This window comes from Aulostomus chinensis, chromosome 1, assembly GCF_037954235.1.
Source record: "Aulostomus chinensis isolate RoL2024-O1b breed Wild chromosome 1, RoL_Achi_v1.0, whole genome shotgun sequence".
NCBI classification, from domain to species: domain Eukaryota; kingdom Metazoa; phylum Chordata; class Actinopteri; order Syngnathiformes; family Aulostomidae; genus Aulostomus; species Aulostomus chinensis.
This window is the reverse complement of record NC_141320.1, coordinates 30,083,643-30,155,731: the sequence shown is the minus strand read 5'-3', so window position 1 is coordinate 30,155,731 and position 72,089 is coordinate 30,083,643. Positions and strand designations below refer to the sequence as shown.

The following is a 72,089-nucleotide window of genomic DNA, read 5'->3' as shown; positions in this document are numbered from 1 at the left end:
CTTAAAATAATGCAACAATAATGTAGTAAGAGTTGCGACGAACCTCAAAATAATGTGACAGTGATGTCAGAAGAATTGCTAATGATCTCAAAATGATGCGACAGTGATGTTGTAAGAATTGCAAAAGAACTCAAAATGATGCTAACAGTAATGGAGTGAATCTTTCGAATAACCTCAAAGTGATGCTGACAGTCATGTAGTAAGTGTTGCTACAAACCTCAAAATAATGCGAAAGTAATGTAGTAAAAGTTGCTACGAACCTCAAAATATTGCGACAGTGATGTCAGAAGAATTGCTAATGAACTCAAAATGATGCGAAAGTAATGTAGTGATAGTTTCTAAGAAACTCGGTGATGCTTAAAGTAATGTAGTAAGAGTTTCGAACAACCTCAAAGTGATGCTGACAGTAATTTAGTAAGAGTTGCGAATGATCTAAATTTAATGCTACAGTGATGTCGTGAGAATTGCTCAACAACTCAAAATGATGCTAACAGTAATGTAGTGATAGTTGCTATTAAACTCAAAGTGATGCTGACATTAATGTAGTAAGAGTTGCTACGAACCTTAAAATAATGCAACAATAATGTAGTAAAAGTTGCTACGAACCTCAAAATAATGCGACAGTGATGTCAGAAGAATTGCTAAAGATCTCAAAATGATGCGACAGTGATGTAGTAAGAATTGCTAATGAACTCAAAATGATGCTAACAGTAATGGAGTGAAAGTTTCCAATAACCTCAAAGTGATGCTGACAGTCATGTAGTAAGAGTTGCTACGAACCTCAAAATATTGCGACAGTGATGTCGGAAGAATTGCTAATGAACTCAAAATGATGCTAACAGTAATGTAGTGATAGTTGCTAATCAAGTCAGTGATGCTTACAGTAACGTAGTAAGTGTTTCGAACAACCTCAAAGTGATGCTGACAGTCATGTAGTAAGAGTTGCTACGAACCTCAAAATAATGCGACAGTGATGTCAGAAGAATTGCTAAAGATCTTAAAATGATGCGACAGTGATGTCGGAAGAATTGCTAATGAACTTAAAATGATGCTAACGGTAATGTAGTGATAGTTGCTAATCAACTCAGTGATGCTGACAGTAATGTAGTAAGAGTTGCTACGAACCTTAAAATAATGCAACAATAATGTAGTAAGAGTTGCTACGAACCTCAAAATAATGTGACAGTGATGTCAGAAGAATTGCTAATGATCTCAAAATGATGCGACAGTGATGTAGTAAGATTTGTTAAAGAACTCAAAATGATGCTAACAGTAATGGAGTGAAAGTATCGAATAACCTCAAAGTGATGCTTACAGTCATGTAGTAAGTGTTGCTACGAACCTCAAAATGATGCTAACAGTAATGTAGTGATAGTTGCTAATAAACTAAGTGATGCTTACAGTAATGTAGAAAGAGTTGCTACTAACCTCAATTTAATGCTACAGTGATGTCTATGAATTGCGAAGAAACTCAAAATGACGCTTACAGTAATGTAGTGATAGTTGCTAATACACTCAAAATGATGCTAAAAGTAATGTAGTGATAGTTGCTAATCAACTCAGTGATGCTTACAGTCATGTAGTAAGAGTTGCTTCGAACCTCAAAATAATGTGAAAGTGATGTCAGAAGAATTGCAAATGATCTCAAAATATTGCGACAGTGATGTCGGAAGAATTGCTAATGATCTCAAAATGATGCCACAGTAATGTAGTGATAGTTGCTAATCAAGTCAGTGATGCTTACAGTAATGTAGTAAACGTTTCGAACAACCTCAAATTGATGCTGTCAGTCATGTAGTAAGTGTTGCTACGAACCTCAAAATATTGCGACAGTGATGTCGGAAGCATTGCGAATGAACTCAAAATGATGCTAACAGTAATGTAGTGAAAGTTGCTAATTAACTCAGTGATGCTTACAGTAATGTAGTAAGTGTTTCGAAAAACCTAAAAGTGATGCTGTCAGTCATGTAGTAACAGTTGCTTCTAACCTCAAAATGATGCTAACAGTAATGTAGTAAGAGTTGCTACGAACCTTAAAATAATGCAACAATAATGTAGTAAGAGTTGCTACGAACCTCAAAATAATGTGACAGTGATGTCAGAAGAATTGCTAATGATCTCAAAATGATGCGACAGTGATGTAGTAAGATTTGTTAAAGAACTCAAAATGATGCTAACAGTAATGGAGTGAAAGTATCGAATAACCTCAAAGTGATGCTTACAGTCATGTAGTAAGTGTTGCTACGAACCTCAAAATGATGCTAACAGTAATGTAGTGATAGTTGCTAATAAACTAAGTGATGCTTACAGTAATGTAGAAAGAGTTGCTACTAACCTCAATTTAATGCTACAGTGATGTCTATGAATTGCTAAGAAACTCAAAATGACGCTAACAGTAATGTAGTGATAGTTGCTAATACACTCAAAATGATGCTAAAAGTAATGTAGTGATAGTTGCTAATCAACTCAGTGATGCTTACAGTCATGTAGTAAGAGTTGCTTCGAACCTCAAAATAATGTGAAAGTGATGTCAGAAGAATTGCAAATGATCTCAAAATATTGCGACAGTGATGTCGGAAGAATTGCTAATGATCTCAAAATGATGCCACAGTAATGTAGTGATAGTTGCTAATCAAGTCAGTGATGCTTACAGTAATGTAGTAAACGTTTCGAACAACCTCAAATTGATGCTGTCAGTCATGTAGTAAGTGTTGCTACGAACCTCAAAATATTGCGACAGTGATGTCGGAAGCATTGCGAATGAACTCAAAATGATGCTAACAGTAATGTAGTGAAAGTTGCTAATTAACTCAGTGATGCTTACAGTAATGTAGTAAGTGTTTCGAAAAACCTAAAAGTGATGCTGTCAGTCATGTAGTAACAGTTGCTTCTAACCTCAAAATGATGCTAACAGTAATGTAGTAAGAGTTGCTACGAACCTTAAAATAATGCAACAATAATGTAGTAAGAGTTGCTACGAACCTCAAAATAATGTGACAGTGATGTCAGAAGAATTGCTAATGATCTCAAAATGATGCGACAGTGATGTAGTAAGATTTGTTAAAGAACTCAAAATGATGCTAACAGTAATGGAGTGAAAGTATCGAATAACCTCAAAGTGATGCTTACAGTCATGTAGTAAGTGTTGCTACGAACCTCAAAATGATGCTAACAGTAATGTAGTGATAGTTGCTAATAAACTAAGTGATGCTTACAGTAATGTAGAAAGAGTTGCTACTAACCTCAATTTAATGCTACAGTGATGTCTATGAATTGCGAAGAAACTCAAAATGACGCTAACAGTAATGTAGTGATAGTTGCTAATACACTCAGTGATGCTTACAGTCATGTAGTAAGAGTTGCTTCGAACCTCAAAATAATGTGAAAGTGATGTCAGAAGAATTGCAAATGATCTCAAAATATTGCGACAGTGATGTCGGAAGAATTGCTAATGATCTCAAAATGATGCCACAGTAATGTAGTGATAGTTGCTAATCAAGTCAGTGATGCTTACAGTAATGTAGTAAACGTTTCGAACAACCTCAAATTGATGCTGTCAGTCATGTAGTAAGTGTTGCTACGAACCTCAAAATATTGCGACAGTGATGTCGGAAGCATTGCGAATGAACTCAAAATGATGCTAACAGTAATGTAGTGAAAGTTGCTAATTAACTCAGTGATGCTTACAGTAATGTAGTAAGTGTTTCGAAAAACCTAAAAGTGATGCTGTCAGTCATGTAGTAACAGTTGCTTCTAACCTCAAAATGATGCTAACAGTAATGTAGTAAGAGTTGCTTCGAACCTCAAAATCATGTGAAAGTGATGTCAGAAGAATTGCAAATGATCTCAAAATGATGCGACAGTGATGTAGTAAGAATTGCTAATGAACTCAAAATGATGCTCACAGTAATGGAGTGAAAGTATCGAATAACCTCAAAGTGATGCTGACAGTCATGTAGTAAGAGTTGCTACAAACCTCAAAATAATGTGACAGTAATGTAAAAGTTGCTATGAACCTCAAAATATTGTGACAGTGATTTCGGAGGAATTGCTAATGAACTCAAAATGATGCTAACAGTAATGTAGTGATAGTTGCTAATCAACTCAGTGATGCTTACAGTAATGGAGTAAGTGTTTCGAATAACCTCAAAGTGATGCTGACAGTCATTTAGTCAGAGTTGCTAATGAACTCAATTCAATGCTACAGTGATGTCGTGAGAATTGCTCATGAACTCAAAATGATGCTAACAGTAATGTAGTGATAGTTGCTAATAAACTCACAGTGATGCTGAAAGTAATGTAGTAAGAGTTGCTACGAACCTTAAAATAATGCAACAATAATGTAGTAAGAGTTGCTACGAACCTCAAAATATTGCGACAGTGATGTCGGAGGAATTGCTAATGAACTCAAGATCATGCTAACAGTAATGTAGTGATAGTTGCTAAGAAACTCAGTGATGCTTACAGTAATGTAGAAAGAGTTTCGAACAACCTCAAAGTGATGCTGACAGTCATTTAGTAAGAGTTGCTAATGAACTCAATTTAATGCTACAGTGATGTCAGTAGAATTGCTCAACAACTCAAAATGATGCTAACAGTAATGGAGTGAACGTTTCGAATAGCGTCAAAGTGATGCTGACAGTCATGTAGTAAGTGTTGCTACGAACCTAAAAATAATGCGACAGTAATGTAGTAAAAGTTGCTACGAACCTCAAAATATTGCGACAGTGATGTCGGAAGAATTGCTAATGAACTCAAAATGATGCTAACAGTAATGTAGTGATAGTTGCTAATCAACTCAGTGATGCTTACAGTAATGTAGTAAGTGTTTCGAATAACCTCAAAGTTATGCTTACAGTCATGTAGTAAGAGTTGCTTCGAACCTCAAAATAATGTGAAAGTGATGTCAGAAGAATTGCAAATGATCTCAAAATATTGCGACAGTGATGTCGGAAGAATTGCTAATGAACTCAAAATGATGCTAACAATGTAGTGATAGTTGCTAATTCACTCAGTGATGCTTACAGTAATGTAGTAAGAGTTTCAAACAACCTCAAAGTGATGCTGATAGTCATGTAGTAAAAGTTGCATCTAACCTCAAAATGATGCGACAGTGATGTCGGAAGAATTGCGAATGAACTCAAGATGATGCTAACAGTCATGGAGTGAAACTTTCGAATAACCTCAAAGTGATGCTGACAGTAATGTAGTAAGTGTTGCTACGAACCTCAAAGTGATGGGACAGTAACGTAGTAAAACTTGCTACGAACCTCAAAATATTGCGACAGTGATGTCGGAAGAATTGCGAATGAACTCAAGATGATGCTAACAGTAATGTAGTGATAGTTGCTAAGAAACTCAGTGATGCTTACAGTAATGTAGTAAGAGTTTCGAACAACTTCAAAGTGATGCTTACAGTAATGTAGTAAGAGTTGCAAATGAACTCAATTTAATGCTACAGTGATGTCGTGAGAATTGCTCAACAACTCAAAAAGATGTTAACAGTAATGTAGTGATAGTTGCTCATAAACTCAAAGTGATGCTAACAGTAATGTAGTAAGAGTTGCTACGAACCTTAAAATAATGCAACAATAATGTAGTAAGAGTTGCTACGAACCTCAAAATATTGCGACAGTGATGTCGGAAGAATTGCTAATGAACTCAAAATGATGCTAACAGTAATGTAGTGATAGTTGCTAATCAACTCAGTGATGCTTACAGTAATGTAGTAAGTGTTTCGAACAACCTCAAAGTGATGCTGACAGTCATGTACGAAGAGTTGCTACGAACCTCAAAATAATGCGACAGTAATGTAGTAAGAGTTGCTACGAACCTCAAAAGATTGCGACAGTGATGTCGGAAGTATTGCTAATGAGCTCAAAATGATGCTAACAGTAATGGAGTGATAGTTGCTAATCAACTCAGTGATGCTTACAGTAATGTAGTAAGTGTTTCGAACAACCTCAAAGTGATGCTGACAGTCATGTAGTAAGAGTTGCTACGAATCTTAAAATAATGCAAAAGTAATGTAGTAAGAGTTGCTACGAACATCAAAATAATGCGACAGTGTTGTCAGAAGAATTGCTAATGATCTCAAAATGATGCGACAGTTATGTAGTAAGAATTGCTAATGAACTCAAAATGATGCTAACAGTAATGTACTGATAGTTGCTATTCAACTCAGTGATGCTAACATTAATGGAGTGAACGTTTCGAATAACCTCAAAGTGATGCTGAAAGTCATGTAGTAAGAGTTGCTACGAACCTCAAAATAATGCGACAGTGATGTCGGAAGAATTGCTAATGATCTCAAAATGATGTGACAGTGATGTAATAAGAATTGCTAATGAACTCAAAATGATGCTAACAGTAATGGAGTGAAAGTTTCGAAAAACCTCAAAGTGATGCTGACAGTCATGTGGTTTGAGTTGCGAGTAAATTAAAAATGATCCTGACAGTGATGTCTTAAGAATTGCTATTGACCTCAAAACGATGCTAACAGTAACGTAATGATAGTTACTAATAAACTCAGTGATGCTTACAGTAATGTAGTAAGTGTTTTGAACAACCTCAAAGTGATGCCTACAATCATGTAGTAAGAGTTCCGACTAACCTCAAAACAATGCGCTATCTGACCACTTCATCAGCAACTGTGGCCTCAACAGCTTTCATGTCAAGTCGGTGTCTCTCAGCCTGAGTTGGTCCCTGTTCTGTATCCCTGAATGTTCTAGAGGAACTAAACTGGGCCTGACTGGGACGGTTCTGTCTGCTCAGATTTGGGTTGTGAATGCATTCAGATGTCATTTACAAGCATTGGAACTAAAGACCTGAGCCTCAAGAATATTTAGTTCTTGATTTACTTTCTCTTGCAGGGTTTCATTTTGTGCTAATTTTCTTTTGAAGATCTTTGTTTTTTTGTTGTCCTTCCATTTAGCAAGTTTGGCTAAGAACCGTTTCCCCACTAAACTAATTTTCCTAAAATGTCTCGCTAACGTTTCCTTTTTCTCTGTCGTCCCTCCTGTCCTTGGTCTCCATTCTGTCTCAGCTCAGCTGTGTCTCTTGGGCTCTCTTCAACAACGGCGCCCTGCCTTGTGCCTGCCATGAGGTCGGAGCTGAGAGTGACACCTGCGAGCCATTTGGTGGTCGGTGCCGCTGCAGGCCCCATGAGATTGGCCGAGACTGCTCCATGTGGGCCGCGGGTTGCTGGGGATTCCCGACTGCAGACGTGAGTGTCAGATTGGATGAATGATGAGTAATAAGGGCTTTTAATGATGAGTGAGAGGACGGACCAAAGCAACCTGTCCGACCATGAGAGGACAGTTTGTTGTTCTAGTTTCAGCTCTTTCCACATTACCGCCAGCATCACTTTGAGATTATTAGCAACTATCACTACATTACTATTAGCATCATTTTGGGATCATTAGCAATTCTTACGAAATAACTATCGCATTATTTTTAGGTTCGTAGCAACTCATCCTACATGACTGTCAGCATCACTTTGAGGTTGTTCGAAACACTTACTACATTACTGTCAGCATCACTGAGTTCATTAGCAACTATCACTACATTACTGTTAGCATAATTTTGAGTTTATTCGCAATTCTTCCTACATCACTGTAGCATTATTTTGAGGTTTTTAGTAGCTCTTACTAAATTACTGTCATCATTTTGAGGTTATTAGCAGCTCTTACTAGATTACTGTTAGCATCATTTTGAGGTTATTCGAAAATGTCACTCCGTTACTGTTAGCATCATTTTGAGTTCATTCGCAATTCTTACGCCAGCACTGTCACATCATTTTGAGATCAATAGCAATTCTTCCAACATCACTGTTGCATTATTTTGAGGTTATTAGCAACTCTTACTACATGACTCTCAGCATCATTTTTAGGTTACTCGCAACTTTCACTACATTACTGTTAGCATCATTTTGAGTTCATTAGCAATTATTACTACATCACTGTCATATCATTTTAGATCATAACCAATTCTTCTGACATCACTATAGCATTATTTTGAGGTTCGTAGCAACTCTTACTACATGACTGTCAGCATCACTTTGAGGTTGTTCGAAACACTTACTACATCACTGTCGCATCATTTTGAGATCATTAGCAATTCTTCTGACATCACTGTCAAATTATTTTGAGGTTCGTAGCAACTCTTACTACATCACTGTCGCAATATTTTTAGGTTCGTATTAACTCTTACTACATGTCTGTCAGCATCACTTTTAGGTTATTCGAAACTTTCACTCCATTAATGTTAGCATCATTTTGAGTTCATGAGCAATTCTTACTAAATCACTGTAGCATCATTTTGAGATCATTAGCAATTCTTCTGACATCACTGTCGCATTATTTTGAGGTTCGTAGCAACTCTTGCTACATGACTGTCAGCATCACTGAGGTTGTTCGAAACACTGACTACATTACTGTATGCATCACTGAGTTGATTAGCAACTATCACTCCATTACTGTTCGCATCATTTTGAGTTCAATAGCAATTCTTACTACATCACTGTCGCATCATTTTGAGATCATTAGCAATTCTTCTGACATCACTGTCACATTATTTTGAGGTTCGTAGCAACTTTTACTACATTACTGTCGCATTATTTAAAGGTTCGTAGCAACTCTTGCTACATGACTGTCAGCATCACTGAGGTTGTTCGAAACACTTACTCCATCACTGTCAGCATCACTGAGTTGATTAGTAACTATAACTTCATAACTGTTAGCATCATTTTGAGGTTAGAAGCAACTGTTACTACATGACTGTCAGCATCACTGAGGTTGTTCGAAACACTTACTACATTACTGTAAGCATCACTGAGTTGATTAGCAACTATCACTACATTACTGTTAGCATCATTTTGAGTTCATTAGGAGCTCTTCCGACATCACTGTCGCAATATTTTGAGGTTCGTAATAACTTTTACTACATTACTGTCGCATTATTTTGAGGTTCGTAGCAACACTTACTACATGACTGTCAGCATCACTTTGAGGTTATTCGAAACTTTCACTCCATTACTGTTAGCATCATTTTGAGTTCATTTGCAATTCTGACTACATCACTGTCGCGTCATTTTGAGATCATTAGCAATTCTTCTGACATCACTGTCGCAATATTTTGAGGTTCGTAGCAACTCTTACTACATTATTGTTGCATTATTTTAAGGTTCGTAGCAACTCTTACTACATTACTGTCAGCATCACTTTGAGTTTATTAGCAACTATCACTACATTACTGTTAGCATCATTTTGAGTTGTTGAGCAATTCTCACGACATCACTGTAGCATTAAATTGAGTTCATTAGAAACTCTTACTAAATGACTGTCAGCATCACTTTGAGGTTGTTCGAAACTCTTACTACATTACTGTAAGCATCACTGAGTTGATTAGCAACTATCACTACATTACTGTTAGCATCATTGTGAGTTCATTAGCAATTCTTACTACATCACTGTCGCATCATTGTGAGATCATTAGCAGTTCTTCTGACATCACTGTCACAATATTTTGAGGTTTGTAGCAACTCTTACTACATTATTGTTGCATTATTTTAAGGTTCGTAGCAACTCTTACTACATTACTGTCAGCATCACTTTGTGTTTATTAGCAACTATCACTACATTACTTTTAGCATCATTTTGAGTTGTTGAGCAATTCTCACGACATCACTGTAGCATTAAATTAAGTTCATTAGCAACTCTTACTCCATGACTGTCAGCATCACTATGAGGTTATTCGAAAGTGTCACTCCATTACTGTTAGCATCATTTTGAGTTCATTAGCAATTCTTACTACATCACTGGCGCATTATTTTGAGGTTCGTTGCAACTTTTACTACATGACTGTCGCATTATTTTGAGGTTCGTAGCAACTCTTAGTACGTGACTGTCAGCATCACTTTGAGGTTATTCGAAACACTTACTACATTACTGTAAGAATCACTGAGTTGATTAGCAACTATCACTACATTACTGTTAGCATCATCTTGAGTTCATTAGCAATTCTTCCGACATCACTGTCGCAATATTTTGAGGTTCGTAGCAACTTTTACTACATTACTTTCGCATTATTTTGAGGTTCATAGCAACACTTACTACATGACTGCAAGCTTCACTTTGAGGTTATTCGAAAGTTTCACTCCATGACTGTTAGCATCATCTTGACTTCATTAGCAATTCTTCCGACATCACTATCGCAATATTTTGAGGTTCGTAGCAACTTTTACTACATTACTGTCACATTATTTTGAGGTTCGTAGCAACTCTTACTACATGACTGTCAGCATCACTTTGAGGTTATTCAGACGTTCACTCCATGACTGTTAGCATCATTTTGAGGTTCATAGCAACACTTACTACATGACTGCAAGCTTCACTTTGAGGTTATTCGAAAGTTTCACTCCATGACTGTTAGCATCATCTTGACTTCATTAGCAATTCTTCCGACATCACTATCGCAATATTTTGAGGTTCGTAGCAACTCTTACTACATTATTGTTGCATTATTTTAAAGTTCGTAGCAACACTTACTACATTACTGTCAGCATCACTTTGAGTTTATTAGCAACTATCACTACATTATTTTTGGCATCATTTTGAGTTTTCTAGCAATTCTCACGAAATCACTGTAGCATTAAATTGAGTTCATTAGCAACTCTTACTAAATGACTGTCTGCATCACTTTGAGGTTGTTCGAAACTCTTACTACATTACTTGAAGCATCACTGAGTTTCTTAGCAACTATCACTACATTACTGTTAGCATCATCTTGAGTTAATTAGCAATTCTTCCGACATCACTGTCGCAATATTTTGAGGTTCGTAGCAACTTTTACTACATTACTGTCGCATTATTTTGAGGTTCGTAGCAACACTTACTACATGACTGTCAGCATCACTTTGAGGTTATTCGAAACTTTCACTCCATTACTGTTAGCATCATTTTGAGTTGTTGAGCAATTCTCACGACATCACTGTAGCATTAAATTGAGTTCATTAGCAACTCTTACTAAATGACTGTCAGCATCACTTTGAGGTTGTTCGAAACTCTTACTACATGACTTTAAGCATCACTGAGTTTCTTAGCAACTATCACTCCATTACTGTTAGCATCATCTTGAGTTCATGAGCAATTCTTCCGACATCACTGTCGCAATATTTTGAGGTTCGTAGCAACTTTTACTACATTACTGTCGCATTATTTTGAGGTTCGTAGCAACACTTACTACATGACTGTCAGCATCACTTTGAGGTTATTCGAAACTTTCACTCCATTACTGTTAGAATCATTTTGAGTTGTTGAGCAATTCTCACGACATCACTGTAGCATTAAATTGAGTTCATTAGCAACTCTTACTAAATGACTGTCAGCATCACTTTGAGGTTGTTCGAAACTCTTATTACATTACTGTAAGCATCACTGAGTTTCTTCGCAACTATCACTACATTACTGTTAGCATTATTTTAAGTTCATTAGCAATTCTTTCGACATCACTGTCGCAATATTTTGAGGTTCGTAGCAACTTTTACTACATTACTGTCGCATTATTTTGAGGTTCGTAGCAACTCTTAGTACATGACTGTCAGCATCACTTTGAGGTTATTCGAAACTTTCACTCCATTACTGTTAGCATCATTTTGAGTTCATTAGCAATTCTTACTGCATCACTGTCGCATCATTTTGAGATCATTTGCAATTCTTCTGACATCACTGTCACATTATTTTGAGGTTCGTAGCAACTCTTACTACATTATTGTTGCATTATTTTAAGGTTCGTAGCAACTCTTACTACATGACTGTCAGCATCACTTTGAGTTTATTGGCAACTATCACTACATTACTTTTAGCATCATTTTGAGTTTATTAGAAATGCTTCCGACATCACTGTCGCAATATTTTGAGGTTCGTAGCAACTCTTACTACATTATTGTTGCATTATTTTAAGGTTCGTAGCAACTCTTACTACATTACTGTCACATTATTTTAAGGTTTGTAGCAACTCTTTGTACATGACTGTCAGCATCACTTTGAGGTTATTCGAAACGTTCACTCCATTACTGTGAGCATCATTTTGAGTTCATTAGCAATTCTTCTGACATCACTGTCGCATCATTTTGAGATCTTTAGCAATTCTTCTGACATCACTGTCGCATTATTTTAAAGTTCGTAGCAACTCTTACTACATGACTGTCAGCATCACTTTGAGGTTATTCGAAACAATTACTACATTACTTTTAGCATCACTGAGTTGATTAGCAACTATCACTACATTACTGTGAGCATTATTTTGAGGTTCAAAGCAACTCTTACTAGATGACTGTCAGCATCACTTTGAGGTTTTCGAAAGTTTCACTCCATTACTGTTAGCATCATTTTGAGTTCATTAGCAATTCTTACTACATCACTGTCGCATCATTTTCAGATCATTAGCAATTCTTCCGACATCACTGTCGAATTATTTTGAGGTTCGTCGCAACTCTTAGTACATGACTGTCAGCATCACTTTGAGGTTATTCGAAACGTTCACTCCATTACTGTTAGCATCATTTTGAGTTCATTCGCAATTCTTACTAAATCACTGTCGCATCATTTTGAGATCTTTAGCAATTCTTCTGACATCACTGTCGGATTATTTTGAGGTTCGTAGCAACTCTTACTACATGACTGTCACCATCACTTTGAGGTTATTCGAAACAGTAACTACATTACTGTTAGCATCACTGAGTTTATTAGCATCTATCAATTTATTACTGTTAGCATCATCTTGAGTTCATTCGCGATTCTTCCGACATCACTGTCACAATATTTTGAGGTTCTTAACAACTTTCACTCCATTACTGTCGCATTATTTCGAGGTTCGTAGCAACTTTTACTACATTACTTTCGCATTATTTTGAGGTTTGTAGCAACACTTACTACATGACTGTCAGCATCACTTTGAGGTTATTCGAAAGTTTCACTCCATTACTGTTAGCATCATTTTGAGTTCATTCGCAATTCTAACTAAATCACTGTCACCATCACTTTGAGGTTATTCGAAACACTTACTACATTTCTGTTAGCATCATTTTAAGTTCATTAGCAATTCTTCCGACATCACTGTCGCAATATTTTAAGGTTTGTAGCAACTTTTACTACATTACTGTCGCATTATATCGAGATCATTAGCAATTGTTCTGACATCACGGTCACATTATTTTAAGGTTCGTAGCAACTCTTACTACATTATTGTTGCATTATTTTAAGGTTCGTAGCAACTCTTCCTACATTACTGTCAGCATCACTTTGAGTTTATTAGCAACTATCACTACATTACTGTTAGCATCATTTTGAGTTTATTAGCAATTCTTACGACATCACTGTAGCATTAAATTGAGTTCATTAGCAACTCTTACTAAATGACTGTCAGCATCACTATGAGGTTGTTCGAAACTCTTACTACATTACTGTAAGCATCACTGAGTTTCTTAGCAACTATCACTACATTACTGTTAGCATCATGTTGAGTTCATTAGCAATTCTTCTGACATCACTGTCGCATTATTTTGAGGTTCAAAGCAACTCTTACTACTTTACTGTTTCATTATTTTAAGTTTCGTAGCAACACTTACTACATTACTGTCAGCATCACTTTGAGTTTGTTCGAAACACTTACTACATTACTGTCAGCATCACTTTGAGTTTGTTCGAAACACTTACTACATTACTGTTAACTTATTAGCAACTATCACTACATTACTATTAGCATCATTTTGAGGTTAGTAGCAGCCCTTACTACATGACTGTCAGCATCACTTTGAGTTTGTTCGAAACACTTACTACATTACTGTCAGCATCACTTTAACTTTATTAGCAACTATCACTACATTACTATTAGCATCATTTTGAGGTTAGTAGCAACTCTTACTACATGACTGTCAGCATCACTTTGAGGTTGTTCGAAACACTTACTACATTACTGTAAGCATCACTGAGTTTATTAGCATCTATCACTACGTTCCTGTGAGCATCATTTTGAGACCATTACCAATTCTTCTGACATCACTGTCGCATCATTTTGAGATGTTCAGCAATTCTTCTGACATCACTGTCACATTATTTTGAGGTTCATAGCAACTCTTACTACATGACTGTCAGCATCACTTTGAGGTTGTTCGAAACTTTCACTCCATTACTGTTAGCATCATTTTGAGTTCATTACCAATTCTTACTACATCACTGTCGCATCATTTTCAGATCATTAGCAATTCTTCTGACATCACTGTCACATTATTTTGAGGTTCGTAGCAACTCTTACTACATTATTGTTGCATTATTTTAAGGTTCGTAGCAACTCTTACTACATGACTGTCAGCATCACTTTGAGTTTAATAGCAACTATCACTACATTACTGTTAGCATCATTTTGAGTTTATGAGCAATTCTCATGACATCACTGTAGCATTGAATTGAGTTCATTAGCAACTCTTACTAAATGACTGTCAGCATCACTTTGAGGTTGTTCGAAACTCTTACTACATTACTGTAAGCATCACTGAGTTTCTTAGCAACTATCACTACATTACTGTTAGCATCATCTTGAGTTCATTAGCAATTCTTCCGACATCACTGTCGCAATATTTTGAGGTTCGTAGCAACTTTTACTACATTACTGTCGCATTATATTGAGTTTCGTAGCAACTCTTACTACATTATTGTTGCATTATTTTAAGGTTCGTAGCAACTCTTACTACATCACTGTCAGCATCACTGAGTTTCTTCGCAACTATCACTACATTACTGTTCGCATCATCTTGAGTTCATTAGCAATTCTTCCGACATCACTGTCGCAATATTTTTAGGTTCGTAGCAACTTTTATTACATTACTGTCGCATTATTTTGAGGTTCGTAGCAACTCTTAGTACATGACTTTCAGCATCACTTTGAGGTTATTCGAAACGTTCGCTCCATTACTGTTAGCATCATTTTGAGTTCATTAGCAATTCTTACTAAATCACTGTCGCATCATTTTGAGATCTTTAGCAATTCTTCTGACATCACTGTCGCATTATTTTGAGGTTCGTAGCAACTCTTACTACATGACTGTCAGCATCACTTTGAGGTTATTCGAAACTTTCACTCCATTACTGTTAGCATAATTTTGAGTTCATTAGCAATTCTTACTACGTCACTGTCGCATCATTTTGAGTTCATTAGCAACTCTTACTAAATGACTGTCAGCATCACTTTGAGGTTATTCGAAACACTTACTACATTACTGTTAGCATCATTTTAAGTTCATTAGCAATTCTTCCGACATTACTGTCGCAATATTTTGAGGTTCGTAGCAACTTTTACTGCATTACTGTCGCATTATATTGAGTTTCGTAGCAACTCTTACTACATTATTGTTGCATTATTTTAAGGTTCGTAGCAACTCTTACTACATCACCTTCAGCATCACTGAGTTTCTTCGCAACTATCACTATATTACTGTTCGCATCATCTTGAGTTCATTAGCAATTCTTCCGACATCACTGTCGCAATATTTTTAGGTTCGTAGCAACTTTTATTACATTACTGTCGCATTATTTTGAGGTTCTTAGCAACTCTTAGTACATGACTGTCAGCATCACTTTGAGGTTATTCGAAACGTTCGCTCCATTACTGTTAGCATCATTTTGAGTTCATTAGCAATTCTTACTAAATCACTGTCGCATCATTTTGAGATCTTTAGCAATTCTTCTGACATCACTGTCGCATTATTTTGAGGTTCGTAGCAACTCTTACTACATTATTGTTGCATTATTTTTAGGTTCGTAGCAACTCTTACTACATGACTGTCAGCATCACTTTGAGGTTGTTCGAAACACTTACTACATTACTGTTAGCATCACTGAGTTAATGAGCAACTATCACTACATTACTGTTAGCATCATTTTGAGTTCATTAGCAATTCTTCCGACATCACTGTCGCAATATTTTGAGGTTCGTAGCAACTCTTACTACATGACTGTCAGCATCACTTTGAGGTTATTCGAAACTTTCACTCCATTACTGTTAGCATCATTTTGAGTTTATGAGCAATTCTCACGACATCACTGGAGCATTGAATTGAGTTCATTAGCAACTCTTACTACATGATTGTCAGCATCACTTTGAGGTTGTTCGAAACACTTACTACATTACTGTAAGCATCACTGAGTTAATTAGCAACTATCACTACATTACTGTTAGCATCATTTTGAGTTCATTAGCAATTCTTACGACATCACTGTCCCATCAGTTTGAGATCATTACCAATTCTTCTGACATCACTGTCGCATTATTTTGAGGTTCGAAGCAACTTTTACTACTTTACTGTTGCATTATTTTGAGGTTCATAACAACTCCTACTACATGACTTTCACCATCACTTTAGGTTGTTCGAAACTCTTACTACATTACTGTCAGCATCACTGAGTTTATTAGAAACTATCACTTTATAACTGTTTGCATCATTTTGAGGTTAGAAGCAACTGTCACGACATGAGTGTCAGCATCACTTTAGGTTGTTCGAAACACTTACTACATTACTGTCAGCATCACTGAGTTAATTAGCAACTATCACTACATTACTGTTAGTAGTTAGTTCATTAGCAATTCTTCCGACATCACTTTCGCAATATTTTGAGGTTCGGAGCAACTTTTACTACATTACTGTCGCATTATTTTGAGGTTCGTAGCAACACTTAATACATGACTGTCAGCATCACTTTGAGGTTATTCGAAACTTTCACTCCATTACCGTTAGCATCATTTTGAGTTCATTAGCAATTCTTCCAACATCACTTTCGCAATATTTTGAGGTTCGTAGCAACTCTTACTACATTACTTTTGCATTATTTAAAGGTTCGTAGCAACTCTTACTACATGACTTTCAGCATCACTTTGAGGTTGTTCGAAACTCTTACTACATTACTGTCAGCATCACTGAGTTTATTAGCAACTATCACTACATTACTGTTAGCATCATTTTGTGGTTCGAAGCAACTGTCACTCCATGAGTGTCAGCATCACTTTGAGGTTATTCGAAACTTTCACTCCATTACTGTTAGCATCATTTTGAGTTCATCAGCAATTCTTACTAAATCACTGTCGCATCATTTTGAGATCATTAGCAATTCTTCTGACATCACTGTCACATTATTTTGAGGTTCATAGCAACTCTTACGACATTATTGTTGCATTATTTTAAGGTTCCTAGCAACTCTTACTTCATGACTGTCAGCAGCATTTTGAGTTTATTAGCAACTATCACTACATTACTGTTTGCATCATTTTGAGTGTATGAGCAATTCTCACGACATCACTGTAGCATTGAATTGAGTTCATTAGCAACTCTTACTAAATGACTGTCAGCATCACTTTGAGGTTATTCGAAACATTCACTCCATTACTGTTAACATCATTTTGAGTTCATTAGCAATTCTTACTACATCACTGTCGCATCATTTTGAGTTCATTAGCAATTCTTCTGACATCACTGTCACATTATTTTGAGGTTCGTAGCAACTCTTACTACATTATTGTTTCATTATTTTAAGGTTCGTAGCAACTCTTACTACATTACTGTTGCATTATTTTGTGGTTCGTAGCAACTCTTACTACATGACTGTCAGCATCACTTTGAGTTTATTAGCAACTATCACTACATTACTGTGAGCATCATTTTGAGTTGTGGAGCAATTCTCACGACATCACTGTAGCATTAAATTGAGTTCATTAGCAACTCTTTCTAAATGACTGTCAGCATCACTTTGAGGTTGTTCGAAACACTTACTACATCACTGTCAGCATCACTGAGTTGATTAGCAACTATCACTCCATTACTGTTAGCATCATTTTGAGTTCATTAGCAATTCTTCCGACATCACTGTCGCAATATTTTGAGGTTCGTAGCAACTTTTACTACATTACTGTTGCATTATTTTGTGGTTCGTAGCAACTCTTACTACATGTCTGTCAGCATCTCTTTGAGGTTATTCGAAACTATGACTACATTACTGTTAGCATCATTTTGAGTTGTGGAGCAATTCTCACGACATCACTGTAGCATTAAATTGAGTTCATTAGCAACTCTTTCTAAATGACTGTCAGCATCACTTTGAGGTTGTTCGAAACTCTTACTACATTAATTTAAGCATCACTGAGTTTCTTAGCAACTATCACTACATTACTGTTAGCATCATCTTGAGTTCATTAGCAATTCTTCCGACATCACTGTCGCAATATTTTGAGCTTCGTAGCAACTTTTACGACATTACTGTCGCATTATTTTGAGGTTCTTAGCAACACTTACTACATGACTGTAAGCATCACTTTGAGGTTATTCGAAAGTTTCACTCCATTACTGTTAGCATTTTTTTGAGTTCATTAGTAATTCTTACGACATCACTGTCACATCATTTTGAGATCGTTACCAATTCTTCTGACATCACTGTCGCATCATTTTTACATCTTCAGCAATTCTTCTGACATCACTGTCGCATTATTTTGAGGTTCGTAGCAACTCTTACTACATGACTGTCAGCATCACTTTGAGGTTGTTCGAAACACTTACTACATCACTGTCAGCATCACTGAGTTGATTAGCAACTATCACAACATTACTGTTAGCATCATTTTGAGTTCATTAGCAATTCTTCCGACATCACTGTCGCAATATTTTGAGGTTCGTAGCAACTTTTACTACATTACTGTCGCATTATTTTGAGGTTCGTAGCAACTCTTACTACATGACTATCAGCATCTCTTTGAGTTTATTCGAAACTTTCACTCCATTACTGTTAGCATCATTTTGAGTTCACTAGCAATTCTTACTACTTCACTGTCGCATCATTTTGAGATCATTAGCAATTCTTCTGACATCACTGTCGCATTATTTTGAGGTTCGTAGCAACTCTTCCTACATGACTGTCAGCATCACTTTGAGGTTATTCGAAACACTTACTACATTACTTCAAGCATCACTGAGTTGATTAGCAACTTTCACTACATTACTTTTAGCATCATTTAAGTTCATTAGCAATTCTTCTGACATAACTGTCGCAATATTTTGAGGTTCGTCGCAACTTTTACTACATTGCTGTCGCATTATTTTGAGGTTCGTAGCAACTCTTAGTACATGACTTTCAGCATCACTTTGAGGTTATTCGAAACGTTCACTCCATTACTGTTAGCATCATTTTGAGTTCATTAGCAATCCTTACTAAATCACTGTCGCATCATTTTGAGATCTTTAGCAATTCTTCTGACATCACTGTCGCATTATTTTGAGGTTCGTAGCAACTCTTCCTACATGACTGTCAGCATCACTTTGAGGTTATTCGAAACACTTACTACATTACTTCAAGCATCACTGAGTTGATTAGCAACTTTCACTACATTACTTTTAGCATCATTTAAGTTCATTAGCAATTCTTCTGACATAACTGTCGCAATATTTTGAGGTTCGTCGCAACTTTTACTACATTGCTGTCGCATTATTTTGAGGTTCGTAGCAACTCTTAGTACATGACTTTCAGCATCACTTTGAGGATATTCGAAACGTTCACTCCATTACTGTTAGCATCATTTTGAGTTCATTAGCAATCCTTACTAAATCACTGTCGCATCATTTTGAGATCTTTAGCAATTCTTCTGACATCACTGTCGCATTATTTCAAGGTTCGTAGCAACTCTTACGACATGACTGTCACCATCACTTTGAGGTTATTCGAAACACTTACTACATTACTGTTAGCATCATTTTAAGTTCATTAGCAATTCTTCTGACATCACTGTCGCAATATTTTGAGGTTCGTAGCAACTTTTACTACATTACTGTCGCATTATATTGAGTTTCGTGGCAACTCTTACCACATTATTGTTGCATTATTTTAAGGTTCGTAGCAACTCTTACAACATTACTGTCAGCATCACTGAGTTTCGTCGCAACTATCACTACATTACTGTTAGCATCATCTTGAGTTCATTCGCAATTCTTCCGACATCACTGTCGCAATATTTTGAGGTTCGTAGCAACTTTTATTACATTACTGTCCCATTATTTTGAGGTTCGTAGCAACTTTTAGTACATGACTGTCAGCATCACTTTGAGGTTGTTCGAAACACTTACTACATTACTGTTAGCATCATGTTGAGTTCATTGGCAATTCTTACGACATCACTGTCCCATCAGATTGAGATCATTACCAATTCTTCTGACATCACTGTCGCATTATTTTGAGGTTCAAAGCATCTCTAACTACATTACTGTCAGCATCACTGAGTTTATTAGCATCTATCACTATGTTACTGTTCGCATCATTTTGAGTTGTCGAGCAATTCTCACCATATCACTGTAGCATTAAATTGAGTTCATTAGCAACTCTTACTAAATGACTGTCAGCATCACTTTGAGTTTGTTCGAAACACTTACTACATTACTGTAAGCATCACTTTAACTTTATTAGCAACTATCACTACATTACTATTAGCATCATTTTGAGGTTCGTAGCAACTCTTACTAAATGACTGTCAGCATCACTTTGAGGTTGTTCGAAACTCTTACTACATTACTGTAAGCATCACTGAGTTTCTTAGCAACTATCACTACATTACTGTTAGCATCATCTTGAGTTCATTAGCAATCTTCCGACATCACTGTCGCAATATTTGAGGTTCGTAGCAACTTTTACGACATCACTGTCGCTTTATTTTGAGGTTCGTAGCAACACTTACTACATGACTGTCAGCATCACTTTGAGGTTATTCGAAAGTTTCACTCCATTACTGTTAGCATCATTTTGAGTTCATTAGCAATTCTTACGACTTCACTGTCGCATCATTTTGAGATCATGAGCAATTCTTACGACATCACTGTCGCAATATTTTGAGTTTCGCAGCAACTCTTACTACATGACTGTCAGCATCACTTTGAGGTTATTCGAAAATTTCACTCCATTACTGTTAGCATCATTTTGAATTCATTAGCAATTCTTACTACATCACTGTCGCATCATTTTCAGATCATTAGCAATTCTTCTGAAATCACTGTCACATTATTTTGAGGTTCGTAGCAACTCTTACTACATTATTGTTGCATTATTTTAAGGTTCCTAGCAACTCTTACTACATGACTGTCAGCATCACTTTGAGGTTATTCGAAACACTTACTACATTACTGTTAGCATCATTTTAAGTTCATTAGCAATTTTTCCGACATCACTGTCACAATATTTTGAGGTTCGTAGCAACTCTTACTACATTACTGTTGCATTATTTAAAGGTTCGTAGCAACTCTTACTACATTACTGTCAGCATCACTTTGAGTTTATTAGCAACTATCACTACATTACTGTTAGCATCATTTTGAGTTTATTAGCAATTCTTACGACATCACTGTAGCATTAAATTGAGTTTAGTAGCAACTCTTACTCCTCCTGGAACCGTCACCTTACCGTGGTGGAGGAGTTTGAGTGCCCTAGTGACCCTAGGAGCAATGCTGTCGGGGGCATTTTTCCCCTGGTAGGGTCACCCAAGTCAGACTGGTCCTAGGCGAAGGGCCAGACAAAGAACGGTTCAACAGACCCTTCATGGAAAATCCAGCAAGTGCTACATGTACCCTTCCCGGAGGGGCACTGGGGCCCCGCCCTTGAGCCAGGCCCAGGGTGGCGGCTCGAAGGCGAGCGCCTGGTGTCCGGGCCTTGGTCCGCGGGGCCCGGCAAGGCCCAGCCCGAAGAGGAGACACAGGCACGTCCTCCCTTGGACTCACCACTCATCGGGGGAACCGGAGGGGTCCGGTGCAATGTGGTTTGGGTGGCAGTTTCAGGCGGGTGCCTCGGCTGTCTGAACCACAGACATGGAAGCTGGCTTTTGGGACATGGAACGTTACCTCTCTGGTGGGGAAGGAGCTGGAGCTGGTGGAAGAGGTTGAGTGTTACCGGCTAGATATAGTCGGCCTCACCTCGACACATAGCTCTGGGTCCGGAACCCGAGTCCTTGAGAGGGGTTGGACTTTCTCTTTTGCTGGAGTTGCTCCGGGTGAGAGGCAGAGGGCGGGGGTGGGCTTTTTGGTTGCCCCTCGACTCTCTGCCTGTACGTTGGGGTTTACCCCCGTGGATAAAAGGGTTGCTTCCCTGCGCCTTCGGGTCGGGGATCGGGTCCTGACTGTGGTCTGCGCATATGCGCCGAACACTAGTTCAGAGTACCCACCCTTTTTGGAGTCCTTGGGAAGGGTACTGGATGGTGCCCCGGCTGGGGACTCCATTGTCCTACTGGGAGACTTCAACGCTCACGTGGGCAACGACAGCGTGACCTGGAGAGGTGTGATTGGGAGGAACGGCAGGCTCGACCTGAACCCGAGTGGTGTTCAGTTATTGAACTTCTGTGCAAGTCGCAGTTTGGCCATAACGAACACCATGTTCGGGCATAAGGATGCCCACATTGCACATGGCACCAGGACACCCTAGGTCGCAGGTCTATGATCGATTTTATAGTCGTATCATTTGACCTGCGACCGCATGTTCTGGACACTCGGGTGAAGAGAGGAGCTGAGCTGTCAACTGATCACCACCTGGTGGTGAGTTGGATCAGATGGCAGGGGAAGATGCCGCGCAGACCTGGCAGGCCCAAACGAGTAGTGAGGGTTTGTTGGGAACGCCTGGCAGAAGAACCAGTCAGAACGATCTTTAACTCCCACCTCCGGCAGAGCTTTGATTACATCACGGGGGTAGTGGGGGGCATTGAGTCCGAATGGGCCATGTTCCGCTCTGCCATTGTCGAGGCGGCTGCTGTGAGCTGTGGCCGCAACGCTGCTGGGGCCGGCCGCGGGGGTAATCCTCGAACATGCTGGTGGACACCAGAGGTGAGGGGAGCCGTCAGGCTGAAGAAGGAGGCTTACAGGGCATGGCTGGCCTGTGGGTCTCCAGAGGCAGCTGACCGCTACCGGCAGGCCAAACGGTGTGCAGCTGTGGCGGTCGCCAAAGCAAAAACGCGGGCGTGGGAAGAGTTCGGTGAGGCCATGGAGAACGACTATCGGTCGGCTCCAAAAAGGTTCTGGCAAACCGTCCGTCGCCTCAGGGGGGGAAGGCGGCAACTTGCCCACACTGTTTACAGTGGGGGTGGGAGGCTGCTGACGTCAACTGGGGAGATAATTGGGCGGTGGAAGGAATACTTTGAGGAACTCCTCAATCCCACCAGCACGTACTCCGTGGAGGAGACAGAGTCTGGGGAGTGCTTGGGGGGGGGTCGTCCAATCTCCGGGGCAGAAGTCGCCGAGGCAGTTAAACAACTCCGCGGTGGCAGAGCCCCGGAGGTGGATGAGATTGTTCGAAACTCTTACTACATGACTGTCAGCATCACTTTGAGGTTGTTCGAAACTCTTACTACATGACTGTCAGCATCACTTTGAGGTTGTTCGAAACACTTACTACATTTCTGTAAGCATCACTGAGTTAATTAGCAACTATAACTACATTACTGTTAGCATCATTTTGAGTTCATTAGCAATTCTTCCGACATCACTGTCGCAATATTTTGAGGTTCGTAGCAACTTTTACGACATGACTGTCAGCATCATTTTGAGTTCATTAGCAATTCTTACTACATCACTGTCGCATCATTTTGAGATCATTAGCAATTCTTCTGACATCACTGTCACATTATTTAAAGGTTCGTAGCACCTCTTACTACATTACTGTCAGCATCACTGAGTTTATTACCAACTATCACTACATTATTGTTAACATCATTTTGAGTTCATTTGCAATTCTTCCGACATCACTGTCGCAATACTTTGAGGTTCGTAGCAACTTTTACTTCATTACTGTCGCATTATTTTGAGGTTCGTAGCAACACTTACTACATGACTGTCAGCATCACTTTGAGGTTATTCGAAACTTTCACTCCATTACTGGTAGCATCAGTTTGAGTTCATTAGCAATTCTTACTACATCACTGTCGCAACATTTTGAGATCATTAGCAATTCTTCTGACATCACTGTCGCATTATTTTGAGGTTCGTAGCAACTCTTACTACATTACTGTTGCATTATTTTGAGGTTCGTAGCAACTCTTATTACATTACTGTCAGCATCACTTGGAGTTTATTAGCAACTATCACTACATTACTGTTCGCATCATTTTGAGTTTATTAGCAATTCTTACGACATCACTGTAGCATTAAATTGAGATCATTAGCAATTCTTCTGACATCACTGTCGCACTATTTTGAGGTTCGTAGCAACTCTGACTACATTACTGTTGCATTATTTAAAGGTTCGTAGCAACTCTTACTACATTACTGTAAGCATCACTGAGTTTATTAGCAACTATCACTACGTTACTGTTAGCATTGTTTTGAGTTCATTAGCAATTCTTACGACATCACTGTCAGCATCATTTTTAATTTACTCGCAACTCAAACCACATGACTGTCAGCATCACTTTGAGGTCATTCGAAACTTTCACTCCATTACTGTTAGCGTCATTTTGAGTTCATTAGCAATTCTTACTACATCACTGTCGCATTATTTTGAGGTCCGTAGCAACTCTTACTTCATGACTGTCAGCATCACTTTGAGGTTGTTCGAAACTCTTACTACATTACTGTAAGCATCACTGAGTTTATTAGCAACTATCACTACATTGCTGTTAGCATCATTTTCAGTTCATTAGCAATTCTTCCGACATCACTGTCGCAATATTTTGAGGTTCGTAGAAACACTTACTACATGACTGTCAGCATCACTTTGAGGTTATTTGAAACTTTCACTCCATTACTGTTAGCATAATTTTTGGTTCATTAGCAATTCTTACTACATCACTGTTGCATCATTTTTAGATCATTAGCAATTCTTCCGACAACACTGTCGCATTATTTTGAGGTTCGTAGCAACTCTTACTACATTACTGTTGCATTATTTAAAGGTTCGTAGCAACTCTTACTACATTACTGTCAGCATCACTTTGAGTTTATTTGCAACTATCACTCCATTACTGCTAGCATCATTTTGAGTTCATTAGCAATTCTTACGACATCACTGTAGCATTAAATTGAGGTTCGTACCAACTCTTGCTACATGACTGTCAGCATCACTTTGAGGTTGTTCGAAACTCTTACTACATTACTGTAAGCATCACTGACTTGATTAGCAACTATCACTACATTACTCTTAGCATCATTTTGAGATCATTAGCAATTCTTCCGACATTACTTTAGCATTATTTTGCGTTCATTAGCAATTCCTACGACATCACTGTAGCATTATTTTGAGGGTAGTAGCAACTCTTACTACATGACTTTCAGCATCATTTGAAATTGTTCGAAACACGTACTACATTACTGTAAGCCTCACTGAGTTAATTAGCAACTATCACTACATTACTGTTAGCATCATTTTGTGTTCATTAGTGATTCTTACGACATCACTGTCACATCATTTTGAGATCATTAGCAATTCTTCCGACATCACTGTCGCATTATTTGGAGGTTCGTAGCAACTCTTACTACATTACTGTTGCATTGTTTTGAGGTTAGTAGCAACTCTTAGTACATGACTGTCAGCATCACTTTGAGGTTATTCGAAAATTTCACTACATTACTGTTAGCATCACTGAGTTTATTAGCAACTATCACTACATTACTGTTAGCATCATTTTGAGTTCATTAGCAATTCTTCCGACATCACTGTAGCATTATTTTGTGGTTAGTAGCAACTCTTACTACACGACTGTCAGCATCACTTTGAGTTTATTAGCAACTATCACTACATTACTGTTAGCATAATTTTGAGTTCATTAGCAATTCTTATGACATCACTGTCGCATCATTTTGAGATCATTAGCAATTTTTCCAACATCATTGTAGCATTATTTTGAGGTTATTAGCAACTCTTCCTCCATTACTGTTAGCATCATTTTGAGTTCATTAGCAATTCTTCCGACATCACTATAGCATTATTTTGAGGTTTTGAGGTACCTTTGTTTGTAACCGATCTGCTGAACAGCGAGACGCCACCACGCATGGCTGTCGGCTCCGTAAAGGAGGGAGAGGAAGTGGAAAGGACGGAGAAGGGTCGGACCAGGTCTACTGCTAGGTGACCACTCACTATCGTCTGCCACACTGCCCCTCATGGTGGGGAGTGTAACGCCATCCTGCCACAGTACATTTGTTTCATTCTTTTGCTCTTGCACTTTAATTAAAATGGACTTGACTTTAGAATGTTTTGTTTCAAAATATAGATGAATTCCCAGATTTATAGGTAGCATGAGTATGAAGTTGCACTTGCACCCGTTGGGAAAATGTCCTCTGCATTTGACTCTAACTATGTAGGAGCAGTGTTAGCAGTGTCAGCCTGGGGGCTTGGTCAAGATCAATGACAGGAGTAGCAGACAGGTAATATCCATAGCATGCATGTTGTTTTAGAGGAGTAAGGGTACACTGTTGGTCTCTCACCTGATGCGCTGTCATCAGCACAAATGATCTGTTCCTAAACATCAAAATCTACCATCCCCCCTGATTGTTTTTTACAACTGGAGTACTGGTTAACACTTTAGAAAGCCTTCATTCAGAGCTGTGAAGAACCTTGAACCTGATATCCCAGACATCAAAGTGGGCCACTAACTGGCCAGATGAAGCTATGCTAGGCTGCTGTATTCTGAAGAGCTAAAGTAGCAGCTTCTGAGAGGGATGCTAACCTGGATGTGTTCATCTCCTACTTTAATATCAGCGGCCCAACTTGGAGCTCTGACAGCCTCCAGCTTTTTGTTCCTGTTTCTGCTTCAGTCAACAGGGAACTCCAACCTGCAGTAGAATCTTCAACAACAATGGAATAAAAAAGTGAGGAAGAAAAACTAGAATAAACTTACAAAGCTGAGAAATGTTCATGAAGAAGAAAGGCACACGTTATGATTGAGGCCAGAAACTAAAACTCCACACCAAATGTACTTTGACTTGTAGGATAATGAACTTGAATGTGTTGAAACAGCAGATCAATGAATCCACTACCACACAACAAGATGATGACCCCCTACCACAAGATGGCGTCACAGATCCTGACGGTCTGTGCAGGAAACATCAAGCAAAACATTACAACAAAGCTCCTGTTGTTCCCTCCAGGAAAAACTGTGGCTCTGATGAGAAGAAGGATCCCAGCCTCCTCTGAGGATCCATGGCCGCACCATTGGGTAGAAGGACGATGGGGTCGGCACCAGGAGGAACCCTGGTGTCTCCGATGCAGGGAAGATGGAGCAGTGAAGAGGCCACATTGTGGCGTCCTAAAGAGGACATTTGGTGGAGCCTGAGACAGCAAACATCACGCCCCCTTCATCAGAAGAACCACAGCACCAGAAGAAAGAATCCTGGCAGTGACGACAGGGAGGATCAGGGTGACCTCCTCACCACCACCTTTGAACCTTCAAGTGAACTTTAAAAAGCTTTAGAGTGGAGAAGGATTTTAAAACATTTCATTGTTTTTTCCTTTCATTCTCATTTGTGCGATTGTCTGATTTATTAGAAATAAACACTGTCTGCTGGGTTTCCATCGACTGTGATTCTCTTTTTGCATGCAAGTTGAAAGTTCTGCCAATAAAAACCACAAGTATTTGAAGACCAAAGGAAGAACCCCCAAAGTCAGGACCCTGAGATCAAAGTGAGAGCTCTGATCTCAGAGGTCTGGGATATTTCCCATCCCATGGCCCTTCAAATAAGAGCCCTGTGTCACTGTCTCAAAGTTTTCAACCGTATTTGTTTGTTAAATTAAAACCAGACGACCACTGTGGTCCTTTTTACACGGTAAGTAAAGCACAGATGCCCTGGTGGACCTGTTGGCACCCTGGACTTTGAATCCAGTGACCTGAGTCCAAGTCTCCATTCCAGCAGGTTTCCTGCAGCCTTCAGCAGAGCTGCCATGTTTCTCTGTAGAGAACTAAGTGATGCTCTCAGCAGGTTGAGGGCACCACCAACACGTGAGGGATGAACCTCTGACTTCCTTCTTGTCAAACAGGAAACTCCTAATACCTCATTTGAGTAAAGTACCTCATATTCCTGACATCCAAGTAGTAGTGAAGTGGAGGAAGAAGGGAGGAGATCTCCAACAGGATCCTTCTTCCCTCTGTCCTCCTTGATCTCATGGATCACCACAGTCAAGGGGAGACCCAAGCTCCCGGATGGATCTGGCACTCAGGAACTGCTGAGTTTTCCAGTGGACTTTGTTCCATCCATGGTTCAGGAACAGGACTCCTCCTGGTTAACCTGGTATCTTTCCACCCAACTGTGGGTTCTTGGAGAATTTTTCATGTCATGTCAAGAAATCAGGCTGGTGGGTTTTTCAATGAGAGAAATTCTGGTAACTTAATTAAGTGGCATGTTTGTTGAAGCAGTAATTAACTGATAAATTAAGGAAGGCCTGGCCAGTCTTTGCTCCCAGGTCATACGATGGAGTTAGAAAGTTCTGAATCAATCTGGAGTTCCATGATTTCCTTGTGGTTCATGATCCTTTTGCCAATGTAGTCTGGAACAAGAGCAAGATGAGCCTCCAAATATCAACAGGTTGATTGCAGGCGATGTCAAGTGGTATTTAGAGGAACCTCCTCTTTGTGTTTGGTTCCATGGTGGAATGGTGAGCACTCTGGACTCTGGATCAGTGATCAGAGTTCAAGTCTCAGAAGGACCTTCCTGTCTGGAATGTGTCCCATGTAACAAACTGATCAAAAGATGCAATGTGGTTCTAATGTTCTGGTTCATTTCTTGTCCTTTAGAAAAATGAAAATCATTTCTTCCTGCCATGAACTCAGACTGTGTGTTTAATGTTAACAATAAATGTAACAACTCAGGAGCCAGTAGCTCCTGTGGAAAAAAATTCTACTTTGTCAGTGAATTAATTCAGTCTGCAACTGTCAGTGTCTGTCAGGATGGCCGAGCGGTCTAAGGCGCTGCGTTCAGGTCGCAGTCTCTCCTGGAGGCGTGGGTTCAAATCCCACTTTTGACAAAGGACATTTTCTCCACATTCCTATGCATCCACAATGGTACATTCCAAACCCAGTTGAAGCTGCTCTCCACTGATGGGAGTGAGTGGTTGAACTGGCAGCAGAGGAGGCAAAGGAGCTTCCCTGTGACGTCCCAACATCGCCTGGTTTCCTCCAACATGGAGCAGCCACCAAACTCGAACTTCAATGTTGGATCAAAGTCTACTGAAGGAATGTGTTTTCTTTCAATTCACATTTTGTCCATTAACTTCATAATCAGAGTCTCCATCTCATCACATGACTAAAGTCTGGGTTCTGTGTTGGTGGTAAAATATCCTTCCATGCCCCTCACTAGTTTGCACACAGAAAAGCATATTTTACTGGTTTCAGATCTCTTAGCTTGTCCTCTCTCTTAAACCAGCTGAGGCAGCTTTCATTGTGTGATTCATTTTAAAATATAAAGATGGAACAGAGCCATTGGAATCAGATGTCAGGACATTTGAAGGAATGTCAATCTCCTGTTGAAATGTTGCAGTGTGCAGCTGAGGCTCTCTGGCAGTGGCACCAGGAGCCCCAATGGCAGAACCTGGACCCTCCTGGAGGAGAACCACAGGTGAGGGCCTTCTTGGCTCCAGATTGATGGAAATCAAGTGTCTGAGGCATGTTTCGGCCTGTCAAATCCTGATCGGGGCCAGTTTGGTTGTGTTGTCTGCAGCATTATAAAGGTGGGTCAAACAATTTAGGTTGAGACGAAGGACGGCACAGGCAGAGCAGACGCAGGTCTTCATTCCACCCGCAGAGCTGTCGAGCATGGATCATGTCAAGGACTAAATGAGGGGAAAGAGAGCAAGAGAGCAGGGCAGAGACAAAGACAGAGAATGCTCTCATAAAACAAGGACTGTTCAGTCAATGGTAGAGCAGAGTGGCGCAGAGGAAGCGTGCTGGGCCCATAACCCAGAGGTCGATGGATCGAAACCATCCTCTGCTAGAAGACGAAAAATAAAATGAACCAGTGTCTTTAGAAATGTGTGTCTGTTAAAAAGAGGTTCATAAGGATTTTGTCTTCCTCCACAATCACCAACCATTGTGAGAGTTAACAACAGTCCACTTTCTGACTGAAGCAAAAGTAGACTTCAAAAGGTTCTTCTGATTCAACATAGCAGCTAAATTTCCATTTCCATTTCCTGAACAGGACAGGTTAAAAAAAAGGGAATGTCATGACTTCCTCTGTATATTAGAATATGAACGACTAAAAATGTTCATGCCCAGTTTAAAGTTAGAATTAAACTGAAAATACCAAAATCTCCCCTCTTCAATCCTGTCACTCAGTGTTGTAAACTGTTTCAAACAAATTCTACTGTTCAACAGTTCGAGTGTTTCTAATGAAGCTGAATGTTCTCCTCTACTTTCCTCAGTTGTGTTTTTTTCATGTCCTCCTGAGATCAAAGACAGAATTCCAGGTACAAATAAAGACACTATCAAAGCCCCCCTGATGACATCATCATCAATTCTGTCTTTGATCTGGAGGCTCTTGCTTTAATCTTGGCTTTGATCTGACTAATGTTTCCTGACAGGTTGCTGTTTCCACTCCAGAGCAACCAGTAGTTGATCCTATCAGACCAGTCTGATGAACGTAGCTTTTCACTGTCAGTGGAATCACTGGGAAAAGAAACTCCTCCTGTCAGATGAAGGCTTCACTGTGTTGAGGAGGGTTTGTTCAGATGATTCTGGAAGAATAAATCAAAACCTCATCATTGAACATGAACATTAATCACTGATGACTGTTTTAACTGAACCTACTGGATACTGTGGTGCCTGATGAGGAGACAACTTGGGTACAAAGTTGAAGAAGAGGGTTTTTGGAGAGGAGATTTAGATGAGATGGTTTCCAAATCAAATCGGTTGTCACAAGGGAAAGTCTGCATGGAAACACACACACACACACACACACACACACACACACACACACACACACACACACACACACACACACACAGAGTCCTACTGACTAACCCATGTTTTTCTTCACTTAAACCACCACTGGAGTATTGAAAGAGATTGCATGAGACACCTTCAACTTACATTAAAAACCCCTGACTGCCTTTAATTCCCTCCTGGCTGCAGGAAATTAGACAGACCAGCCCCTAGAGCGGGGCTGCACGGTGGTGCAGTGGTCAGCACTGTGCCCTCACAGCAAGAAGGTTCCGGGTTCAGGTCCTGGCTCGGGCGTGGGATCTTTCTGTGTGGAGTTTGCATGTTCTCCCCGGGCCTGCGTGGGTTCTCTCCAGGTACTCCGGCTTCCTCCCACTGTCCAAAGACATGGACATTAGGGGACGAGGCTGATTGATACTCTAAATTGACCGTCGGCGTGAGCGTGAATGGTTGTTCGTCTGTGTGTTGGACCTGCGATGGACTGGTGACCTGTCCAGGGTGAACCCCGCCTCTCGCCCGTAGATGCTGGGATAGGCTCCAGCCCCCCCCCCCCCCGTGACCCTTACTAGTAAGGAATAAGCAGAAGATGACGATGGATGGCCCATAGAGTGGAGGTGAGACCACAACCATGCTCTACAATCAATATTTACATCAAACCAGCAACAACTTAACCTGACTAAATATATACATGATTCATGTACATGTAATTAATAAAAGATGATCAACTGTTTTTTAATATAACATTAATTGTTTAACATGAAACGACTGACTTTTTTAAGAAGAAAAAAAGAAAGAGAACCTGCATCATCCCAGCCATGAAGACCTCAACACAGTTGAAGAGAAAGTCTTGGGGTGGATTCTTGTGTTTTGCAGCATCCTTGATGAGTCTGCATAGAAACATTGGTGTTGTGGACCCACATCCACCAGGAGTGGAGCTCAACCAAGAAGAGCAAGAGGAGAATGTTTGTGGAGGAGCTGGGAAGTTCCCTGGTCAAGCCACACACTGAGGGAAGGGAACGGACGCCCCGAGACCCAGACGCTGCAGCCTTGCTCAGACACCTGCAGAGCTCAGCAGCACTCCATCCATGCCATCAGCAACACAGAGAGCATCCACACCAGCGTCCTCCTCAGCAGCCCTGCCTCAACACCAACCAGAACAGCCACAGCCACAACCCCCTCAGGACCTGGTTCCAGAAGAAAGAGGGTCAGGACTGCCCAAGCAGTCAGGACAGCAGGACAAACGGATGGTGCTTCAACTGCAGGAACATCTCTGCAGAGAACACACAGAAGTGTCACACATGCATCTGAACACACACACACACACACACACATACACACACACACACACACACACACACACACACATACACACACACACAGGCACATACACACACATACACACACACACACACACATACACACACACACATACACACACACACACACACACACACATGCATGTTCTTACACACAGAGACTTTTCCTCTGTTTTTGTTTTTTCCTGGTTTTGAACCAGTAACTGGTTTCTGATGGTTTGATTTGCTTGACTGGTTGTTGTTTGTTGACCTTCCAAATCCACATTTTGGGTTCTGGCTTGTTCTGCTTTTCATTTTGTGTTTGTATCAAAGTTCTGTTGCTGAAAAAGAGACTTTTTTCTCTTTTTCTTGAAGTAAATTTATGAGGTTCTAAACTGACCATAACACCATGGATGTTCCAATAGTTAATGATATTAAAATGAATACTAAATCAAACCAGTCCATGTCAGAGATGTGTTCTAACACCCTCAGTAACGGTCAGGAAACACAACAACCTTTGGTTCATTTCTAGGATTTTCTTGAGGTTCATTTTACCATTTTTTTAACTGAAATCGAGGGTTTAGTGACTAAAAAAAGGTCCAGAGGCCCACAACTAAATATTCAAGCCAATATTTCCATGGATAAGGAAGCCTAACAAGGAAACAAGAGATGGAAACAACTTGGAGGATAGAAAATTGTTTTAGTTTATTTGACAGCTGATTGAAGACGTGGGTCAAAACTGACCGTTACCATAGAGATGGGAACAGAAAGCTGACACAAGAGGAAGGTTCCAGCTCTGAAAAAGGAGTTTGATCAAAATCTTCAACTGCCAGTAGAAATATCCTTTTGTATGTTGACCTTTGTTGACAGAAGTCACTTTAGCTTGGCAGTGAAAAGAATGGCTGCTAGCTTGACAAAGAACTGCACAAACCAGGTTCAAGCTGGACTTTGGACCCTGGTATCTGCAACGACTCCATCAACTCCTAATCTAGCAGCTCTGCTGGGTCCAACTATTTTGACAGACCTGTGGAGCACTGAGGACACACAAGAGTTGATCACATGATCCACTGAAGCGCCATTTTACCTGCCACTGAGGTCACCAACATGAGCTGGAGTTGGGAATCTTGAACTGAACCTGGTATCACAGCGACACCTACTGCTGCAAAATGGAACAGCAACACTGAACCCAAGTACAGGATTGGAGGGAGACTGATGGTCGCTGTTTGGGTTTTTGAAGAACAAGGAGGGCGTGGCTTCAAGCTGGATTCTCAGAGACTATTTCACCAACCTCCACATTGGAATCTACACTGTCATCCAGTCATGTGACTGAAGTCATCCAGTCACGTGACTGAAGTCATCCAGTCATGTGACTGAAAACTCCCCCCAAAAAATCTATCTCCTCCTAAACCGTAAATGCCAGGGCTTCCAAACTTTCACACATTACTCTCCCAACTGTGCTGATTGAAAGTTGTTCAAGGTTAATATACTACGCGCTCGGTTTGGATTTTATGAGCCGTCAAAGTGGGGGAGACACTTTTCGCCTTACAATGGAAGTCTATGGGGAGAGCGTGTCCTCTCAGGGTACATACTCTCAAACAAATGCTTCTCACATCTACACCATACATTCCACAGCTTTTAAAAACACACCACTGTATTCCTGACAAAAATCCCTACAAAAATATGGTATTTTGTGTGACTTTTGACCAACGTATGCCGACTTATTCAGCTTTTACACACTACATTTCTCTGAATCCTCCACTCTCTCCACTCCAGCACAGATCAGACACAGTGCAGCGGGGGAGGGGTTCTTAAAGGGCCAGCTGGCAGCTCTGCTCTCAGCTCTGCTCTCCACTCTGACAGAGATGGCAGAGAGCGAGCAGAGAAGGGAGGGGCTCTTAAAGGGCCGGCTCTCAGCTCTGCTCTCACACTGTGCAGCGCACTGAGGCTCGTATCTCCTAAACTACAAGGCCTAGGGATTTGCCGATTACACCGTTGGATTCGGGCCGGTGTCAAGGACGCGGCCGTAGGCCGCACGGGGGCTCAGGCCCTAACAACGCTGCTTGCAGCTTTAATATTTAACCCTGTGTTTTCTCCTGTTCGTCCTGGTTCCATTAAGTTTTGTGACGTTTAGTTTATGTCTGATTCGCTTTCTCCCATCGTCAGTCTCCCATCGTCCAGTCTCCCATCGTCCAGTCTCCCCACCATAATCAATAAACCTCTTTTGTGCACTGCCCTACACTGTCTGCAATTGGGTCTCCATCATTCCCTCACCATCCTCAACCCCCAAATCCTGACAACTTCTTGCCCCAACGCCAGGGACGACACATCTGCGAATGCTGACTCCAGGACAGGGAGACGATCTCCAGAGCTCTGGATTCTTTTCTGTTGATCTGAATAAATTCTTTTGAACCAACTAGAAGGTGTCCTCTCCAGATTTTGAACAGCACAGTACAGACTCTGTGGGTCCTGATTGATTAATGATGACTTGGTGAAAAATTCCTGCACGAGCAAAAATAACAGGGTCTTTGCCCCGGAGATACCCCGAGGTAGAAGTGGGACAAAGTGAGAGTGCAGAGGGGAGAGTCGAAGCTTGAAGCGCCCCTCCCCCGCTGACGTAAAGTGAGAGCACAGAGGGGAGAGTTGAGGCTTGAAGCGCCCCTCCCCCGCTGACGTAAAGAGAGAGTGCAGAGGGGAGAGTCGAGGCTTGAAGCGCCCCTCCCCCGCTGACGTAAAGAGAGAGTGCAGAGGGGAGAGTCGAGGCTTGAAGCGCCCCTCCCCCGCTGACGTAAAGTGAGAGCGCAGAGGGGAGAGTCGAGGCTTGAAGCGCCCCTCCCCCGCTGACGTGAAGTGAGAGCGCAGAGGGGAGAGTCGAGGCTCGAAGCGCCCCTCCCCCTCTGACGTAAAGTGAGAGCGCAGAGGGGAGAGTCGAGGCTCGAAGCGCCCCTCCCCCGCTGCTCCCTCCCCCTATGTCAGAGGGGAGAGTTGAGGCTTGAAGCGCCCCTCCCCCGCTGACGTAAAGTGAGAGTGCAGAGGGGAGAGTCGAGGCTTGAAGCGCCCCTCCCCCGCTGCTCCCTCCCCCTATGTCAGAGGGGAGAGTTGAGGCTTGAAGCGCCCCTCCCCCGCTGACGTAAAGTGAGAGTGCAGAGGGGAGAGTCGAGGCTTGAAGCGCCCCTCCCCCGCTGCTCCCTCCCCCTATGTCAGAGGGGAGAGTTGAGGCTTGAAGCGCCCCTCCCCCGCTGACGTAAAGTGAGAGCGCAGAGGGGAGAGTTGAGGCTTGAAGCGCCCCTCCCCCTCTGACGTAAAGTGAGAGCGCAGAGGGGAGAGTCGAGGCTTGAAGCGCCCCTCCCCCGCTGCTCCCTCCCCCTATGTCAGAGGGGAGAGTCGAGGCTTGAAGCGCCCCTCCCCCGCTGACGTAAAGTGAGAGCGCAGAGGGGAGAGTCGAGGCTTGAAGCGCCCCTCCCCCGCTGACATAAAGTGAGAGTGCAGAGGGGAGAGTCGAGGCTCGAAGCGCCCCTCCCCCGCTGCTCTCTCCCCCTGTGTCAGAGGGGAGAGCAGAGCAGGTTTTTAGAGTTTTTCATGTGAAAAAGTGTCCTAAACCCCAGATGTTGTCCAACAGTGGAATGTACCATCATCATTTTGTAGGGATTTGTGTCAGGAATTCAGTGGTGTGTTTTTTGAAGGTGTGGGAGTTTTAGTTTGGATGTGACCAGCCTGTTTTTGACAGTCTGGACCAGGAGGGGAGACAGCCTGGACCAGGAGGGGAAACAGTCTGGACCAGGAGGGGAGACAGTCTGGACCAGGAGAGGAGACAGTCTGGACCAGGAGGGGAGACAGTCTGGACCAGGAGGGGAGACAGCCTCCCCGTGCACTTCCATTGGAGCTGACAGTTCCCAGACAGCAACACTGCAGCAGATCTGCTCCAGACCGTGGATGAGATTTGGTACAGACCGTTTGCCAGATCTGCACCGGGGTCTTTATTCACAACGGCCCAATACCGGCAACAATATAGATTACTGATCTGGAACGGACTTGGGCCGGTTGTGGCCCAGTACAGTTAAAAACTCAATGACATTTGGTTCAGATCTGGCACAGAGCCATGATTCACATCTTACATCTGGGCCAAATGTGTACTCAGACAGCACAAAGAAATGCACAAATTGTCTTCAAGAATATTTATTCTTCAGTTCACATTGAAATCATTCACTGGTCTCTTTGTCAGCACAACATTCTTTTGGGCTTTTCAAAATAAAATCATTCAAACTTTGTTGTAAACTGTAGTCTTCAAAAATATTTAGGCTTATTCTTCTATTAACATTTGAAACACACTCTGCTCTCCTTGTCAGCACAACTGAGCTTTGATTTTGTTTTTCAAAATAAAATAATTTTAATTTTCTATTACAAAGTGCAGTTTTCAAAAAACTTTAGGCATCTTGTTTGGTTCACATTTAAAACACACACTGCTCTCTTTGTCAGCACAACTTTTTATTTTGGCTTTTCAAAACAAAATTATTCCAATTTTGTTTCAAAATACAATCTTCAAAAAATATATATATTTCTGGGACACATCATCATTGTCATAACAACCTTTGGCCTACAGTCAAAAAGATGTCCTGATCCATTCACGTGATCAGAAATCGGGGCCAACCATGTGATTTTTTGAATGATCAGAATCAGGTGAACTTGATCTGATGGGGGACCAGACGTCCTCTTTTACCTGGACATGTCTGTTGGAATCTCAAACTTTCAGCACCGTGCGCAGTCAGGAGCGGCACCTGAGGTCACAGACAGACAGAGCACCACAGCGGCCCAATCACAGCCCTCCAGTACGCGTGATGATCTTTGGAGAGGGGGCTGGGGGGGGGAGGGTTACTGTTGAGACTCGGCAGGTACCCCTTCTCTGTCTGGAGCAGGGGAGCCGCCGCAGGGGAGCCGCCGCACGGAGCGCTGTCAAGAGCGTACGGGCCATGAGAGCAGCCACACAGAGCGAGGGGTCTCAGTTCAAGCATATTTTGATGACATTATTTGATATCATGACTCTCAGTTACTTTAGCAGGACCATCGTGACATGAAATCTTCCTCATCATCCCATATCGACCCTCAACCCCTCACACAGAACCAGGAGCCCTCAACTGAAGGAACCTTTAAAACTGAGAAGTTGGACAGGAAGCAGTATTTTGGTGGAACGAACCTTTAAAACTATAAATTAGAAAGTATTTTGGTGGAATGAACCTTTAAAACTATAAATTAGAAAGAATTTTGGTGTAACGAACCTTTAAAACTATGAATTAGAAAATATTTTGGTGGAACGAACCTTTAAAACTATAAATTAGAAAGTATTTTGGTGGAATGAACCTTTAAAACTATAAATTAGAAAGAATTTTGGTGTAACGAACCTTTAAAACTATGAATTAGAAAATATTTTGGTGGAACGAACCTTTAAAACTATAAATTAGAAAGTATTTTGGTGGAACGAACCTTTAAAACTATAAATTAGAAAGTATTTTGGTGGAACGAACCTTTAAAACTATAAATTAGAAGGTATTTTGGTGGAACGAACCTTTAAAACTATAAATTAGAAAGAATTTTGGTGGAACGAACCTTTAAAACTATAAATTAGAAAGAATTTTGGTGGAACGAACCTTTAAAACTATAAATTAGAAAGTATTTGGTGGAATGAACCTTTAAAACTATAAATTAGAAAGTATTTGGTGGAATGAACCTTTAAAACTATAAATAAGAAAGTATTTTGGTGGAACAAACCTTTAAAACTATAAATTAGAAAGTATTTTGGTGGAATGAACCTTTAAAACTATAGATTAGAAAGTATTTTGGTGGAATGAACCTTTAAAACTATAAATTAGAAAGTATTTGGTGGAATGAACCTTTAAAACTGTAAATTAGAAAGTATTTTGGTGGAATGAACCTTTAAAACTATAAATTAGAAAGTATTTTGGTGGAATTGGAATAAACCTTTTATACAGTAGTTAGAAATTAAAGGACAGGAAGTAGTATTTTGGTGGAATAAACCTTTAATACTACGAGGCAGTGAGCAGCCCACCCAGAAATCGTTTTGGTCGTTTCTGGCCACCCAGGTCTCTCTGTAACCAGAAACTTTTGCAACTGCTCGAGCTTGTAAATAGTGGTGTGCCTAGTAAATTCGATTGCGTCTTGGGTCTGTGTACGGCTCAGTCTTCCTTCGGTGAGCCGTGGAGGGAGGTGGTTGTGCTTACGGTACACGCCCCAAGGGTCTAAGTGAACGTAGATTCTCTGGGTGTACGGGTTACAGTGGGTGATAAGGAGTCCCGGTGTCTCCTGTAGGACGATGACGGAGGGAAGTACAGTTTGGATTACCTCGTCGTTTCTGATAACTTGGACGTAGAGGAGGATGCCGGAGATCCAGCGGAGGTTCCTGGGGTCAGACCAGAGTCCACGAACCATTGCAGATAATCAGTATAGAAATGAAAATTTATCTGCTATGTTGAATCACAAAAAAATCTTATGAAGTCAACTTTTGCTTCCATCAGTTCACTTTCAATTCCACCCCTTTGTATCAGAAAAAAACCTCATTATATTTAATAATCAGGCTATTTTTTGTTCTTTTCATTTAGCAGAGGATGGTTTTGATCCATAAACCTCTGGGTTATGGGCCCAGCACGCTTCCTCTGCTCTACCATTTGTTGAACAGGCCTTGATTTAGGAGAGCAGGATTGTGACAAGAACAGGATTTTGAGTTTCAAATGTTTCCCAGTTTGGCTCTGCAGCAGGAGGTCTTGTAGAAACAGAGACTGACCTGACACCAGCTCCCTCTGGAACAATGGTTCATTCATTCATCGGTGCCAGGAGGCCTAAAAACACACAAACACCAATTCAATCCAGGACCTTGGATCCTAAACTGAAACTCCATCACACGGTGGCTCTGCTGGGGCTCCCACAGGTGAGTGAGGCTGAGCTCCAGTCTGCTCTGAGGAGGCAGCAGACATCTGCACCACTCAGAGGTTTGGTTGGTGGCTTTGACAAAATCCCAATAAACTAAAATCCTGTTGAAGCAGGAAGTTCTAGTTGAACTCTCATCCACGTCACATGACCAAGAAAACCTCCTCTTTCATTCAGACCAGAACAGACAAACATAGAAACATTGTTTCAGCTTCTGATCAAACAATAACAAGTTCTTGATTGTTTGCCATGTTCTATTAATCAGACTGATGATCTCTGGATGTTCTAGGAGGGGGGTCTGTTTCTGATGAAGCCTGTTTGGTCTGGGGGGGTTAAGATGGTGGGGGCTGTTTCAGTTCTAGTGCTGAAGGCTTTCACCATGACAGTCAGACTCTCCTCTGTCCTTCATGGTCCCTCAAATGTGCAGTGTGGACCTCACACACTGAAATTTAGCCTGAAAAGTCTTCATGAAAAGCAGTGACTCAGAGTCTCTGTGGCGCAATCGGTCAGCGCGCTCGGCTGTTAAGCGAGAGGCTGGTGGTTCGAGCCCACCCAGGGACGATGACCAGGCTCTACTGGTGCTTAGGAGTCGCTGTGTTAATGATCTGAATGTGGACGGACAGATTGACCCTCCACAGCAGACTCATGTCACAGATCTCTGGATGAGACGCTTCAGTGTTAAATTTAGTCGTCGTGTGTCATGCAGTGTTGAGGAGGCCTGCTGGCTGTGGGTAAAGTGGGGGCTCAGAGTTTGTGGAGTCAGCTCTGGAATGAAGGGGGTCACTGTTTGGTTCTCAGATGCTCCAGCTCAGGTTAGCGAGGTGGTGGAGAAACCAGTGAGAGCTCTGCCAGCTGGAGCCTCTTGGGTCCCGGGAGGCTTCACTCCTGGAGGTGGAAATGTTGAGGAGTTTTAAAATCTGCTCCTCTTTCACGCTGACTTGTTTTCTTGGGTTCCCTCTTTCATTCATGTGTGATTTTAGTCTCAGCTCTCTAAACCTGAATGGAGCCAGAACCCATTTTAAAAGAGCTGCTCTTTTAAACTCCTGGAGATCAAGAGGATCCTGCCATGTTTGTCCAGGAGACCCACAGCACAACAGTCAGTGAATGGGGATGCAGGCAGGCTTTTAATGGGGGTCATTTGAAGTCCCAAGTCCAGTTGGAGCAGAGGGTGGAGTTTGATTCTCCAGGAGGTTTTTGTTGTTGTTTTTTTACCAGTTTCTTTTGGTTTGGAGGAAATCATTCCAGGTGTTTGAAAGACGGTGAGAGCAGCTTTGGAAAATGTTCAACTGGTGTTTTTAAATGTCTTTGCACCAACAAATGGTGGACAGGACAGCTTTTGAGACATTTTAATGCCACCGTTCAACAGTGAATCTGCTGGTTTCCTGTTTTTAGGAGCTGATGGGAGCTGCACAGAGAAGCTCTTTGAGACAGGAACCATTCAGAGCTCCACCCTGCTTCTTCCAGCAGGATCCACAGATCCACCAACACACCAGCTGTTTGATGTGTGGAGGCTTTTGACCAGGATTCCTAGACAGCACAGCTGGACTCACTCAACAGCTAACTTGTTAGCACCGACTAGACAGGAGCGCTTCTATGGTTTTACTCAGTGGTTCAATATTTTTAAAAGATGTCCCATTCAGCCTGTGGGTTTGAGTGATCACTCTTCAGTCTCCTGTTCTGTTTTATTAAAATATTCATTGAAAAGCTCCTGAGAGAGGGGGGGGGGGGCAGAGAGGGGGGGGGGAGAGGGGGGGAGACAGAGAGAGAGAGGGAGAGAGGGGGGAGACAGAGAGAGAGAGGGAGAGGGGGGGAGACAGAGAGAGAGGGGGGAGACAGAGAGAGAGAGGGAGGAGACAGAGAGAGACAGAGAGGATCAAACTGATCTCAAACTTGACTTCAAAATTCTCTGATTATAATCATTTGTACTCCTTGATAGATTCATCACTACAGTGTCATAGAGGGTCCATTACTATTGCAGTATATTAAAGAATATAAGAACGAGGTTACCATTCATGGAAATATAATATTTAATGTATTGCAGTATATTTTCAAAGATATAACACTTTAATTTTTTTAATAAGAGAGACTTTAATGTGAGAATTTAATGTCTGTGTTTGATCTCTGAACTCTGACTCTGATGTCATTGGTGCTGACTGAACTCTACCCCCTGACAGACTGAAGGCTCCTATTGGTGATGTCATCATAAATATATGAAGGTCTTGTTTCAATGGTAGAACATTAAAGCTCATCTTAGTAAAACAATCAAGTTACCTGAACTAAATTCTTTAAAAAAAAGACTGTCACTGACTTAAATGAATCAAATCTACTTCAAAGTTCCTTCTGTGGTCATAAGTCGGCCATTTTAAGTGTACTTGTAGTTCCAGAACATTCCAAGAGGAGATGATATGAATCATTTTGTTAGATGAACTCTGTTCCTCTGCTTTGATGTTGGTGGACTGAGGGGAGTTTGCCTGAACCTGCTTGGACCTGCTGGCTCCTGCTCAGTCCCTCACTCAGCCTCAGCAGCACCGCTCCACTGAGGACTGATTCAGGTTCCTAGCAACCAAATAGGAGGAGAGCTGAACCTTCTTGCTGGGAGGCCACAGTGCTGACCACTGCACCATTGTGTCCCCTGAAAATGCCACCATGTTGTTGGGATTTTCTGTAACAGCAAGCACACATGAACACAGCAGCTTCTTCACAGGGCTGGTGGTGCAATGGATAACGAGTCTGACTATGGATCAGAAGATTCTAGGTTCAACTCCTGGCCAGCTCGCTTTGAACTTTATACTGAGAAGATGAAGTGAGAACCACTGATCAGAGTCACTGAAGTCCTCCCAGGTTTCCTCCTTGTCTGCTGGAAACATGAACACATGAATGATCCTGCTACCTCTCATGTTAAGCTGCACTTGACAGTGACAGCAGGAGAACAAAAATCCCAGTGTGTCATCAACATTTCCTGTCAATCAATGATAGAAGCTGTTGAATTTCTGGATCAGAACAAGGAGAAAGGAGCCCCAATGAAAGAGTGATGGTTCTTGATTCTGATTTTGTTCTTCACTCCTACACCAGAGAGTGAAAGTGTGGGCTGGCTGGGACCAACTGCCTGCTTCAGAGTGGGAGGAGCCTCAGGACTTTCCAGTGAGAGCTGCAAACTTCCACCAGCGCCCAGTGCCAGCAGGTCTACATGATGGAGCTGAGAAGAACACAACAACACCAGAGCACTGGAGAGGAGCACAACACTTCTTTGCTTCCTGGCCACTCTCATGTCTGTCTGTCCATCTGGAGCTGGGGGGAGGAGCTTCACATGTTTGTTTGTTTTTTTAAAAAGGGATTGACATGACTTCCTCTTTATGTTAGAATATGAACTACTAAAAATGTTCATCCACAGTTTTAAGTTAGAATTAATTCAAAGTAGAAAACTCTCCCCTCTTCAATCCTGTCACTCAGTGTTGTAAACTGTTTCAAACAAATTCTACTGTTCAACAGTTCAAGTGTTTCTAATGAAGCTGAATGTTCTCTCTTCTACTTTCCTCAATTGTGTTTCTTTCATGTCCTCCTGAGATCAAAGACAGAATTCTAGCTACTGTCAAAGCCCTGATGACATCATCAGGAATTCTGACTTTGATCTGGAGACTCTTGCTTTAATCTGAATTTGATCTGACTAATGTTTTAGTTTAGGTTGCATGATACCGACCACCTCATTTCTCCTGATGGACTGGTGACCTGTCCAGGGTGAACCCTGCCTCTTGAACAATGTCACCTGGGATCGCCCCCCCCCCCCCATGACCCTTAAAGGATAGAACAGAAAGTGGATGGAGGGATGGACTCAACACTGAAATCAGCTGATCTGATCCACATTCTAATGTTTCCTGTCCCTCTTTAGGAGTCAGTGAGAATAGTAGTGTATATAATAATGTATATCCAACCTTGTAGTATCTTTCCAAAGCTTTTAGTATTTCTTCTTGTTTCTACTTGTAGTTTTAGTGTCTGGATCTTTTCTTTTGATGTCCTGCTGTCTGCTCTTTGCTTTTGGAGCTTCCTTCAACAACTACCAGGCCTCCTGGGTACTGTAGGAAACATGGTCAAGTTCTTCTGACTTCTCCAGGAACGTCCTGCTCACATTGGTCTGTCTTCATTTTGACTCCTCCCACTGCTACAATGACCAGCCTTTATACTCTTGGTGACTGGGGCCCTGGTTGCTGCAGGCCTCAACACCAGCCTGTGGTTGAGAGCAGGTTCAGAACAGAACTGACAGTATCTCCCATGCAGGACCTGGGTCAGCGCCTGGTGCCAGCTGGGGCACCGCTTTAACCTGGACCCCTAGAAGATCTTCTCCAGGAACTTGCCTTTTTCAATCGAAACAGCGTGAAACTTCAAGTAAAGAATTAAAATTATTTAATTCACAATGAAGCCTCTGTCATAAAACAAAAGGAACAACTGACTACCTCCCCATGACTTCACCCTGATAACCAGGCGGTAACCTGGTAGTCAGAGCAGCAATGCTCAGGTCTGTGGACTCAGAGGAGGATTCTTCTTTTGGTCACAGGTTTGAAGACCTCAGTGGAAGAGAGAGGAGAGACTGTGAGAGACCTGCCACACCTCTCCAGTGACCTGGGACATGATGGCAGTGGTGGGATTTGAACCCACGCCTCTTCAGAGACGGGAACCTTAATCCAGCACCTCAGACCGCTCGGCCACACTACCTCACTGCGCTGTTCTGTGAGTTGGTCTGCTAAAGGCATGTTGAACAGGAAGTAACAATGATATCAAACTTATTCTGAAGGGGGACCCCTTTCCTCCACGGTCACAGGAAGTGACAACAGCGCTGCTAGAAGTAGGAAAGAAATGGTAAAAGGACTCAGTTTGTACAGAGCCTTTCTACCTCAGCAGCACTCAAGGAGCTGAACAATGTCCTCTCATTCACACACACTCACACACTGATGCTGAAGGCTGCCATGCAAGGAGCCAACCTACTCATCAGAAGTATTTAGGGGTTCAGTCTCTTACTCAAGGACACTTTGACATGGTCACTGGAGAAAGTGAGGATCAAACCAGCCACCCTTTGGTTGCCAGACGGCCACGCTACTCCTGAGTCATGTGACCTGGATAAGATGGTGAACTACAGCTGATCGCCATTCTAGCAAACCCTCTTTTGTTTGGTTTGGTTGTTGTTTAGTGACTGTGGATGAATACACAGGAGAAGTTGAGCATAAATTTGTGTTCCCTGTTCACTTGAATATCTGCAGGAGTGTGAGGTGGAAATAATACTTGGAGGAGAATGAGAGTTCAGTCTCAGCGCTATGACCTGTGCTGACACTAAAACATGTCAGCCCACAGAACAAAGATGGCAGTCCTCTGGGAGAGCAAGTACACCACACATACATGAAGAAACCCTACAGGAAACAAATATGTTGCCAGAGACTTTTACTCTGTTTTTGTTGTTTACCCAAGTACAGGATTGGAGGGAGACTGATGGTCGCTGTTTGGGTTTTTGGAAAACAAGGAGGCTGTGGGTTCAAGCTGGATTCTCAGAGACTATTTCCCCAACCTGTACATTGGCATCTACACTGTCATCCAGTCACGTGACTGAAGTCATCCAGTCACGTGACTGAAGTCATCCAGTCACGTGACTGAAGTCATCCAGTCACGTGACTGAAGTCATCCAGTCACGTGACTGAAGTCATTCATTCATGTCAGTGATGTCACTTGGCAGGACTGTCATTGCCGTCTCATTCCAGAAAAGAATCCAGACTCCACCTGTGGCTCCATGATAACTGATGGACCTCTGGTTGGAGGCTGGACGATGATGTTTGGACTGGAAGGAAAACTCCTTGTCCAAATTCCATTGTGTTCAAGTTTAAAGTCCCACAATAAGAAGTAGCTGAATCTGACAGGTGGAGGTTTGGAACTACAAGATGGTGATGTTTCCTTGACTTGATGCTCTGACTGTCAGGGTGGATGACAGCTTCTTCTGCTGCTGCATCTGAGTGGGTATGATTGGAGGTTTTACCTCCCAAGGTTGTCTGGTTCCAGGGGAAATTCTAAAATTCCAGTCCCCAACCTGGGCTGTTCTGAAACTCTTCTCCTGAATCACTCCTGAGCTGCAGCAAGAACAAATACCAGTGCCAACCAGATCAACTTCATGGCTGCTAACAGAACTTAGACACTTGATTTCCATCAATCTGGTCCCGGCTCGGGCGCAGTACCTTTCTGTGTGAGTCTCCATGTTCTCCCTGTTCCTGTGTGGGTTCTCTCTGGTACTCCAGCTTCCTCCCACCGTCCGAAGACATGCAATTTGGGGACGAGGCTGATTGATACTCTAAATTGACCGTAGGTATGAATGTGAGTGTGAATGGTTGTTCGTCTCTGTGTGTTGGCCCTGCGATGGACTGGCGACCTGTCCAGGTTGAACCCCACCTCTTGCCCGTAGATGCTGGGATAGGCTCCAGCCCCCCCGCGACCCTTACTAGTAAGGAGTAAATGGAAGACGACGACAACGATCACACAATGAAAGCTGCCTCAGCTGCTTTAAGAGAGAGAACAAGCTAAGAGATCTGAAACCAGTAAAATATGCTTTTCTGTGTGCAAACTAGTGAGGGGCATGGAAGGATATTTTACCACCAATACAGAACCCAGACTTTAGTCATGTGATGAGATGGAGACTCTGATTATGAAGTTCATGGACAAAATGTGACTTGAAAGAAAATACATTAAAAAATACTAACTAAACTAAATAAATAAATAAAGAAGCAGCACAAATAACGTTTTCTTCTGCACAAATTTACTGGTATTAGACTGTATTTTTGGTCAATTAGTAGATGAAAGAGTGTCACATATATATTATATACATGTGAGACATGAACGTGGCTTTGGACAAAAGCTCAATGAAACTGTAGGATTGTAGAATGATTTAAACGTTCCAAGTGGACGGTTTCAGGTTTCTAGAAGACACTTCAGCTCTCATCCAAGAGGTGTCTTCAGTTTTCTTCACTGATGGGAGGATTTATGGCTCAAAGGGGGCGGGACCTTCTCCAGAGGTGATTGACACATGCGAGCTCTGGGTGTCAGAGTTGTTTTGGTCAGGTTGTGAAAGGGACGTTGACTCAACTGGTATCTGTGTCAGTTAAAAGCCTCACAGTAATTCCAAAATCTAGGAGCAGAAACCAAAGTCTCCTACGACGAGGATGGGATTGGAACCCACGCCTGCAGAGCTCAATGGATCAGCAGTCCATCACCTTAACCACTCGGCCACCTCGTCTCCTGACCACCATGATGTGCTGCTTTCTCTGAGCCTTTTAAACAGCTGAACGCTTTGGAGCCCAGTTGTCAGAAATGGACCCAGCAGGAGCCACTGAACACAGCTCTGACATCATCAGGCTTCTTCCCAGCAGCTTGGTGCTCCAGAAGGAAGAATCCAGACCATCGCTACATCATCAGAGTGAACACCAGCTGATGTTGACCAGTTTAACAAGCCTTTGACTGCTAAATGGCATCCAAGCTCAGATTCTCTTGTCCTGGTAGAACAAGTCAATGTTGAAGAAGATGAGAGGACCAGACTTTTTCATCAAGGAAACCAGCCTCCTATCACTGTCCTATGCAGAGTTTCTTTAAAAAAAGTGAGACAACCTCAAGATTTTCTGTTTCCTCTTGTTGGATTTTGCCACAGAGAATCAGAGCCAATCAAAAGCTTGTTGGACTGTAACGTTGGACACTGAACAAGTCATGACATCATCAGTTTTACCTTCACAGGTGCTCCATTTGCTTTACTTTCAATTTTACAGAGGTAGAAGATGAAATCAAAGCTGTCTGTCCAAAGAAGTGAGAGCTTCCCAGGTTGTGATGTTCTTGTCTACAGACTCTGTCTTGTATGGAGCTTCAGTCTTTAATGAAAAGACTCCTCCAATAATAACATCACTGTGCCTCTGCAGTGAATCAGTCACTCCATCCATTTTCGATACCACTGATTTGTTAAAGGTTATGGGGGGGGGTGACATTTGGTGAGAGCAGGGTTCACCCTGAACAGGTCACCAGTCCTCAGGTCCACTGAACAGGTCCCCCATGTGGGATGATGGTGTTGAAGGCAGAGGAGAAGTCCAGGAAGAGAAGGTGGACATAGGAGTTCCTGCTCTCCAGATGGGTGAGGGCTGTGTGGACCACTGGTGAAATGGCGTCATCAGTGGAGCGGTGTTGCCTGTAGGCGTACTGGTGGGGGTCCACAGAGACATTGATGGAGGCCTCTATGTGGGCCTTGACCAGCCTCTCAAAGTACTTCATGACTACTGGGGTGAGTGCAATGGGTCGGTAGTCATTTAGGCCTGTCACTGTGGAGCACTTGGGGACAGGGACAATAGTGGCAGTCTTTAGGCAGGTGGGGACAGGTGACAGCGCCAGTGAGGTGTTGAAGGACCGCGAGACTGTTGATGTTTTTAAAAGGAGGCTCAAGACTCCCCTTTTTAGCTTAGCTTTTAACTGACTTAGTCTCTAATATCCTTTCATTTTATCACGATATCTTATTGTTACTTTTGTCTTTTAATTATTTTATTCTACTTTTTTATTAGCTCTTACACTTTTAGATTTTATATATATTTTATGTCATTCTGATACTTTAATATGATTGTAATTTCTGTTCTTTCCTATTCTACCTTCTTTTAGTCTTTTAGTTTTTAGCTCCAGTGTTTCCTGGTGGGGGCCCTCCACACTGGGAGGTGTGTCTGGTCCGCCCACAGGGGCGTCGTCCTTGGGATCGTCCAGGCCTGGAGAGCTGGGGGGCTCTGCATTATATGTGGAGTGTACCCGGTCTGTCCGGGTCGGGGGGGTCTGGGTGGCGGCGCTCCCTGTGGTTGTGGGCTGTGGCACCTCCTGGTGAGGATGGCCCCCATAGGTGGTCTTTCCTCACTAGGATTTTCAGTGCCCTGCCATGTTCCTACTGACAGTCAGTGTGTGGTTGTGTGTATGCGTGTGTGTATGTATGTGTGTGTGGGGGGTTGGTGTGTGCATGTATGAGGTCATGTGGGTTGGGAAGGCCGGGTTCTTAACATGTATTTATTGTATTGTTTTATATTTTATTGAATGTTGCCTGTTTTCTCTCAGTTCTGTGAAGCACTTTGTGTTGCAGTCTCTGGATGAAAAGTGCTGTACAAATATAAATAAACTAAACTAAAGCAGACGGACGACTCGAGAATGAGAGAGGAAAGAGTAAACAAAGCAGACTCTTTTGAGGTTTTCTCCTTGGTCCCTTCATTTTTTGAGAAGACACTGGACTCAACTGCTGTCCATGATTCTGGATTGTGTTGATTGTGTTGTGAACGAGGATTTGGCCAGGTTTTGTAGGCGGGATCACTGGTGTGCGAACACACCTGACGCTGTGGAGAAAAGATGGCGAGCCACCCACAGGAGAGAGAGAGTCGGAGTGGAAAATGGCGCTGCAAACCTCACCCACCCAGGTGACACTGACCCTGACGGTGGGATTGTGGTAGGACAGAACTGACAGGTTTCACAGAGACACCTTGAATTTCTTTTGGACTGATAACGGACTGAACGAAAAGACTGGTGATGAACGGGAGAGACTCTGATCATTGATTTGTGAGATTGAGTTGTAAATTGAAATACTTTGGCCCTGAGTTTTATTTTTATAACTTTGTTTTGTTCACGTTTCCTGATTGTGTGCCAAATCGGTGTTACATGAGTGGGTTGTTGAAAGGGAGTTCAAGCTTGGATAGAGCCGGTGAAACAACCCAACAGGAAGAGGGAACGTAGAACTAAAACTCATCAATAGGCTGAACCAAGATCAAATGAGAACCTAGACTGAGGAAACTCAAATAGACACCGTGAAGTAAACAAACAATCATAGAAATCCAGCCACCAAATTAAACCTCAACTCAAATAAGTCGGGTTAACTTCAAATAAGACTCAAAAGAGGTCAATAACCTGATTCTCCTGAGGTCTGGTTTCTGTCTGTTGGTTGGAGGGAGACTCCTTTATTGAATGTGTGTGGATGTAAAGGGTTTGGGACCACTAGTTTTTGTTTTTCTGACATTTTCTGTCTATAAAGAAGTCGGCAGTTTTATTCACTGACTAGTCTGTGGTCTGTTATTCTTGCATTAGAATCAACCACTCACATGAGCCTAAAATCTCTGGTCCTCCACCTGAAGTTAGCCACATGGGAACTTTGACCCTCATCAACCATGCAGGGAGGAGTTCTCAGAGTTTGATTGTGCTGATGAATCATCAGAACTCTCCATCACGCCGTGACGAGGACATCTCAGTGTCAAATCTGTCATTTCCTGCTGCCAGTAGGTGGCGCTGTGGTCACTGCTGACCTGTAGATGTGTTCAGACTGGGATGTTGATCAAACCTGGAAGTTTCAAACAGATCTGACAGGTGGAGAGGATTCAGAAGAGTTGAAGCTTCATTTTAGTTGGAGCCTGAAAATGAGGAGAGACTGAGGGCTCCCAGGAGTTGCAGGTAGGTGCTGCCCCCTAGTGACCCAGTGGAGAACAACATGTAATGACATGAACGTTCTCCATTTTTCCAGTTCTTGACTTCATTCATCCTCAGACTTCTTCAAGCTGGAAGAGAGTGAGATCATTTAAAGTAGAGAGTCAATAATCAGCATCTCATCACTCATTTGTTCTCTGGTGGTGACCTCACGACTCTGCAGTGTGACATCACACATTTCGCTGATGTCATCCTCAAGTGTGTCACTCAGTTCATGCAGCCTTCATTGTTTTATTTTATTATTTCCTTTCACTTTGATCTTCACAAAGACAAAGTGCGTCTGATGGAGGCATCGCTGACAGAGTGGAATGTTTCCATGTTGCCATGACAACGTGAGGCCCCTCACCTCCTCTGTTCCTTCTGCCGGTCGGCGTCAGAAGAGCAAGATGGCTGCTTCTCCATCTGGGTGGATGAGCAGCTCCTCCCATCTCAGGCAGACGCTCCCTGGCTGCATGTCAGCAGCTCCTCAAAGCTCCTTCTGGTTTCTTTGCTCTCCTGATGCTGCGCTGGTGGATTTGTCCACCTCTCATTCTCCAGGGTTCTCAGCCTCATGTTCTCTCCCTCCTGTTCCAGCTCCTCCAAGTTTCCAGTGGAAGTTTGGCTTTTGTTTGCTACTTTGTCTTTTCTCCTCTGTTGGTGCTTTGAGTTCCTTTGTTGTTCTTTGTCTTTTCATCATTCAAGCCTCCTTTTGTTGAACGCTCCTCTCCCCCGTCTGTATTTGGGTCCTGTTCTCCTCCACTTTGGCCAAGAAGGCGGCCCAACAAGAGTCACCAGTGATGTCACAGCTCCTGGATGCCCCGCCCCTTCATCTGGTGCAGGTTGTGTGATGTCACTGAATCCCACTCAGACCAAACCAGTCAGAGATCAGTGTGTTTGTGTCAGTGATGTCATCGCTGCTGACATCACAGCCCTCCATCCACACACGCCAGACTGAGGTGGAGGAGGTGATGTTGGGGTTTTCAAGGTCTTCGTCATGAGTGGGAGGGGCTGAGCTGGTGAATGATCAGCTGACCAGGTCTGGGCTCAGTTCAGATGTTGAGCCACTGCTGACTGCCGTTTGCCTGAGGAAGACCCAACGTTCCCCTCAAGAAATGGAGGGCAGTTTTTAGTGCAGCGTTCATTCTGGTTGGAGTTTTCCTTTCCTTTGCCCTGCACCTCTCTGGTGGGGAGGTGCTCCCTGTTGACAAGGACTCAGTGGAGAAGACTGGACCAGGACCTTCACTGGTTCAAGGAGCACCGAGGCAAAGGGAGGCCCAGACCAGCAGCCAGGGTGACCAGTTTGAAAAGCTGCTCCTCTTCCATGCTGACTTGTTGGTGTCTCCTCTTTTATTCCTGAGTGATTTTAATCTCAGCTCTCTGAACCTGAATGGAGCAGAACCAGGAAATCATTGCAGGAAATCATGGAGGAGAAATGAATGAATGAGACTTCCAGTCAAACTGAGACAAACGTCCAGGTTTGGTCATCAAAGATATCTGACATTCATCAGTAGACTGACAAAGATGCTCATTATTATTGCAGCAGATTAAACTAGAGAATAAAGAGGGTCTTACTTTGGAAAAAAATATTGCAGGATATTTTTGTTTTATCAGAGAGGCTTTAATGTCTGTCTTTGATGTCTAAACTCTGACTCTGATGTCATTGGTGGTGACTGAATTCTACCCCCTGACAGACTGAAGGCTCATATTGGTGATGCAGGTAGGTGCTGCCCCCTAGTGACCCAATGGAGAACGACATGTAATGACATGAAGATTCTACATTTTTCCACTTGTGAGATAAAAATACCTCACAGCAAGAAGGTTCAGGGTTCCAGTCCCGGCTGGAGCACAGGATCTTTCTGTGTTGAATCTCCATGTTCTCCCTGTTCCTGTGTGGGTTCTCTCTGGTACTCCAGCTTCCTCCCACAGTCCAAAGACATCAAGAGGGGACGAGGCTGATTGATACTCTAAATTGACTGTAGGTGTGACTGTGAGAGTGAATGGTTGTCTGTCTCTATGTGTTGGTCCTGTGATGGACTGGTGACCTGTCCAGGGTGAACCCCGCCTCTCACCTGTAGACTCTGCGATAGGCTCCACCCCCATGACCCTTAACAGGAATAAGTGGAAGACAATGGATGGATGGATGTTGGAAACCACTACAATACAGTATATAAATATTCTAGTTCCATACATGGGAACCTGGTTCTTCTGCTCTTTAACATCCTCCAATAGGAATGGACCGTCTATGACAAAGTATCAATAAATCTATCAAGGAGGAAGAAGAATTCTGATCAAAGAACTGAAGTCAATCTGGAGATCAGTTGATCTCTGGAAGAAGGAGGAGGAGGCATCCTGTGCTTTTATCTCTCTGTTCATGTTTCCTGCTGAGTGAGTGTGTGTGTGTGTGTGTGAGAGAGAGTGTGTGTGTGTGTGTGTGTGTGTGTGTGTCCCAGCTGCAGCAGTCAGTTCAGGTTCCTTCAGTGTGACTGAGGGAGGTTTCTGTCCGATGGTTTCTCCCAGTGTGAACACAGCCTGACTGCTGATGCTGTGCCGACTCTGACAGTGGTTCAGTTTTTCTCAGTGGCTTTGTTGCTGCTCTCAGATCAGAATGAAAGTTCTCTCAACTCTGAGTTCAGCCTCCACAACATGGAGTCACTTGTTTCTCCTTCCTTTGATCAAATAGCGAACGCTTTTGGACGAGGAGGGAGGAAACCACGGCGTTTCACTGCTTTACATTTAGAATCTCACGCCAAGCCGGAGAAGCAGGTCCTGAATCAGTCACGTGGTCACTGCCGGCTGGAGAGGCTTCGGACGTCACCACATACGTCATCAAAACGCGCTTCACAGAACGAGACGAAGACGCGGGAGGTTTTCAAACAACAAGGAAAGAAGGAGAAGTCCGTGAAGCCCCGGCCTCGGTCTTTGTCTCCTGAAGGCTGAGTGGCGCCGGTAGAACCTCAACATGTGCGCCGCGCAGCTGCTGCGGGTGTCGGTCCAGGAGCGGATCCTCGCCGCCGCTGAAGACTTCCTGCTGCAGCTGGGAGAAGGAGACTCAGCGGCTGGAGTCCCGGTGCTGAGAGCGCTGCTCACCGAGCGGCTGGCGGCGGCCGCGGAGCAGATCGTGGCTCTGCTGGAGGAAACCGTGGCGGAGTACGAGCGGGAGAACCGCCGGCAGAGGTTGCTGCTCGATGCCGTGCTGAAGCCCCGAGTCAGGCTGGACAGAGCAGGTGAGTCCCCGCAGGGACCTGCTGCATTGTTCCCAACATAAAGGGAGGTTTTAGTAGCTCAGAAACAAAGTCTAGGAATTCTAGCTGGAGCTTCATCAGACCAAGTGGTCCAGACCAGCTGGAAAAACCCCTGAGACAAAGTCAAAGAGCAGGCAGCACAATGTTGGTGGGACTCAGTCAGCACACACACACACACACACACACACACACACACACACACACACACACACACGTGTCAGCAGTCTCTCTGTCTCCAGCAAGTCACATGATATCCAAATGAGTCCCGTCAGAATGAACCAATGTTACAGCAGCTTTAGGGGACAAAATCCAAAGGCAAACCTCCTGCAGACACCAGTGAAGCTCTGTTGTTTCATTTCAATGCAGTTTCAGTCCAGATCAGTGAGTCCAGAGCTGCTAGCTTGACAGCTAAACATGAGCATCACAACACTCAGCAGGACCAGAGCTTTTCTTTAATCTCTTCTTTTTAATCCTCCCTTTTCTTTCTCACCTGTCTTCATTCTTTTTGACAGTTTTTCCACACTATCATCACGTTCAAGTCAAGTCAATTTTATTTTTTTGAACCAAATCACAACAAAGTTCTCTCATGACTCTTTACTAGTAGAGCAGGTCTCGAACCAAACTCCTTCAATGAACCCCCACCCAACAATTCTCCACCAGCAGCACATCCTGCAACAGTGGTGATGAAAACCTTCCTTTTAACAGGCAGGAAGGTCGAGCAGATCCAGGATCAGTGGGGACGGCCTTCTGCTTTGACTGGTTGGGGGGAAAGAGAGCAGGAGAGCAGGGCAGAGACAAAGACAGAGAATGGAGGAAGACAGATATGCAGAAGGAAAGAGAGGGACAGAGATAAAGAGAGAGAGAAAGGAAGAGACTGATAGACAGACGGGGACGTGAGCAGGTGGAGCTACGGGTGGCAGCTTGAGCCTCTTCAGGTCTGCAGCCTCCTCAGCAGCACCAGGATCTGGGATGAGGGGAGAAGAGGAGTTAGTAATGTGTGTGATTTATGTATGACACATATAGGAGGACAGAGAGGAGGAGAGAGAAGCCCAGTGCCCAGTTCTGTGTTGAGGGAATGCGTTGCTCTGCAGCTCACCTCCAAGCTGCTAGGGGGTGTGGCTGTGTCTTTCTATGGTTTCGGGGGCTCTTGTCAGATTCCAAAACAAAACTATTTCCAACAGAAAGTCCAGTGCTTCTCTTTGAACGACTTTGTTTTCATGAATCAAACTTAAAACCTTGGACATGAAAAACACGACTTGTGGCCATTTTCTTCCGGAGACGCACATTTTGTCGTGGAGGTTCTTCCACCTCTAAATGCATTCGGCGACTCCTCTGAACGGACCAATCACAGTCCTTGATGTTCACGTCACGACGTGTCGACACAATGAATAGTCAGGACATTTTGGAGGTGCACGTCTGCTGCGGCGTAGGGTCCATGTAGGTCTGCGTCGACAGTGTAGGTACGGCGTTGATGCCATGCAGAAGCATAAACCAGGTTGAAGCCTACAGCAAAATATCGAAGGGCCGGTTTAAGCTGTCCTAACTATAAGTTTGATCAAAAAGGAAGGTCTTGGGGGGGGGGGGGGGCATCCCGGACTCAAACTGTTCCACAGGAGGGGAGCCTGATAGCTGAAGGCTCTGGCTCCCATTCTACTTTTAGAACTCTAGGAACCACCAGTAACCCTCCATCCTGGGAGCGAAGGGTTCTAGCTGGATAATAGGGGACTAGGACTGCTTCACTCAGCCTTGCCGTGTCGTGTGTGTGTGTCAGGCTGGCCCAGGATGCTGTGCATGTTGCTTCTTTTTTGACATTAAGATGTAGGCTGACACGGATATTATAAAGGCCTACTTTAAAAAAAGAAAGATTTTTCTTGGCGACCTTGGGTTGGACTGGCCGTTCAAGAATTGTCCATTTGTCCCATTATAGACACTAACATTCCAACGAGTGAATGTGATTATGAATGGACAAAGGCATTCAGCAGAGGGGACCTATGACCTTTGACCTGGGTGACACAACGTTGATCCAAGCATCTGAAGCCAGCGTTTCTGTTCCCAGTTTGCTGACTGGTCGTCAGTAGCAGGACGTCTCTTTTCATTGAGTTGATTTCTGTTTCTGTCTGTTGCTCCACTGTTTCAGAGTCAAATGAAGAGATTTCTGATGTTGCTGTTTGTGTCCTGCAGATGTGGAGCAGCTGCTGGTGATTAAAGAAGAGGTTCCCCCTGAGCTGCAGGACCCAGAGCCCCCCCCACATTAAAGAGGAGTGGGAGGAGCTCTGGACCAGTGAGGAGGGAGCGCAGCTTCAAGGACAGGACGAGGCTGATATCACCACGTTCCCCTGCACTCTGGTCCCTGTGAAGAGTGAAGGAGACGAAGAGAAACCTCAGTTCCCACAGCTTCACCAGAGTCTAACTGAGGAGAACTTGAAAGAAGAGTCTCTGAGCAGCAGCCCAGTTCATCCTCTGAAAACAGAAGCTGATGGAGAAGAGAGTGGAGGACCAGAACCAGAACCAGCCAGCAAGGTAGATCCAGATACACTTGTACAACCTAAGACTGAAGACCAGATGTCAGACTCTTCTGAAGCTGAGACTGAAGTCAGTGAGGATGATTGGGTCAGACCTGATAACACGGCCACCTCTGAGCACAAGGAACCCTTTGGCTCAAGGAGGAATTTGCTTCAGAAACTGAGCCCAGGACAGGAAGTGAGTCATTGCAGCTCAAAAGAGCAAAAACTAAAAACTGGAAGAGAATCAGAAATCATCAGGAACGTGACCTTTGGTCCTTCTGAATCTGAGACAGAAGTCAGTGAGGATGAGCATCCATTTAGGTGCTCAACATGCAGTGAAGGTTTTCGTTACAGAAGTAGTTTGGATACTCACATGAGAACACACTCTGGTGTGAAACCATTCCCATGCTCAGTGTGTGGCAAAAGATTCTCAGAAAAGCGACATCTTAAAACGCACATGAGAACACATACTGGAGAAAAACCATTCCCCTGCTCAGTTTGCGGCAAAAGATTTTCTGTAAAGGGATGTCTGAATAGACACATGAGAACACATACTGGAGTGAAACCATTCCCATGCCCAGTTTGTGGTAAAAGATTCTCAACGGGGAATCTGAAATCACACATGAGAACACACACTTTGGAGAAACCATTCCCCTGCTCAGTTTGTGGCAGAACGTTTTCAGAAAAGGGATGTCTGAAAAGACACATGAGAACACACACTGGAGAGAAACCTTTTCCATGCTTACTTTGTATCAAAAAATTTTCAGAAAAGGGATGTCTGAAAAGACACATGAGAACGCACACTGGGGAGAAACCATTCCCCTGCTCTGTTTGTGGCATAAAATTTTCAGATAAGGGATGTGTGAAAAGACACATGAGAACACATACTGGGGAGAAACCATTCCCTTGCTCAGTTTGTGGCACAAGATTCTCAGTGAAGGCACACCTAGAATCACACATGAGAGCACACACTGGGGAGAAACCATTCCCCTGCTCAGTGTGTAGTAAAAGATTCTCAGAAAAGGGACATCTGAAAAGACACATGAGAATGCACACTGGGGAGAAACCATTCCCCTGCTCAGTTTGTTGCAAAAGATTTTCAGAAAGGGGATGTCTGAAAAGACACATGAAAGTGCACACTGGGGAGAAACCATTCCCTTGCTCAGTATGTCATAAAAGATTCCCAGAAAAGGGACATCTGAAAAGACATATGAAAATGCACACTGGGGAGAAATCATTCCCCTGCACTGTGTGTGGCAAAAGATTCTCAGAAAAGGGATGTCTGAAAAGACACACGAGAATGCACACTGAGGAGAACCCTTCCCCTGCTCAGTTTGTGGTAAAAAATTCTCAGAATAGGGACATCTGAAAAGTCACATGAGAACCCACACTGGGGAGAAACCATTTCTCACGACTTGGCTCTGAAGCAATGGCAGAACAGTGGGAGATGTGGGTAGGAAGCCAAATAATGTTTTTTTTAACCAAGAAAACAACAACAAAACAAAATAGAACAAAAAGAGCCATGGGATTTGACAGGCAATGGAGTCAATGTTATGGTTGCATGAGTGTAAGGGAGCTGTAAGAAAGAGATGTTGGCTGCTGAAAATGAAAGTGACAATGGATGAGGAGGAAGAGCGGCTCCTGGCCGGCAAGGCGGGTTCTTTATGTAGAGAGCAACTAACCAACTAGGAGGAATGAACAGCTCCCCACTCTCCAGCTCCCTGCTGCAACACAAGAAACATCATGAAAGACATCAGCCAAGGGACCATCACACCCCCCTACAAGAACAGGGTCCTGAAGGGAATCCCGCTACCAAAATACCATGAATGTAATTTTTCTTGAATCCCAAAATGATAATTCACTAAACCTCTAAAAACCATATACGTCCCCCATTGGACTGCTCAGATAAGGTCAAACTATCAGGAGGGGAACCAGTGGCCTGCTCCGGTGGTCCAGCATCTCTTGTTGCAATTTAAGAGGCTAGGAAAAGACAAGAGGAGAACCAGAGAGAGGAAAACCGGTCACAATCAAATACCACACTGAGGAACTCTAGACAACACGTCCACCACCACTTTGTTGGTCCCCTTCACATAGCGAATATCCAGTATGACTGCAGGAACAGAGACCACCTGACTGGTCTCTGGTAGGGACACTGCAAAGAATGAAGGAAGATGAGTGGATTATGGTCAGTGTAGACAACGTGTCTACATGGAGAACAATGATGAGAACACACAGCTGAGAGACATCAGTCTTGCTGAGTTAGTTAACAAAGCTCCTCAGGTCAGGAAAACTTGAGACGACACAACAGAGAAACTTCCTTTGTCCATCCTGTGTTGTGTGACTGAAGCTGGGGGGAAACTGAAACTAATCATGATGGTGGAGGCCAGACATGAAGGTTGTGGGTGTAAAGAGTTTTTGAAAGCAGAAGGGAAAACACATCAGGAAAGAGACAGGATGAAGCTGAAATCATGGAGCCACCATTGGACAGGAGGGTGTGAGGGCTGATCTGATTTCTCTGAGGTCACCATCAAAGATCCACTTGGCACCAAGTACTGATCTTTATATTGATGTATTGATCCCTGATCAAACACTGAATTGTCTTTGAGATGTGTGAAAATAAATGAGTGGGCGGAGTCTCTGATATCAGTGATGTCATCCAGCTGATGGAGAAATATGTGACATCAGCTGGAGCCTCCGGTGAAGTACCTTTAGTAGTAGTACACATGCAGTATACGCTCAGTACCGGCTCCTACACAGACACAGCGAGCGCTGCTTTAACAAATACATGGTTCCTATGGGAGGGATTGCTTGGATTTCCGGTGTATCAGGACCAGGACTGAAGTTGGTCCCTGACCGTCCTGGAGGGGCGGCTGTAACACAGGATGAGTTTTCACAGTGAAGGTCTTCTTCTTCTACAGCTGAATTAAAGTGTAAACAGCCGTCTACACACCTTTAACTGTCCTTATAAACTTGTCTTTTAATAAACTTTCTGTTCTCTTTTAAAGTTGTCAGTGCTTTTGTTGACATGCAGAGGCTCTACTTGATCACCACCCTGGTGTTTGACTATTTGGAGTGGATGTTCTTGTTATGATTTGTCTGTTTATCTGCTGCCCCCACGACCTGCGGTGGGAGCTAATTAGCAGTATGCACCAAAACCTAGTTAGACATGGATGCTCTCAAACCAAATCCCTGCCATCGTTCGAAATAATAAAAACACAAGAACACATCTGAGGTTCCTTTTTAGCTGGAATGTTCCTTTCAGAGCTTTAAGACTGAGGAGAAGGATTTTAAACTCTGTTCTGGATTGGTGATGTGGTCTCTCCTCCTAGTTCCTGTCCATGCACTTCTTCCTCCACTTCAAGACTGCAGCTGCTTTCTGGAGCAGCTGCAGTCTTGAAGTGGAGGTTCACTTTTCTGGACCTTTGGCCTTCCCAGCTCACCAGGGTGCTCCCAGCAACTGGAGACAGTTCTGGACCCATTGGGTCTGGTCCTGCTGACGCTATCTGCAATGCTCGTGCTAGCGCGAGTGGATAGGCCTGCCATTTAAATACCATCTTACTCACTCCACAGCAAATTCCAGGCGACTGAAATAAAACTCCAGAATATCAATTTAAAGTGTTTGTTGATAGAATCATTCTGGGGAGGAAACTTTTAGTACATCGCGGTTCTTTTTGAGGGACAAACCTCAGATTTCAGGTGTAATTTTACCTCTCCTCTAGTCGGTAGAAGTGGGCTCACGTTACAGCTTCAGAGGACTGTCATGCTACTGACTGAATGTATTCCTCAGCCATTGATGAGTCGGCCGATATTTATCTATAATATATATTTATATATCCAGTGACTTCTACCAGTGCTGTCTCTGTGCTGGGCTCTAAAACCAGACTGAAACCCTCAAATCAACTCTTGTTATGGAGGAAGTCACTCAGCTGATTAGCAGCTGCTTTCTCCAGGATTTTAGAGAGGAGGGGAGGTCAGCTATCAGTCCATAGTTGGCTAGAACCTCAGGGTATCCACAGCTTCCCTGACCAGGACTTGAACCCTAGGCTGTGGCAGTGAGAGCACCAATTCTAGCCACTAGACCATCAGGGACCACACTGACCAGAGTTTGTCCTTGCAGGAGTCAGTGACTTAATAGAGTCTAACAAAGGGTTGAACCTGAATGAGACAGTTTCCCTTCAACGTGGGGCCATGGCAGAGTGAACCAAGAACACTACAACGGGGGTGAGAGTGGAGCCATGATGGACTCACAGTTCATCACCTCCACCATCATGTGGACCACCTGATCACCTCTCCCTCAACCTCTAAATAACTCATTCCCTGACCGGGAATCGAACCCGGGCCGCGGCGGTGAGAGCGCCGAATCCTAACCACTAGACCATCAGGGACCACACTGAGCTCTCCAACAACAGAGACTATAAACAATGACTCAAGAACACAGGACTCTGTGGTCTCAGCTTGAGATGCAGAGGGTCCACCAAGACCACCAGACACCTCAGCCCCCTAAAGACAGTCCACCCCCAGGATCCTGTCCCCCTCTGCTCCAACTCAGCCCTCCATTCATAACGTGACTTTGTCTCAGTCTCTTCACAATGCCAGTCACTGAAACACTGACAATGTGATGGGGGCTTCCTGTCTTTACTGCATTTTTTTCAAGGCTCAAAACTGCTACTTCCTACAGTCGTCTCTACTGTGTACTTGTACTACCAGTTGTTATGAGCAACTGTGGATTTCTAAATATTCCAGTCCTCAGTTTGCAACTGTATAGTGATGATGGGTCAGTTTAGAGCTGTCAATCAATGTTAATAATTGATCTTAACATCTGAAGATTATTTTAGGAACACAAATACTTTTACTTCATTCTGAGGATGAGCAGACGTTCAATATAATTCTCATTTCCTGGTCAAAGACTCCTGCTAGTCAGAGAGGATCTGGGCTGGATTGGAAAGCTTCAGAGAGGAAAACCTTCACTCTGGACTGGACTGAGAACGGAGCAGCCTCAGCTTCCTGGAGCCTTACTTGCCTCTGTGGTCTAAGGCTGTGTGGGCTGACATCACAGTGAAACTACTGAGATCACAGAGCCTTTGAGATCACAGGCTGACTTCCTTTTTATCCCTAAAATGAAGGAGAAAAATGTTGTGTCTGTGTTTGTGTTGCTGCATCAGTTAAACAGTGACTCTGACAGAGGGGATGTAGCTCAGTGGTAGAGGGCATGCTTCGCATGTATGAGGCCCCGGGTTCAATCCCCGGCATCTCCAGCTGGTCCTTTGGAGCCTTCATCTTACCAGCTAAATTGATCCATAAATGTGACAACAGTTGATAACAAACTACCAGAAGAGAAACCAGTCTGTTGCATATCAAAGTATTTGTAGCTGGGTCAGTGTGACTGTGAGCCTTCATAGCCAGCATGAAGGAGCTGGTTTTATCTTTGCTGGGGAAATCCCACACACAGCTGCTCTCAGTTCCAAATGTGTGTGTCCTCACTCCTCCGTCCTCCTGCTGCCCTCAGAATACAGACACAATTCAACCTGGCAAGTTTGGAGCATAGAAGTGCTCCTGAAGAGATGTGTGTCAGCCCACAGCTGGCTGTTCTTACCTGGAACCTCAAGATGAAACTGCTTCCACAGATTGGAAATGAATCTGATGTTGACTTTTGGACAAATCACCTGTTCATCAGTTCATCATCACTTCCATCCATTTTCTACTGCTTATCTTGTTATAGAAAGGAGTCTATCTGCTGTGTGACTGAGGCAGTTACTGTGAGCTGCTGCATGTCTCAGTGTGTGTGTGTGGGGGGGGGGGCTGTGTGTGACTGGTCGGCTGCCAAGGATTATTGATGAGATCAATCATGATCAGCTCAGAGATCACGGCACAGAAGAAGGAGACTTTTTGATTTTTGGGGGTTCAGTTTCTAAGTCAGACACATCATCACAATTTGAAGTTTTCCTCCAGTAAAAAACAAAACAACACAAAACCAAACAAAAACATGATTTGACTTTTGATGTCTACATTTTTTGGAAATTGTGAGTCCAACAAGCAGGAGGCCGTTTGAGCTTGGAAACTGTGAAGCATCACCAGTAACTGCTGGTTAATTTACAGTTGTTTCCTCCAAAAAGTTTAAAATGAATGAATAAACCTTTAATACTACAGTTAGAAAGTAGTATTTTGCTATCATCTAATTTGATAGGTGGCGCTGTCACCAAAAAACAAAAGTCCAACAAATGCATTTTATCATCCAATTCAGTAGGTGGTGCTGTGGGGTCCTGGAACTGCAGCTCTCAGGTGCTGCAGAATCTCCTCTTGCAAAGCCTCACAGTTCAGAGTCGTTCCAGAATCTAGGAGCAGAAACCAAAGTCTCCTACGACGAGGATGGGATTGGAACCCACGCCTGCAGAGCTCAATGGATCAGCAGTCCATCACCTTAACCACTCGGCCACCTCGTCTCCTGACCGCCATGATGTGCTGCTTTCTCTTAGCCTTTGAAACAGCTGAACTCTTTGGAGCCCATTTGTCAGAAATGGACCCAGCAGGAGCCACTGAACACAACTCTGACATCATCAGGCTTCTTCCCAGCAGCTTGGTGCTCCAGAAGGAAGAATCCAGACCATCGCTACATCATCAGAGTGAACACCAGCTGATGTTGACCAGTTTAACAAGCCTTTGACTGCTAAATGACATCCAAGCTCAGATTCTCTTGTCCTGGTAGAACAAGTCAATGTTGAAGAAGATGAGAGGACCAGACTTTTTCATCCAATGCTGGAACAGCGTTAGACTGAAGGTCTGAAGGTCCCTGGTCTGGTCCAGGTTTCAACAGGGGACCAGCATCAGCCAGCATTTAAATGTGGACAGCAGTGGAGGTGAAGCCCACATCAAGGAAACCAGCCTCCTATCACTGTCCTGTGCTGAGTTTCTTTAAAAAATGTGAGACAACCTCAAGAGTTTCTGTTTCCTGTGTTGGATTTTGGCTCAGAGAATCAGAGCCAATCAGAAGCTTGTTGGTCTTGGATGCTGGTCATCAGGGGCAATGAGGGGCTCAGTGTCTTGCTCAAGGACACTTCAACATGGTCACCAGCTGAAGTGAGAACTGAACCAGCAACTCTGCTAGACGGCCACTCTTCCTCCAGGCCGTGCCCCCCGAACCTGAATCATCATGATGTCATTATTTGTTGCTTTAATTCACCAAATGTGTGACGTGGTGAGTTTGTCAGGAGTTTAAAGACCAAAGTTGTGAACACACAGAGAAGTAAACCTGTCAAAGCTGCTTCACTTGATGAGAGAAACTGAGGAACTGATAGAAGAGCAACAAAGAAAATGGAGTCAGAAGGTCGTCTTCTTCACCGCTCAGTCACAACACTGACACACACACACACACACACACACACACACACACACACACACACACAAATAGTTTGTCTTTGAGAGAGGACAAAAAATGTTTGACTGTGCTGACATGAACTTTCATTGTCTAATTTCAGTCTCCTACAAAAGTGTGTGAATGTGGTCGTTGTGGCCGAGTGGTGAAGGCGATGGACTAGAAATCCATTGGGGTCTCCCTGCTCAGGTTGGAGTCCTGCCAACAACGTTAAACTGTTTAAAATTTAAATTTGACGCATTTTTCCTCTACACTGTCCTTCATCACAGCATTTAACATCAGGACTGCTCCCAGATCAGCTCCATGACCTCATCTTTGCACCAGAGTACCGCCCAAGTTCATCAAAAACGGCCAAGCATAAATATATAATATGTATATAATGTGAACACACCTTTACAGGTGCGTTAACGTGCTTAATAATAGAGAATGAGTGAAGGGTGCGTTCAGAGTGGAGTGCAGTACCACAGTCAGGCCAGCAGGTGGGGCTTTCGTTGGTGCTGTCTACCTAATTGCGGTGTCTGTGCTCTGCCAGCAGAGGTCGTGCTTCCCCACCAATCTTCTCGGGTGTCTGAGTGGTGCCGCCATGTTCAGGTCGTAGCAGGAGGACGTAGGTTGGTACTTGGCAGTTCGGACGTAGCGAAAGTCACGTTATGAATGGAGGGCTGAGTTGGAGCAGAGGGGGCAGGATCCTGGGGGTGGACTGTCTTTAGGGGGCTGAGGTGTCTGGTGGTCTTGGTGGACCTTCTGCATCTCAAGCTGAGACCACAGAGTCCTGTGTTCTTGAGTCATTGTCTATAGTCTCTGTTGTTGGAGAGCTCAGTGTGGTCCCTGATGGTCTAGTGGCTAGGATTCGGCGCTTTCACCGCCGCGGCCCGGGTTCGATTCCCGGTCAGGGAATGAGTTATTTAGAGGTTGAGGGAGAGGTGATCAGGTGGTCCACATGATGGTGGAGGTGATGAACTGTGAGTCCATCATGGCTCCACTCTCACCCCCATTGTAGTGTTCTTGGTTCACTCTGCCATGGCCCCATGTTGAAGGGTGACTGTCTCATTCAGGTCCAACCCTTTGTTAGACTCTATTAAGTCACTGACTCCCAAACTCTGTAATCCTCCTTAGTAGCTTTGGTTATTGATGATCTGCAATGGTTCGTGGGGGTGGAGCCTATCCCTCAGGTGAGGGGCGGGGTTTATCCTGGACAGGTCACCAGTCCATGGCAGGGCCAACACATAGAGACAGATTGATTATAAAAATGTTCATCCCCAGTTTGAAGTTAGAGACAGGATTTAAGTGTGGAAGGTTTTTGTATCTTCAATTTAATTCTGAGTGTTGTAAACTGTTTCTAACAAACTCTACTGTTGAACAGTCAAAATGTTTTCTAACCAAGCTGAATGCTCTCATATACTTTTTAAAGTTGAGTTTCTCTCACATCCTCCTGAGATCAAAGACAGAATTCTAGGTACAAATAAATACACTATCAAAGCCCTGATGACATCATCATCAATTCTGACTTTGATCTGGAGGCTCTTGCTTTCTTGCTTCAAATAAAAAACGTTGTTCCAGGGAAAAGTCTGCACATAAACACACACACACACGCACACGCACACACACACACACACACACAGCCTGTCTTCAGTATAAAATGGTCTGTCACGTTCTCTCACGTTGGAAGATTTCTCTGACTCCATTGTGAATAAAGAGATTCTTCATCTGCCACCTGAGTCTTGATCCACTGATTCCTCTGATCCACCTCTTTCTGCTCCAACAAGGCTGACATGGATCAGGTGGGTCCATGTCATCCAATCAGGAGGTTTCTCCTCTCAGTTAATTTTCTTCATCCCAGTTTAGATTGATTCTTCTCAGCCTCATGAAGGAGCATCTGATCAGGTGTTTGGCTGCTTGTTGGTTGTAATTCCATAGATTTTAATCTCAGATGTTATAGAATTAATAAGAACATCTTAAAGACCTTTGTCCAACACTTGAAACTCTCCTGTCTGTGGAGGCCCAACTGGCCTTTGGTAGTGAGGTGGTGGATGCATGTGAATGAAATGAGGCTGGTGTTGCTGTGAGGAGCCACTAGAGGGAGACACCTGTCGTTCCTCCCAGCTGACAACGAGGCTTCACAGCTGCATTGGAAGCTGTCCTTTATTGGTCCCAACTGTCTTGAGCTCAGGGGCCAAACTCACCAACAACACTTCCTCCTGGTCATGTGGTCTGTTTGTCAGGAGATTCAATCCAAAGTTGTTGACACACAAGAGAAGAAAACACGTCAAAGTTTGTTCATTTTTATGAATCAAACTGAAAATGAACAGAAGAGTGACAGTGAAAATGGATTCAAAAATAATGAATAATCATGAATAATGAATAAATGCTCAGAATTTACTGGCATTTGACTGCATTTAGTGGTTAATCAGTCGATGAAAGAGGAACATATATATTCTATACATGTGATGTACGTACGTGGCTGTGGACAAAAGCGTCTGCTCAATGAAATTGTAGGATTGTAGACTTCTATAAATGTAGAATATAATTGTAGAAATGCTCTCTCTCACCACCCCCAACGTCTGTGCCAGGGTCTCTGGCCAGTGGTCAATGGCTCATATCACCTGCCCAGGATGGATCCAGCTTGCTTGTCTTTGTAATTCTGCACTTATTAGAGACCTGGAAACAAAGGAATGCTGAAAAAGAGAAAATAGGACCTCACACAAATGGGCTTGTGACAGAAATTAAGATCATTTTGTGAATATCCATCCTCTTCAAATGTGTGTGTGAATGTGGTCGTTGTGGCTGAGTGGTGAAGGCGATGGACTAGAAATCCATTGGGGTGTCCCTGCTCAGGTTGGAGTCCTGCCAGCAACGTTAAACTGTTGATGTTCTATGTCAGGGTGAACGTCCTACCTGTGCCTGATTCAGTGTGGTGGCTCACACCTGAATTTATCCAAACTAGCTAACTTCTTAACGCCAATCTACACAGTTTGAATCATCAAAACCTCAAACTGCAGTAAGAATTTTCAATTCTCTCATCCACAACAATCCTCATCAATAAAATCTGGAAGAAGGAACCGCAGAAAGTCTGCAGGAGAACGTAGACGAGTGCTGCCACCGACCCGTCGTGGGGAGGACCGGTAACGTGGTGACCCCACTTCCCAAAAGAAGCCGACCGTCCAGCGCACCCTCATCACCCAATAAGGACCTCGGGGACATCCTGGACTCAGTTGACAGGAAACTAACAAGTTTCGATGCTGGACTCTCTCGTGGAAATCCTCCACAAAGAGCCTCCATGAGTCTCTGGAACTCAGCCAGCAAAAGGTGGCTTCACTGGCCGCTAAAAATCAAGCCCTTCAAGCCTCCAGCCTCCCATCACTGTTTCCTCCCTCTCAAATATGTATCCTGAAATATGGATTTGAGTCTTTAGATGCTGTAACGTCCAAAGATCATATTCTTATTGACCCTCCCCCTTCTTTGTTCCACCATGGAAAGAGGAGAACTCTATTCTAGTTTAGTGGATGAACATAGAGGGACTACACCTGGATCTCTGTGTTTAACAAACAATTGAGTTAAACATCAGGAGTCGTGAGTTTGCTCAAAACTATTGACTTGGAGTGAGTTCAATGAGTTTATAGCCAACAATTCTCCATCAGCAGCACATCCTGCAACAGTGGTGATAAAAACCTTCCTTTTAACAGGCAGGAACCTCGAGCAGATCCAGGATCAGTGGGGACGAGGTTACAAACAAAGGTACCTCAAAACCTCAAAACAGTGATGTCGGAAGAATTGCTCATGATCTCAAAATGATGCGACAGTAATGGAGAAAGAGTTGCTAATGAACTCAAAATAATGCTACAATGATGTTGTAAAAATAGCTAATGAACTCAAAATGATGCTAACAGTAATGTAGTGAAAGTTTCGAATAACCTCAAAGTAATGCTGACAGTGATGTAGTAAGAGTTGCTACGAACCTCAAAATAATGCGACAGTGATGTTGGAAACATTGCCAATGATCTCAAAATGATGCGACAGTGATGTCGGAAGAATTGCTAATGGTCTCAAAATGATGCGACAGTGATGTAGAAAGAATTGCTAATGATCTCAAAATGATGCTAACAGTAATGGAGTGAAACTTTCGAATAACCTCAAAGTGATGCTGAAAGTCATGTAGTAAGTGTTGCGACGAACCTCAAAATATTGCGACAGTGATGTCGGAAGAATTGCTAATGAACTCAAAATGATGCTAAAAGTAATGTAGTGATACTTGCTAATCAACTCAGTGATGCTTACAGTAATGTAGTGAGTGTTTCGAATAACCTCAAAGTCATGCTGACAGTCATGTACTAAGAGTTGCTACGAATCTAAAAATAATGCGACAGTAATGTAGTAAAAGTTGCTACGAACCTCAAAATATTGCGACAGTGATGTCGGAAGAATTGCTAATGAACTCAAGATGATGCTAACAGTAATGGAGTGAAACTTTCGAATAACCTCAAAGTGATGCTGACAGCCTTTTAGTAAGAGTTGCTAATGAACTCAATTTAATGCTACACTGATGTCGTGAGAATTTCTCAACAACTCAAAATGATGCTAACAGTAATGTAGTGATAGTTGCTAATAAACTCAAAGTGATGCTGACAGTAATGTAGTAAGAGTTGCTACGAACCTCAAAATAATGCAACAGTAATGTAGTAAGAGTTGCTACGAACCTCAAAATAATGCAACAGTAATGTAGTAAGAGTTGCTACGAACCTCAAAATATTGCGACAGTGATGTCGGAAGAATTGCTAATGGTCTCAAAATGATGCGACAGTGATGTAGAAAGAATTGCTAATGATCTCAAAATGATGCTAACAGTAATGGAGTGAAACTTTCGAATAACCTCAAAGTGATGCTGAAAGTCATGTAGTAAGTGTTGCGACGAACCTCAAAATATTGCGACAGTGATGTCGGAAGAATTGCTAATGAACTCAAAATGATGCTAAAAGTAATGTAGTGATACTTGCTAATCAACTCAGTGATGCTTACAGTAATGTAGTGAGTGTTTCGAATAACCTCAAAGTGATGCTGACAGTCATGTAGTAAGTGTTGCGACGAACCTCAAAATATTGCGACAGTGATGTCGGAAGAATTGCTAATGAACTCAAGATGATGCTAACAGTCATGTAGTGATAGTTGCTAAGAAATTCAGTGATGCTTACAGTAATGTAGTAAGAGTTGCTATGAACCTTAAAATAATGCAACAGTAATGTAGTAAGAGTTGCTACGAACCTCAAAATAATGTGACAGTGATGTCAGAAGAATTGCTAATGATCTCAAAATGATGCGACAGTGATTTAGTAAGAATTGCTAATGAACTCAAAATGATGCTAACAGTAATGGAGTGAACGTTTCGAATAACCTCAAAGTGATGCTGACAGTCATGTACTAAGAGTTGCTACGAACCGAAAAATAATGCGACAGTAATGTAGTTAAAGTTGCTACGAACCTAAAAATAAATACGACAGTGATGTCGAAAGAATTGCTAATGAACTCAAGATGATGCGACAGTGATGGAGTGAAAGTTTCGAATAACCTCAAAGTCATGCTGACAGTCATGTACTAAGAGTTGCTACGAATCTAAAAATAATGCGACAGTAATGTAGTAAAAGTTGCTACGAACCTCAAAATATTGCGACAGTGATGTCGGAAAAATTGCTAATGAACTCAAGATGATGCTAACAGTAATGGAGTGAAACTTTCGAATAACCTCAAAGTGATGCTGACAGCCTTTTAGTAAGAGTTGCTAATGAACTCAATTTAATGCTACAGTGATGTCGTGAGAATTTCTCAACAACTCAAAATGATGCTAACAGTAATGTAGTGATAGTTGCTAATAAACTCAAAGTGATGCTGACAGTAATGTAGTAAGAGTTGCTACGAACCTCAAAATAATGCAACAGTAATGTAGTAAGAGTTGCTACGAACCTCAAAATAATGCAACAGTAATGTAGTAAGAGTTGCTACGAACCTCAAAATATTGCGACAGTGATGTCGGAAGAATTGCTAATGGTCTCAAAATGATGCGACAGTGATGTAGAAAGAATTGCTAATGAACTCAAAATGATGCTAACAGTAATGGAGTGAAACTTTCGAATAACCTCAAAGTGATGCTGACAGTCATGTAGTAAGTGTTGCTACGAACCTCAAAATATTGCGACAGTGATGTCGGAAGAATTGCTAATGAACTCAAAATGATGCTAACAGTAATGTAGTGATACTTGCTAATCAACTCAGTGATGCTTACAGTAATGTAGTGAGTGTTTCGAATAACCTCAAAGTGATGCTGACAGTCATGTAGTAAGAGTTGCTACGAACGTCAAAATATTGCGACAGTGATGTCGGAAGAATTGCTAATGAACTCAAGATGATGCTAACAGTAAGGTAGTGATAGTTGCTAAGAAACTCAGTGATGCTTACAGTAATGTAGTAAGAGTTTCGAACAACCTCAAAGTGATGCTGACAGTCATGTACTAAGAGTTGCTACGAACCTCAAAATAAAAAGACAGTAATGTAGTTAAAGTTGCTACGAACCTAAAAATAAATACGACAGTGATGTCGAAAGAATTGCTAATGAACTCAAGATGATGCTAACAGTCATGTAGTGATAGTTGCTAAGAAACTCAGTGATGCTTACAGTAATGTAGTCAGAGTTTCGAACAACCTCAAAGTGATGCTGACAGTCATTTAGTAAGAGTTGCTAATGAACTCAATTCAATGCTACAGTGATGTCGTGAGAATTGCGCATGAACTCAAAATGATTCTCACAGTAATGTAGTGATAGTTGCTAATAAACTCAAAGTGATGCTGACAGTAATGTAGTAAGAGTTGCTACGAACCTTAAAATAATGCAACAATAATGTAGTAAGACTTGCTACGAACCTCAAAATAATGTGACAGTGATGTCAGAAGAATTGCTAATGATCTCAAAATGATGCGACAGTGATTTAGTAAGAATTGCTAATGAACTCAAAATGATGCTAACAGTAATGGAGTGAACGTTTCGAATAACCTCAAAGTGATGCTGACAGTCACGTACTAAGAGTTGCTACGAACCTCAAAATATTGCGACAGTGATGTCGGAAGAATTGCTAATGAACTCAAAATGATGCTAAAAGTAATATAGTGATAGTTGCGAATCAAGTCAGTAATGCTTTCAGTAATGTAGTAAGTGTTTCGAAGAACCTCAAAGTGATGCTGACTGTCATGTAGTAAGAGTTGCTAAGAACCTCAAAATAATGCGACAGTAATGTAGTAAAAGTTGCTACGAACCTCAAAATATTGCGACAGTGATGTCGGAAGAATTGCTAATGAACTCAAAATGATGCTAACAGTAATGTAGTGATAGTTGCTAAGAAACTCAGTGATGCTTAAAGTAATGTAGAAGAGTTTCTAACAACCTCAAAGTGATGCTGACAGTCATTTAGTAAGAGTTGCTAATGAACTCAATTTAATGCTACAGTGATGTCGTGAGAATTGCTCAACAACTTAAAATGATGCTAACAGTAATGGAGTGAAAGTTTCGAATAACCTCAAAGAGATGCTGACAGTCATGTAGTAAGAGTTGCTTCGAACCTAAAATAATGCGACAGTAATGTAGTAAAAGTTGCTACGAACCTCAAAATATTGCGACAGTGATGTCGGAAGAATTGCTAATGAACTTAAAATGATGCTAAAAGTAATGTAGTGATAGTTGCGAATCAAGTCAGTAATGCTTTCAGTAATGTAGTAAGTGTTTCGAAGAACCTCAAAGTGATGCTGAAAGTCATGTAGTAAGAGTTGCTAAGAACCTCAAAATATTGCACGGGAATGTAGTAAAAGTTGCTACGAACCTCAAAATATTGCGACAGTGATGTCGGAAGAATTGCTAATGAACTTAAAATGATGCTAACAGTAATGTAGTGATAGTTGCTAATCAAGTCAGTGATGCTTACAGTAATGTAGTAAGTGTTTCGAAGAACCTCAAAGTGATGCTGACAGTCATGTAGTAAGAGTTGCTAAGAACCTCAAAATATTGCACGGGAATGTAGTAAAAGTTGCTCCGAACCTCAAAATATTGCGACAGTGATGTCGGAAGAATTGCTAATGAACTCAAGATGATGCTAACAGTAATGGAGTGAAACTTTCGAATAACCTCAAAGTAATGCTGACAGTCATGTAGTAAGTGTTGCTACGAACCTCAAAATAATGCGACAGTAATGTAGTAAAAGTTGCTACGAACCTCAAAATATTGCGACAGTGATGTCGGAAGAATTGCTAATGAACTCAAAATGATGCTAACAGTAATGTAGTGACAGTAGCTAAGAAACTCAGTGATGCTTGAAGTAATGTAGAAAGAGTTTCTAACAACCTCAAAGTGATGCTGACAGTAATTTAGTAACAGTTGCTAATGAACTCAATTTAATGCTACAGTGATGTCGTGAGAATTGCTCAACAACTCAAAATGATGCTAACAGTAATGTAGTGATAGTTGCTAAAAAACTCAAAGTGATGCTGACAATAATGTAGTAAAAGTTGCTACGAACCTCAAAATAATGCAACAATAATGTAGTAAAAGTTGCTACGAACCTCAAAATATTGCGACAGTCATGTAGTAAAAGTTAATACGAACCTCAAAATATTGCGACAGTGATGTTGGAAGAACTGCTAATGAACTCAAAACAATGCGAACAGTAATGAAGTGATAGTTGCTAATCAACTCAGTGATGCTGACAGTAATGTATTAAGTGTTTCGAACAACCTCAAAGAGATGCTGACAGTCATGGAGTAAGAGTTGCTACGAACCTCAAAATAATGTGACAGTAATGTAGTAAAAGTTGCTACGAACCTCAAAATATTGCGACAGTGATGTCGGAAGAATTGCTAATGAACTCAAAATGATGCTAACAGTAATGTAGTCATAGTTGCTAAGAAACTCAGTGATGCTTAAAGTAATGTAGAAAGAGTTTCTAACAACCTCAAAGTGATGCTGACAGTAATTTAGTAAGAGTTGCTGATGAACTCAATTTAATGCTACAGTGATGTCGTGAGAATTGCTCAACAACTCAAAATGATGCTAACAGTAATGTCGTGATAGTTGCTAAAAAACTCAAAGTGATGCTGACAATAATGTAGTAAAAGTTGCTACGAACCTCAAAATAATGCAACAATAATGTAGTAAAAGTTGCTACGAACCTCAAAATATTGCGACAGTCATGTAGTAAAAGTTAATACGAACCTCAAAATATTGCGACAGTGATGTCGGAAGAACTGCTAATGAACTCAAAATGATGCTAACAGTAATGAAGTGATAGTTGATAATCAACTCAGTGATGCTGACAGTAAT

At 42.5% G+C, this 72,089-nt stretch overlaps 5 non-coding genes across 5 annotated transcripts; 4 read left to right on the top strand and 1 right to left on the bottom strand.

Annotated features, from left to right (window-relative positions):
* The first annotated feature begins 28,926 nt into the window (after positions 1-28,926).
* trnal-cag (transfer RNA leucine (anticodon CAG)) lies at positions 28,927-29,009 on the top strand. The gene has a single exon. It is a non-coding gene; the product is annotated as a tRNA-Leu (tRNA).
* Positions 29,010-29,902: 893 nt separating this feature from the next.
* On the top strand, positions 29,903-29,974 carry trnam-cau (transfer RNA methionine (anticodon CAU)). Its single transcript has one exon. It is a non-coding gene; the product is annotated as a tRNA-Met (tRNA).
* Positions 29,975-59,684: 29,710 nt separating this feature from the next.
* trnae-cuc (transfer RNA glutamic acid (anticodon CUC)) lies at positions 59,685-59,756 on the bottom strand. The gene has a single exon. It is a non-coding gene; the product is annotated as a tRNA-Glu (tRNA).
* A 798-nt stretch (positions 59,757-60,554) lies between these two features.
* Positions 60,555-60,626, top strand: trnaa-cgc (transfer RNA alanine (anticodon CGC)). The gene has a single exon. It is a non-coding gene; the product is annotated as a tRNA-Ala (tRNA).
* Positions 60,627-63,565: 2,939 nt separating this feature from the next.
* On the top strand, positions 63,566-63,637 carry trnae-uuc (transfer RNA glutamic acid (anticodon UUC)). Its single transcript has one exon. It is a non-coding gene; the product is annotated as a tRNA-Glu (tRNA).
* Positions 63,638-72,089: the final 8,452 nt, after the last annotated feature.